This window comes from Neoarius graeffei, chromosome 13, assembly GCF_027579695.1.
Source record: "Neoarius graeffei isolate fNeoGra1 chromosome 13, fNeoGra1.pri, whole genome shotgun sequence".
Classification (NCBI taxonomy): domain Eukaryota; kingdom Metazoa; phylum Chordata; class Actinopteri; order Siluriformes; family Ariidae; genus Neoarius; species Neoarius graeffei.
Window position 1 is genome coordinate 44582506 of NC_083581.1, and position 72089 is coordinate 44654594.

Below are 72089 nucleotides of genomic sequence, written 5' to 3' on the forward strand. Positions count from 1 at the left end.
TTGGAGTGGTCGACTTTCAGGACTTGAAATCACTTTATACCACAGCGAATCTGATTGGTCAGAAGGTATTGAATAACTGTCTATAACAGCAGCTCTGATTTGTGAAACATTCCTAATGTCTAATGTAACTATAAACAGATAAAAACTATGATGTGTTGTTGAACAACAATAATAATAACTTTATTTATCACACATGCACTTAAGCACAGTGAAATTCCTCTCTGCATTTAACCTATCTGAAGCAGTGAACACACACATGCACGCACACAAGTGAGCACACACACATACCCAGAGCAGTGGGCAGCTATGCTACAGCACCCGGGGAGCAGATGGGGGTTAGATGCCTTGCTCAAGGGCACTACAGCCCAAAGCCGCCCCCATGTTAACCTAACCACATATCTTTGGACTATGGGGGAAACCCACACAGACACGTGGAGAACATGCAAACTCCACACAGAAAGGCCCTTGTTGGCTGCTGGGCTCGAACACAGAACCTTCTTGCTGTGAGGCGACAGTGTGAACCACTACACTACCATGCCGCCCAATAAATAAAAATAATTTGCATTTATCTGCAACGCTTTGCCAAGAATTACAATTTTTATTGTTAATTGCCATACTTTTATCCATTTATAGTTACATTTAATGTCATGGAATGTCTCTGAAACAAGTTAGTTCCTTTTCTCACTTACGTTATAGCAGCTATAAACAGTCGTTCCCTCAACTCGAAGGTAATACGACAAAACATGCAGCTTGTCATGTTAGAAACCACAAATTATAAATCTCTCCATCCTGAAGATGAAATTACAGCTTTACCTCTGACTGTTACAAAGACTTCTTCCAAAAATATACAGTATTTCTCCTTATAGAAAACTTCACTACATCAACGATTACAGGTATTTTGTTCTGTTTGTTATGAGTGGAGTGTTCGCTGCACATGAGCCGTGAAGTCCCTGTGAGTGAGCTGTTAGTATAAAAATGATAATGTGTATTATAACATTATTGTTTATGTCCTTACCTACTGATATTATAATGTGTTATATGGAGGTTGGGGCATTATTAAGTCATACGTTATAAAGTGGAATTATAGTAACAATAATTTATACACATTTATACAGACTTGAGCCAGGCATGGTAAGGTAATTATGCAAATTATATAAAATGTTATGATTGCATTAATAATGCATTATTAATAAAGGATTGTGAGAGATCTAATAGATCTGCAGCAGCTTATGAATTGTGCTGCCTCGCTCGTTTCGCTCATGTTCCTCCGTCTGTTCCTCGAGATGGGAATGGAGAACAATGACGGGAGCTAAAGCTCTTCAAATGCAACTGAATGGAGATACATAAAGGCTGAAAGGAAGAATGGAAGACATTTTGAAAGCTTTTTTGACTGATAAGACACTTTTTCTTGCATACTAAATGGTTTAGCATGAACTTGATTTCTCACTCGTTCACTCGTGATGTGTAACGTCTGGAGTTTCGTCCAGTGAAGGACGTTAGAAGGAGTTTTATCAAGTTGTGTGTGTGTGCATGCGTGCGTGTGCTTGTTCACTTGTGACTTCTTGTAAAGAAGCACGTTTATTCTCATTTTCCCTAAAACTTGATTTCAGCTCCTGTCCTATGGGACAGACCATTCTATTTATTCGGATTCAGAGGACCGTGTGTTATTTATGAGGTCTATTTTCCTTATTAATTTTTAACACAATGCTACTCGCATGGCCAAATCAATATTTCAGCTGTTTTGTAACTTCTCAATCCTTGATCTCTGACAGTCATGGGGAAGGAGGTGTAAAATATTAAAGATTTTGTATGATATCAAACTTCAGTGTTAGATTATAGACAGAATAGAAATGCCACAAAACATTCAAACAGCAGCTGAATTCAGTCTTTAGATGTGGGCGTGACCTAATTTTTGCACACTTGATTGACAGGTCTCTGAGATTCCGCCTGCAACTGCGTTCAACCCCCATGTTACACAATAGCTATACTGTCGATTAGCCTTTGTTTCTCTCTCTCTCTCTCCCCTCTGTCTTTCTTCCACCTTCTATTCCATTTTGCCTCCCCGTCACACCTGTTTATTTTTCCTTTCCATTCTTTCTTGCACCTCGGTTCTTCTTTCTTTTCTCATCTCACCTCACTCTCTCCACCAGCTGAATCCTCCTCTCTCATCTTCTATCTCACCCTTATATCTTCCTCTTTCTCTCTTTTACTTTTTCCATTCAGTTCTTTTCGCTGAACCTCTCTGCACCCTTCTCTTTCTTCCCTCCATCTTTTTCCTTGACTGTACTCCCACCATCTCTCTTGATCTTCAGCAACTTGTTAACTATCACTCTTTCTCCTTCATCATTCACTCTTTCATCTCTCGGAAGAGAAATTATTCTTTATAATCTCTATCCTTTTTGCTGTTGAGTTCCTTCTGTACTTCTCGTTCTCCACCCACTTCCTCCACACTCTTCTGCTGCTCTCCATGTATTTCCTCTTCTTTTTTCCCTCCATCTTTCTCCTGTTCCCTCTCTCTAAAGATCTCCAGCAACCTGTTAAACTTGGGTCCCCAATCAATTAACCCCTCTGTCTCTATCCCTCCATCTCCTTCACTCTCCAAAGAGCTGAGGGAGATGGTTTCTGACCCCACCCCCTCATGCTCATACATCTGCAGTGAATCATATGGAGGCTGCATGGGGTCAAAGGTCACTCTGGCAAGTCGGTGCTGCAGTAATTCATCTATCCTAAGAGCTAGGGGTATAGCTACACCCCCTAAATCAGGTCTAAAGAAGCCATGCCCTCCAACGTGTAGCCCGACCAGGTGCTGAACGTAGTCCTGTCCTGTATTCAGGTACAAAAAAGGAGTTCCGGTCATGTGTAACCCTCCGCCAGCTCTCAGTAAGGTTCCCTCCATGGTTCTGAATGAAGCTGTGTTGTTTCCTGTATTGTGCGGAGGCGTGATGTCATCTGGAGCGACAGATGAGGACACAGACGAGTGGAGGTGAGCTGTACGCGATGCAACCAGATGATCAGCAGAGTCATTTAGGACTAACGGACCCTGATCACAGACAGTGTGAGTAAGAGAGAGAGAGAGAGAGAGAGAGAGAGAAAAGAGATAAAGAAAGACATTGAGGTGAAAGAAAGAGTAAAGAGTGAGATAAATCCCCACAAAAGACAGACAAACATAAATGTAAAAAGAAATAAAGGAAGAGAGAGGGAGAGACGAGGACTGAAAGTGATAACTAGGTGCAAGGGATAAAATGAAAGGAGAAGAAAGTGTACCATTAGTTAATGATATTGATATTACCTGATCTTGTGTGATGACATCACTTCCTGCCTGGCTCTTTTTCAGCATGATATCAGCAGAATCTTCAGTCCTGTTCTGATTTGATCTCTTGCACTCCTCAGCTGGTTCTGTGAGCATAGAACCCGGTTCTAACAGCCCAATGTTCAGTGTGTATCCGCTGGGGAGTGTGTGTGCAGGTTTATCCCGGTCCAGCCGAGACTCACACGGGCCAAACGGGCTGCTGCTCGCCGTGTGTATGCTGTAGCAGAGAGGGCCGTACAGAGGGACGGAACCAACACCTCGCCTATAATAATAATGATGCATTATGTATGAATGTATACTCACATGCAGACACACACAGGCACACACACTCTGTGACTCACGCGTGTATGGTGTGTGGGATGCTCTTCAGCGCAGTGATGTCGAATGCAACTGTGTCTTCCTCTCCTCCACCTTCATCATCATATGTAATAATGTTCTCTCTGATCTCATCGTTCTCCTCCGAGGAGAGAGAGTCACTCTTCTTCCTCCGCATGGACAGAGACAACACCACCATTACTGAGAGAGAGAGAGAGAGAGAGAGAGAATTGGTAAAGAAAGAAATGGAAGTAAAAGAAGGGGTAAAGACGTAAATATTTTATGACCCTCTGAGACAGATGGACGATAGAAGAATTGAAAAATGGACTGACCTGTGGATGGAAGGATGGTAGATGGATGAATGGATATATGGTTAGAAGAATAAAAGTATAAATGTATGGATAAGTGGGATGGATTAGTGGATGGATGGATGGATGGATGGATGGATGGATGATGAATGAGTGGATTAGTGGAGGGATGGAAATATAAATTAATGGATCTGTGGATGGATGGATGGATGGATGGATGGATGGATGGATGGATGGAGAAATACATGAATGGATAGATCAGCAGATGGATGAACAGATAGATAGTGAAATTGATAAGTGGATGGGTGGATGAATGGATAGAAGGTTGCCAGCAAAGAAGAATAATTGCATAAATGAAGGGTGGGAATGGTGACTGGATGGATGGATGGATGGATGGATGGATGGATGGATGGATGGATGGAGAAATACATGAATGGATAGATCAGCAGATGGATGAACAGATAGATAGTGAAATTGATAAGTGGATGGGTGGATGAATGGATAGAAGGTTGCCAGCAAAGAAGAATAATTGCATAAATGAAGGGTGGGAATGGTGACTGGATGGATGGATGGATGGATGGATGGATGGATGGATGGATGGAAAAATAGAAGGTTGGGTGAATAAACAGGTTCCTGAATGCATGAGTGGCTCAATGGTGAAAATAATACATAAAAGAAAACAGATAAGAAAGAAAGAAAGAAAGAAAGAAAGAAAGAAAGAAAGAAAGAAAGAAAGAAAGAGGAAATTTGTCAGTAAGTAAAAAAGTGTAAATCTTGGCTGTACCCATGAGGATGGAGGAACAGGCCAGGATGGCCAACGTGGCAGCTGAGCTGAATCCCAGCAGTATGGAGGAAGTTGGCAGAGATGAACACACCGTCTGTCTCTCCCACTCCATCAACACCTCTCCATCACCACTCCTCCCTCCATCCATCCCTCTCCTTCTGTCCTCCAACCACATCCCTCCATTCTGACAAGGGCACAGCGTCACCGTCACTGTCCCTGTGCTGCTCAGCTCTGATGCTCTGTCCCGGAGGATTATGGGTATTTTTAAAGTGTGTAAAGCAGAAGAGGCGGGGTGAGGGAGGGGCTTCAGAGAGGACCGGAGCAGCAGATTGGCTGTGTGATCTAAGAAAACGGGTGGAGTTATTGTAAGTTATTAAATATGATGAAGTCTTTAAAGAGAGAGAAGAGTATTGCAGAGAGAGGGTTTGAGAGGTCATGGCTCGGAGGTCAAATCTCAGATTTATGCTGACTGGAGTTATTTATTGTTACCAACAAAGAAACAAACTCTTCAGAAAAAAAATACAATTTGCACTTACGGTATGCACACAAACAGCTACTGAAGCAGCTGACATTAGCTGGCAGGATAATTAGTGGATAAAACCACTAGAGAGAGAAAAAAGAGAGGCTGGGGAGGGAATGACTGTTTATAGCTGCTATAATATAAGGGCAAACAGGAACTAACTTTAAAACACTGACATTAAATGTAACTATAAATGGATGAAAATATAATGAATATGTTTGTTGTCCTACTCCTGATGAAACTGGCCATTTCAAATTATGTCAGTCAAAGACTCATAGGGAAGCTATGGCCTAATGGTTAGAGAAGCAGCTTTGGGACCAAAAGGCTGCCGGTTCAATTCCCTGGATCAGTGGGAATGGCTGAAGTGCCCTTGAACAAGGTGCCTAACCCCCGACTGCTCCCCAGGCTGCTCTGGGTATGTTATACGTTGCTCTGGATAAGAGCATCTGCTAAATGCCTGTAATGTCAAAGGGTGCTTGTCTTATTTTCAGTTCATCACCACTTAAAGAAATTCTGTGAATTCCATCCAAAATGAACAAATACACTCAAATTTTCCTTTTTCATGTGATTTTAAAAAAAATTCATTTTCTTTCTCTTCTTTCTAAGCTGAGTTCTTAGCATAAATACGTAAGTACGTAAGAGATTCTGACAAGTTCCGGGTTACCTCCTGGTCATAACCATCAAGCAAGAGATAAAAGGAAGAGAGAAACAGAGGAACAGAGCTCACTTCCTCTCGCCTGCGTGGTGAAGTTCAAAGACAGACTGCTGTGTGCAGATACACTGAAGTGTATGGGTGAAGTGGAGCTGATCTCATCTTTGTCCGTGGCTCGAATCCCTTGTACCACCTGACAGACAGACACATGCGCGCACACACACACTCACTTCTGATTAAAACAGAAAAATCTTCATAGGGTGTCAGCATGGCCAGTTGGTATGTCCGCCAGCATTCTGCACATTTCCAAGAAGAAAAACTTCATAATTGTATTTTTGTTTTGAACAAAAAAACTTTTATGTTTGCATAGCAGTCACACCAGAACTTCACCTCACTCTGGTCTTCTCCTGGGTCATGCAAGCAAGCAAATAAATAAATAAATAAATAAATACCAATTAATAAATCAGCAGTTCTTTCATTTTCACAGGACTGAGCGTTTTATGGATGGATGGATGGATGGATGGATGGATGGATAGTACAGCTGGGAAGAAAACAAATGTTGCTGAATGCAAATGATAAAACAATAAAACATAACATAGAAAACCATGGCAATAAAGAAAAATATGACAATTAATGACAATTTTTGAAACAATAATAATATACGAATGCTGTCCGTAGCCATTGTTATAGCAAATTACAAATGTCATGTTGTGTGTCCAATCAAATTCTGTCAAATTTTGGCGCCAATTTATCTATGAACAATTGGTACTAACACTGACAAACAGAGTGAAATTCCATCTCCTTATAAAAGGCTGGAATAAGCTATGCAATATACGGTAAATGAAAATATGACAAGCATGGTTTGTGCAGACCACAGAGTGTTTTGTTTGGTGTGTTATAGGCTGCAGAAAGAATGACATCATCACTATTTAGAGACAAAACCCTCAAGCCATAAAGACAAGCCAGTTGAGGTTTTTTTTTTTTCAAAAGAAAGTGCCAGGATCTAGACACATCAAAAAATGATTAAAAACATGTGCACTGTTCAGGAGCAATCACTTTACACATCATACAAACTCGTTCATTACATTTCAAAATGCAATGAGAGACCAAAGAGATCCTCAATACAAATCTACCGCAAATCAGTAAAAAACAAAACACCATATGGAAGAGAATCAGAGACATTATAAGCCCTATAAACACTTCGGGAGAATACAAGATATATCAGAGGACATAAGAAGGCAACAAGCATTAAGGTAAGTGACTATTATGTACTCTAACTAAACGAATAAACAGATGTATCCAATCACACTATTCTGATATTGAGACACTTTTCAAAATTAAATCACACCCTCAGGTTTTCCATTGATTTGCACAGACTATAATTTCAGCTCTGTTCTTTTAATTCATGTGTATGCATTTAACAGTTGTGCATTTTTCATACTGAGTGTACAATTTGTTATTTAATATTTGTCTCAGTTTTTGTTTGATTTTTTTTCAGCTAGGTAAATTGCCCTTAATCAGAATTATGTGTACGCATTTACACAGTGGTCCATTTTCATAATAATATCATATGAACAATTAATTTTGCACTTGATGATGATGTGCATTGCTTTTAATAAACCAATATTTCCCCCTGTAAATACTTATTAGCTTCAACCTTAACAAGTCAATATGTAAGTTGATTTATTTCCTGTTATATGAGATAGAAAATGATGATTATCCAACTTTAGGCCTCAGCAATGGATTATTATTATTATTATTATTATAATAATTATTATTATTATTATGCACAATTAATATTTATATGATATGTATTCCTTTACTTCCATATGATAAACAACTTTAGCATAGTGTTGGGATGCTACTTGATGTCCAGCATAAAATGTGTGTCCTGAAGCAAAACCAGTTGAGAACCACTGCAGTATTAGATGAGAAAAGGATACTGAAAAGAGGAATGCTTTTCAAGAAAAGTTCAAAACATGAGCATATTATCAGGTTATCAACCAGTATGTGGGGTGCCATTAACTTTTCCGCTCCATAGCATATGTATTTCGTGTCTCACTTTAGTCATTTTTAGTGTTTTATAATTGACTCAGTTGGTAGATTTCACAGTTCTTATGCTTGACTCAGACTTTAATATTTATGCCCATTTTTATTCCATGCACACATCCTGATATTTCTTATTTCATGTGGTGTTAAAGGGCAGACCTGTCCGGTGGTGCTCGTGTCACACACTGCCGTCTCATATGGTCCATCCAGCTCAGGGGGGTTGTCATTCACATCCAGCGTTTCTATGGCAACCACCACCCTGGTAACCTGATTAGGGCTGTCTAGGAATGAGATTTAAAAAAAATAAAAATAAAAAATCAGGAAGACAATACCATGGCTTGAATAATGATGCAGACAGATATAAAACGTCTGTCTCAAGTCTGAAAATGCAACTTATTTGCTACATAGTGCACCAAATTTTCGAATATTCAGTGCAGCCCTCTTGAAATCCCATAAAGTATCTCAATAGGTGGTGGCCAATAATATGAAAATAACCCATGACCTATATAGTGAAAATGGGGGCAGTTTAGGACACATCCACAGTGGACTCATCTTCTAGACAGTAATGAATGTGCTGGCCCTTTAAGAGTCTGATTGCGTAATACCTCTCTGTTATTAATATAAATATACACTATATGGCGAAACATACAGTGGTGCTTAAAAGTTTGTGAACCCTTTAGAATGTTCTATATTTCTGCATAAATATGACCTAAAACATCATCAGATTTTCACACAAGTCCTAAAAGTGGATAAAGACAACCCAGTTAAACAAATGAGACAAAAATATTATACTTGGTCATTTATTTATTGAGGAAAATGATCCAATATTACAGATCTGTGAGTTGCAAAAGTATGTGATCCTTTGCTTTCAGTATCTGGTGTGACCCCCTTGTGCAGCAGTAACTGCAACTAAACGTTTCCGGTAACTGTTGATCAGTTCTGCACACCGGCTTGAAGGAATTTTAGCCCATTCCTCCGTACAGAACAGCTTCAACTCTGGGATGTTGGTGGGTTTCCTCACATGAACTGCTCGCTTCAGGTCCTTCCACAACATTTCGATTGGATTAAGGTCAGGACTTTGACTTGGCCATTCCAAAACATTAACTTTATTCTTCTTTAACCATTCTTTGGTAGAACGACTTGTGTGCTTAGGGTTGTTGTCTTGCTTCATGACCCACCTTCTCTTGAGATTCAGTTCATGGACAGATGTCCTGACATTTTCCTTTAGAATTCACTGGTATAATTCAGAATTCATTGCTCCATCAATGATGGCAAGCCGTCCTGGCCCAGATGCAGCAAAACAGGCCCAAACCATGATACTACCACCACAATGTGTCACAGATGGGATAAGGTTCTTATGCTGGAATGCAGTGGAACATAACGCTTCTCATTTAAACCAAAAAGTTCTATTTTGGTCTCATCCATCCACAAAACATTTTTCCAATAGCCTTCTGGCTTGTCCATGTGATCTTTAGCAAACTGCAGATGAGCAGCAATGTTCTTTTTGGAGAGCAGTGGCTTTCTCCTTGCAACCCTGCCATGCACACCATTGTTGTTCAGTGTTCTCCTGATGGTGGACTCATGAACATCGACATTAGCCAATGTGAGAGAGGCCTTCAGTTGCTTAGAAGTTACCCTGGGGTCCTTCGTGACCTCGCCGACTATTACACGCCTTGCTCTTGGAGTGATCTTTGTTGGTTGACCACTCCTGGGGAGGGTAACAATGGTCTTGAATTTCCTCCATTTGTACACAATCTGTTTGACTGTGGATTGGTGGAGTCCAAACTCTTTAGAGATGGTTTTGTAACCTTTTCCAGCCTGATGAGCATCAACAACGCTTTTTCCGAGGTCCTCAGAAATCTCCTTTGTTCGTGCCATGATGCACTTCCACAAACATGTGCTGTGAAGATGAGACTTTGATAGATCCCTGTTCTTTAAATAAAACAGGGTGCCCACTCACACCTGATTGTCATCCCACTGATTGAAAACACCTGACTCTAATTTCACCTTCAAATTAACTGCTAATCCTAGAGGTTCAGATACTTTTGCCACTCACAGATATGTAATATTGGATCATTTTCCTCAACAAATAAATGAATAAGTATAATATTTTTTGTCTCATTTGTTTAACTCTTTATCTATTTTTAGGACTTGTGTGAAAATCTGATGATGTTTTAGGTCATATTTATGCAGAAATATAGAAAATTCTAAAGGGTTCACAAACTTTCAAGCACCACTGTATGTGGAAATCTGACCACCACAGCCATACAGTATGTTCCCACTCCAAAACTATGGCCATTATCATGGAGATGATCCTCCTTTACAGTTATAATAAGGCCACTCTTCTGGGAAGGCTTTCAGCAAGATTTTATAGCGTGGCTGTGGGGATTTGTGTTCATTCAGCCACAAGAGCATTCATGAAATCAGGCACTAATGTTGGGTGAGGCGGCCTGGGGTGCAGTTGGTGTTCCAGTTCATCCCAGAGGTGTTCAGTGGGGTTGACGTTAAGTTTCCGTACAGGACACATCAGTTCTTCCACTGTAACCTTTACATGCCATGTCTTCATGGAGCTCACTTTATGCACACGGGCATTGCCTTGCTGGAACTGGTTTGGGCCTCTTAGTTCCAGTGAAGGGAAATTGTAATGTTACAGCATACAAAGACATTCTATATAATTGTGTGCTTCAGACTTTGTGGTAACAGTTTGGGGAAGAAACGCATATGGGTGCGATGATCAGGTGTTCACCGCTAAAGAATCTGATGGTGAGATACCTTCCTTCGTTTATAATAATACATTGTCCTTTTAAACGGCTGATACTGTGATGCCTGTATTATTAAGAATGTGCTGTTCTTTAAGAGTCTGATTGTGTGATACGGTGCTGTTAGTAATAACATGCTGGCCCTTTAAAAGTCTGTACAAAATCATGTAATACCTCTCTGAGTGGCAGCAACGGTGATGTTGTGCCACTGTTCACGCTCTCGATCCAACACCTTCACCGCGGTAATGAGGCCACTAACAGGAGAAATACGAAACACTGCCCCAGGGTCAGACGCAGGGACAATGGAGTACCTGAGGGACAAAGAAAAAGAAAGAATAGAAGAGTGGATGGCTGAATGAAAAGATAGGAAAGTGTGAATAAAATGTGCAAGTGTGTGTGTATGAAAGTCCTTGCCACGCCATGTGGTGCATAGGGCGGCGCCAATCTCAGTTTCCGTAGCCCTCGGCCTCTCGCCTATTACATAGCTAGGGTTACAGTGGGGGGCTAGTCCTCTGGTAACCGCGAGAGTTTGACTCCTCACTCGCATCTGTATTGCAGCCTTGCCAGACAGCAGTAGGTACCATTTTTATGATGGTCTTTGGTACGTGTGTGTGCGTATACGTACTCTATATTGGTGCTGTGTCCAGTATCAGGGTCCATGGCATGAACTCGTCCCACGCTACATGCCGCTCTGCAGTTCTCCGTGATGTTCAGCATATAATGATTGCGAGTGAAGCGCGGTGGCTCGTCTGCGTTCAGGATGGTGATCCTCACTACTGCCTCGTCCTTAAACGCACCACCACGGAGGAATCGCATATCCACACTCGGGTTCTGGACTTCCACTGAGAGTGTGTACGAGCTGTGTGTCTCGAAATCTAATGCCTATGGAGGCGCGCACGTGCACACACACACACACACACATTCACTTACCCCAGATCAATGTAAAGAATCCAAATGGAATCCAATCCAACTAGCAAATGCTAATAAGTTAGTTTTTTATACAGATGATGTGAAGTGCATGGAAAGGAGAAAATATCCTCAGGAACAGCAATATTTACCTCAGATATGTTGGTAATTTTGCAAGAAAACGCTCCATTCAACTAAAATTACATTATAATTACACCTAGCATCATCTGCTAACTAAAGACTCATGGGTTATTGAGAAATGTTGGCCAGAAATAGCAAATTCGACAAAGTATTCATGAAATGACACATTTTCTGTGTAAATGCTACTGCGAATTAGTTATGTATAATTTAGTTTGTGGCTCACGATCTTCTGAGGTAAGTGTGTGCTAAGCTGGTGCTTGTTAGCTTGTTAGCTACAGTGGTTAAATGAAGACACAAACATGCATTGGCAGTTTGACTACATTTGAGGTTAAAAAAAAAGGCTGGAAAATGCAGCAAATGATTTCGTTTACAGCGATGAAGTTGACGAGAGCCTCAGTAAGTGGCTAAAAAACTAGTTTGCTACGGTAGCTACATGCTAATCAGGGCCTCCTCTCTCTCTCTCTCTCTCTCTCTCTCTAAATTGTTCCATTCTGTCCTTCTCTCATGCCCCTGAGCTCCTGCACTCGTACTCTCAGGTGTTCAGGCTCTCATCTCTTTTCATCTGTCTGAGAGAGTCTCTTTATCTCCAAGACCTTCACTCTCTGCTCTCTGCCTTCTATTATCAGGCGCTCAGTGGTTCCTGCTTATCACACACTCCTATGAGTGAAACGTTTAACTCACACACACACACACACACACACACACACACACACACACACACACAGTGCTGTTGCTATAGGCACCCATCAGGCTGTAAAATAACTCGATATTCATTTTGCAGAGAGAGAGAGAGAGAGAGTGTGTGTGTGTGTGTGTGTGTTTCCAAGAAGATTCACTTCTCTGCTTTTCATTCAGCTGCTGATTATTTTGTGCAGCACTTTAAAGTTATCGCACGTTATCACTTTGTGTCTCAGTCTGATGTTTAAGCAATTTCATCTATTCATCTGTCTAATCTAATCACATCCAATCACTCTCTCTCTCTCTCTCTCTCTCTCTCTCTCTCTCATCATCTCTTACTGTTTCCCCCCTGCCTGTTTTCTCTCTCTCTCCTTTATCTCTTTGTTTTTTTCTCTTTTCCTCACTTTCTCTTCCCTTCTCTCACTCATTCTATTTCTCTCTTTCTCATTTTGCCCACATCTTCTTTCTCTTAACTTGCTTTCCAATAGTCTAGCCATCTCTTTTTATCCCATTTCTCATTTCTCCCCCCTCTGTTTTTTTTTCTGTACCTGTTTCTTTCTCTTGCCTTTTCTCTTTTGTTTTCTCTTTCTATCTTTTTGTCTTTCTTTGTCTCTCTTTTGCTTACGTTCTTTCTCTCTCATCAGTTTTCTAACGTTATGCCTTTTTGCCTCTCTCTTTCTCCCTCTGTTTTACTCTGTCTCTGTTTTCTTATCTCTTTTTCTGTCTTTTCTTTCTTTGTCTATCACTCACATTCTTTGTCCCTGTCTTTCTCCTTCAGCCCAGATAGTTTCTCACTTCATGCTGATACAAAAGTTCAGTTTAAACTTTTTTGCTAATGCAAACACTCCAGAACACACACACACACACACACACACACACACACACACACACACACACACACACACACACACACTTTCTGCCCACAAGAACTTTCTGTTCCATTTCAGTAAGACAAATGACTGTAATCGACTCTTTGACACTCACACTTACCTGGTTGAGTATAATCACGCCCTCTTGATTCAGCCCGGTGATGTTGAACATTTCCCCCCTATTTCCATCCAAGATGGTAAATTCAAGTTGAGCGTTCTCACCCACATCAGCATCTGTAGCACTCACACGGCCCACCTCAGCACCAGGCAGCGCTAACTCTGATACGGAGAATGTCCATACTCCTGAGAGAGAGAGAGAGAGAGAGAGAGAGAGAGAGTAATCTCCAGCAGCAGCATCATTACAATGTTATGCTGCAGGATCCGTATTAAAACTTTTGCATCTGAACGCCTGTAAACTAAGACAAATGAATTTCTAGCAACTTCTTTTTTTCATGAACTCTGCTGTCTATTTATAAAATCACAGTCATGATGTTGCGCCCTATGTATTCACACAGTGATGTTTTACCCAGCTGTGGATGTCATTTATAACAGTCCATTTAACAGCCTGCGGCATCAAGCTCTTCTGATTCACTTTCCTTCTCCTCCTAATTAACTCCCAGTGCACACAGTACGGAGACGCAGTAATACACACTTACAGCAACTATGTTTTTTAAAAACTCTACTGAGACATACGTCTTTTTTCACAGTTGTTGAAAAAAAAAAAAAAAAATATATATATATATATATATATATATATATATATATATATTTTTTTTTTTTTTTATGGATGCACACACAAATATGCTATAAGATGCAGCAGTGATCAAAAAGGCTTTTTTGTTTCTTTCTTTTTCTAAGCAACATCATGACATCTGGAATTTTGTCTGGAATTTTCTCATGGGAGAAACAGAACACTGATACTGTAGTTCGAGAGAGAACGCCTCAGAAATCATTGAACAGGAATAAAATGACCTCCACTTACCATGTAAAAAAGCTTCAGGATTAGAAATGGACTGTGATTAGCTGGTGCACTTTTCATTTTGTTGTGTCTCCACAACAGCCATTTGATTAAAACACACAAATATTCATATATTCTACTGAGGCCTTTTCAGAAATTCAGTTAATATTCACCAAACATTTGGTGTTTTTGAGTCAGGTTTGTGTGTGTGTGTGTGTGTGTGTGTGTCTGTGTGTGTGTGTGAGAGAGAGAGAGAGACTCACGTTGAGTGAAACGTGGTGGGCTGTCATTGACGTCGCTGAGGTGCACAGTGATGGTGGTTGTTCCTGTTAGACCTCCCTGATGTCCCGCCATGTCTCTTGCCTCCAAGACCACAATGTACTGAGACTGCTGCTCTCGGTCCATATCAGACACTGCAGTCCGCACAACACCTACACACGCACACACACACACGTTTCCTGATATTATCATGTTTCTTTGATATACGCTACATGGCCAAAAGTACAGTATGTGCACCCCCATTCTAATTAGTGTTCAGTTATTTCAGCCACACACTGTCACAAATTCCCCTTTTCAGTGTCTCTCGAGCCCCAGTGTAGTGAGCGCTCCTTGGTTTTGTTCTATTGTTCCCCGTGTGCTGCTTTTGTGATGGCCATGTGCCTTTGTTTTGGTTCCAGTCCAGTCTCTAACCGTATGCTGTCACTGATTTGTTACTCTATTATGTGCTCCTGTTCTGTGCTCAGCCATTAATTAGTTTGGTTATTTACGCCCTGTTGTCTCCATTCCGCTTTATGAAGTCATACATTTCTTTGTCAGTTGTCTTCTGGGTTTACAATTTGTTTCTTTTATTGCTTTTAACTACATACTTCTTTTCTTTAATGATGCCTTCCTGTGTATTGACCCTTGCTGTGGATTGGGACTATGATTTTTGGATTTGCCTGACATAAAGCCCACAATGAGTATACACACTTTCATCCTGAATAATTTCATTGCATTTTCATTTCATTCATTTGTTACAAATCCATTTGCCAACAAGTGTATGCTAAAATAAAGCATTAGTCATGCAGTTTGTAGTGACAATCATAGGCAGTAGAAAGATGTTCAGAGTCTTTTAGCATGCTGCTATTATAGGATGCTGCCTTTCCAACAAGCCCTTTCATCATATCACTGTCTTGGTAGAACCTAATTCAACTCTAAGTACTGTTGTTGCGATGTGGTAGCATCTCGGAGCAATGACGGATGAGCCGTGAAGCAGTAGCTCCAAACTGCCTCTTTTATAGACTCCCTCTTTAATGCACATGGATATTGGGTGAGGGTGCATAATGCAATGCTACAGCGGTGCACTGCAGCACTGCAGCTTTACAGTGGTACAATACTGCACTGCAGTTTTAGAGTGTTAATGTTATGCTGTTGCTTTACATTGTTACTGTGATACACAAGAATTTTAGTGCTAGTGTTGCACTGCAGTTTCACAACACTATAATGTTACTCTGCAGCTGTACAGAGTTACAGTTTTGCTCTGCAGCTTTACAGTGTTACATTGTTGAAATGCAGCTTTACAGTGTTGCACTGTGGATTTAGTGTTACAGTGTTGCGCTGTTGCATTATGGTGTTACAATTTTGTACTGCAGATTTAGTGTTACACTGTTGCTATGCAGCTTTACAGTGTTAAAAAGTTGCACTGCAGCTTTACAGTGTTGCACGGCAGTATTCGTATTACATTGCTGCCCTGCAGCTTTACAGTGTTAAAATGTTGCACTGTAACTTTACGGTGTTGCACTGTTGTTTTACGGTGTTACAATGTTGTGCTGCAGTTTTAGTGTTACAGTGTTGCGCTGCAGTTTTAGTGTTACAGTGTTGCGCTGCAGTTTTAGTGCTACAGTGTTGCACTGCAGTTTTAGTGTTACAGTGTTGCGCTGCAGTTTTAGTGCTACAGTGTTGCACTGTTGCTTTACAGTGTTAGTGTTGTGCTGCAGCTTTAGTGTTAGTGTTGTGCTGCAGTTTTAGTGTTACAGTGTTGTGATGTTGCTTTACAGTGTTACAGTGTTGTGCTGCAGTTTTAGTGTTAGTGTTGCGCTGCAGTTTTAGTGCTCCAGTGTTGTGCTGTTGCTTTACAGTGTTACAGTGTTGTGCTGTTGCTTTACAGTGTTACAGTGTTGCGCTGCAGTTTTAGTGTTACAGTGTTGTGCTGTTGCTTTACAGTGTTACAATGTTGTGCTGCTGCTTTACAGTGTTAGTGTTGCACTGCAGTTTTAGTGCTCCAGTGTTGTGCTGTTGCTTTACAGTGTTACAGTGCTGTGCTGTTGCTTTGCAGTGTTACAGTGTTGTGCTGCAGTTTTAGTGTTACAGTGTTGCACTGCAGTTTTAGTGCTACAGTGTTGCACTGCAGTTTTAGTGTTACAGTGTTGCACTGCAGTTTTAGTGTTAGTGTTGCACTGCAGTTTTAGTGCTACAGTGTTGCACTGCAGTTTTAGTGTTACAGTGTTGCACTGCAGTTTTAGTGTTACAGTGTTGCACTGCAGTTTTAGTGTTACAGTGTTGCACTGCAGTTTTAGTGTTGCACTGCAGTTTTAGTGCTACAGTGTTGCACTGCAGTTTTAGTGCTACAGTGTTGCACTGCAGTTTTAGTGCTACAGTGTTGCACTGCAGTTTTAGTGCTACAGTGTTGTGCTGCAGTTTTAGTGCTACAGTGTTGCGCTGCAGTTTTAGTGTTACAGTGTTGCACTGCAGTTTTAGTGTTACAGTGTTGCGCTGCAGTTTTAGTGTTACAGTGTTGTGCTGCAGTTTTAGTGTTACAGTGTTGCACTGCAGTTTTAGTGCTACAGTGTTGCACTGCAGTTTTAGTGTTACAGTGTTGCACTGCAGTTTTAGTGTTACAGTGTTGCACTGCAGTTTTAGTGTTACAGTGTTGCGCTGCAGTTTTAGTGTTACAGTGTTGCGCTGCAGTTTTAGTGTTACAGTGTTGCACTGCAGTTTTAGTGTTAGTGTTACACTGCAGTTTTAGTGCTCCAGTGTTGTGCTGTTGCTTTACAGTGTTACAGTGTTGCACTACAGTTTTAGTGTTAGTGTTGCACTGCAGTTTTAGTGTTAGTGTTGCGCTGCAGTTTTAGTGCTCCAGTGTTGTGCGGTTGCTTTACAGTGTTACAGTGTTGCGCTGCAGTTTTAGTGTTACAGTGTTGCGCTGCAGTTTTAGTGTTATAGTGTTGCACTGCAGTTTTAGTGCTACAGTGTTGCACTGCAGTTTTAGTGCTACAGTGTTGCGCTGCAGTTTTAGTGCTACAGTGTTGCGCTGCAGTTTTAGTGTTACAGTGTTGTGCTGTTGCTTTACAGTGTTACAATGTTGTGCTGTTGCTTTACAGTGTTAGTGTTGCACTGTAGTTTTAGTGTTAGTGTTGCGCTGCAGTTTTAGTGCTCCAGGGTTGTGCTGCAGTTTTAGTGCTACAGTGTTGCACTGCAGTTTTAGTGTTACAGTGTTGCGCTGCAGTTTTAGTGTTACAGTGTTGTGCTGCAGTTTTAGTGTTACAGTGTTGCACTGCAGTTTTAGTGCTACAGTGTTGCACTGCAGTTTTAGTGTTACAGTGTTGCACTGCAGTTTTAGTGTTACAGTGTTGTGCTGCAGTTTTAGTGCTACAGTGTTGCGCTGCAGTTTTAGTGCTACAGTGTTGCGCTGCAGTTTTAGTGTTACAGTGTTGCACTGCAGTTTTAGTGTTACAGTGTTGCGCTGCAGTTTTAGTGTTACAGTGTTGTGCTGCAGTTTTAGTGTTACAGTGTTGCACTGCAGTTTTAGTGCTACAGTGTTGCACTGCAGTTTTAGTGTTACAGTGTTGCGCTGCAGTTTTAGTGTTACAGTGTTGTGCTGCAGTTTTAGTGTTACAGTGTTGCACTGCAGTTTTAGTGCTACAGTGTTGCACTGCAGTTTTAGTGCTACAGTGTTGCGCTGCAGTTTTAGTGTTACAGTGTTGCACTGCAGTTTTAGTGTTACAGTGTTGCGCTGCAGTTTTAGTGTTACAGTGTTGTGCTGCAGTTTTAGTGTTACAGTGTTGCACTGCAGTTTTAGTGCTACAGTGTTGCACTGCAGTTTTAGTGTTACAGTGTTGCACTGCAGTTTTAGTGTTACAGTGTTGCGCTGCAGTTTTAGTGTTACAGTGTTGTGCTGCAGTTTTAGTGTTACAGTGTTGCACTGCAGTTTTAGTGCTACAGTGTTGCACTGCAGTTTTAGTGCTACAGTGTTGCGCTGCAGTTTTAGTGTTACAGTGTTGCACTGCAGTTTTAGTGTTACAGTGTTGCGCTGCAGTTTTAGTGTTACAGTGTTGTGCTGCAGTTTTAGTGTTACAGTGTTGCACTGCAGTTTTAGTGTTAGTGTTGCACTGCAGTTTTAGTGCTCCAGTGTTGTGCTGTTGCTTTACAGTGTTACAGTGTTGCACTACAGTTTTAGTGTTAGTGTTGCACTGCAGTTTTAGTGTTAGTGTTGCGCTGCAGTTTTAGTGCTCCAGTGTTGTGCTGTTGCTTTACAGTGTTACAGTGTTGCGCTGCAGTTTTAGTGTTACAGTGTTGCGCTGCAGTTTTAGTGTTATAGTGTTGCACTGCAGTTTTAGTGCTACAGTGTTGCACTGCAGTTTTAGTGCTACAGTGTTGCGCTGCAGTTTTAGTGCTACAGTGTTGCGCTGCAGTTTTAGTGTTACAGTGTTGTGCTGTTGCTTTACAGTGTTACAATGTTGTGCTGTTGCTTTACAGTGTTAGTGTTGCACTGTAGTTTTAGTGTTAGTGTTGCGCTGCAGTTTTAGTGCTCCAGGGTTGTGCTGCAGTTTTAGTGCTACAGTGTTGCACTGCAGTTTTAGTGTTACAGTGTTGCGCTGCAGTTTTAGTGTTACAGTGTTGTGCTGCAGTTTTAGTGTTACAGTGTTGCACTGCAGTTTTAGTGCTACAGTGTTGCACTGCAGTTTTAGTGTTACAGTGTTGCACTGCAGTTTTAGTGTTACAGTGTTGTGCTGCAGTTTTAGTGCTACAGTGTTGCGCTGCAGTTTTAGTGCTAGTGTTGCGCTGCAGTTTTAGTGTTACAGTGTTGCACTGCAGTTTTAGTGTTACAGTGTTGTGCTGCAGTTTTAGTGTTACAGTGTTGCACTGCAGTTTTAGTGCTACAGTGTTGCACTGCAGTTTTAGTGTTACAGTGTTGCACTGCAGTTTTAGTGTTACAGTGTTGCGCTGCAGTTTTAGTGTTACAGTGTTGTGCTGCAGTTTTAGTGTTACAGTGTTGCACTGCAGTTTTAGTGCTACAGTGTTGCACTGCAGTTTTAGTGCTACAGTGTTGCGCTGCAGTTTTAGTGCTACAGTGTTGCGCTGCAGTTTTAGTGCTACAGTGTTGCGCTGCAGTTTTAGTGTTACAGTGTTGTGCTGTTGCTTTACAGTGTTACAATGTTGTGCTGTTGCTTTACAGTGTTAGTGTTGCACTGTAGTTTTAGTGTTAGTGTTGCGCTGCAGTTTTAGTGCTCCAGGGTTGTGCTGTTGCTTTACAGTGTTAGTGTTGCGCTGCAGTTTTAGTGTTACACTGTAAAGCAAGAGAACAACACTGTAACACTAAAACTGCAGCACAACACTGTAACACTGTAAAGCAACAGAACAACACTGTAACATTAAAACTGCAACACAATACTAACACTAAAACTGCAGTGCAACACTAACACTGTAAAGCAACAGAACAACACTGTAACACTAAAACTGCAGCGTTAGTGTTAGTGTTGCACTACAGTTTTAGTGTTACAGTCTTGTGCTGTTGCTTTACAGTGTTACAATGTTGCACTGTTGCTTTACAGTGTTACAATGTTGCGCTGCGGTTTTAGTGTTACAGTGTTGTGCTGTTGCTTTACAGTGTTACAGTGTTGCGGTGCAGTTTTAGTGTTACAGTGTTGTTCTGTTGCTTTACAGTGTTACAATGTTGCGCTGTTGCTTTATAGTGTTACAGTGTTGCGCTGTTGCTTTACAGTGTTAGTGTTGCACTGCAGTTTTAGTGTTAGTGTTGCACTGCAGTTTTAGTGCTCCAGTGTTGTGCTGTTGCTTTACAGTGTTAGTGTTGCACTACAGTTTTAGTGTTAGTGTTGCGCTGCAGTTTTAGTGCTCCAGTGTTGTGCTGTTGCTTTACAGTGTTACAGTGTTGCGCTGCAGTTTTAGTGTTACAGTGTTGCGCTGCAGTTTTAGTGTTATAGTGTTGCACTGCAGTTTTAGTGCTACAGTGTTGCACTGCAGTTTTAGTGCTACAGTGTTGCGCTGCAGTTTTAGTGTTACAGTGTTGTGCTGTTGCTTTACAGTGTTACAATGTTGTGCTGTTGCTTTACAGTGTTAGTGTTGCACTGTAGTTTTAGTGTTAGTGTTGCGCTGCAGTTTTAGTGCTCCAGTGTTGTGCTGTTGCTTTACAGTGTTAGTGTTGCGCTGCAGTTTTAGTGTTACACTGTAAAGCAAGAGAACAACACTGTAACACTAAAACTGCAGCGCAACACTGTAACACTGTAAAGCAACAGAACAACACTGTAACATTAAAACTGCAACACAATACTAACACTAAAACTGCAGTGCAACACTAACACTGTAAAGCAACAGAACAACACTGTAACACTAAAACTGCAGCGTTAGTGTTAGTGTTGCACTGCAGTTTTAGTGTTACAGTCTTGTGCTGTTGCTTTACAGTGTTACAATGTTGCGCTGTTGCTTTACAGTGTTACAATGTTGCGCTGTTGCTTTACAGTGTTAGTGTTGCGCTGCAGTTTTAGTGTTACAGTGTTGCGCTGTTGCTTTACAGTGTTGCGCTGCAGTTTTAGTGGTTCAGTGTTGCGCTGCAGTTTTAGTGTTAGTGTTGTTCAGTTGCTTTACAGTGTTACAGTGTTACAGTGTTGTGCTGCAGCTTGACAGTATACCACATACTTTTGGCTATGTAATGTTTATAGTTCATTAAACTTTTGTGCATGTTTTAGTTCATCCAGTTCATAAAAAACAGGTGACTGTCTATCTGGCTGTCTCAGTATCAGTCTGTATGTCTGTAGTTGGAGTGGTAATAAGGAATGAATGTCACCTGAATGTGGGTCCACAGTGAAATACTGCTGGCCCTGGATGACAGAGTAAACAAGCTTTGCACTGTTCCCATACGACTGATCATCTGCATCTGTCGCTGTCACCTGAATCACAGATGTCCCTGAATAAGAGAAAGCAAAAGAAATAAAAAGAAAGTAAAAGAGACAGAAAGAGCAGAGGCAGAAGGTATATAGGGAGCAGAAGATTAAACTCAGTGAGCCAGTGAGCACCTGTAACTTAGCTTTGATTCTGGCAGTGTGTACCTTGTGTGTGTGTGTGTGTGTGTGTGTGTGTGTGTGTGTGTATATATATATATATATATATACCAGCGCTGGCTCTCTCAGGCACACTGGCAATGTAGTGTGTGTGCTTGAACACAGGTGGGTTGTCATTTATGTCCTGCACTCTGATGGTGAATTGGGACGAGGCCTCGAGCACGCGTCCAGTCCGCTGGTCTGTTGCCGTGGCAACAAGCCTGTACTGATCTTTCTGTTCACGGTCCAGAGGTTTCGTCACGTGGATGTTCCCTGTTCGGCCATCAATCACAAACACAGACCCTGCCCCCTCACCACTCAGGACATACAGGACACGCCCATCACCTCGGTCCACACTGGAGCGCAGCTGAATGAGACAGAGAGAGAGAGAGAGAGAGAGAGAGAGAGAGAATACCTTTAATGCATTGTGTGAATAGGTATTGAGTGATGATACTGAGAACTTTGTTATGATGCCTTGTGGCCAAGACTGAAAATGGTGTGTGGTTTGGGACACGTCCACTATGGAGTAATGATACTGAGATGTTTGTTATGATGACTGAGACAGTGAATAGATGTGTACTTTGAATAAAAAAGTACACTTCAAGTGATTACTCTTAGAGCACTTTAAAGGGATTGGTGAGTTACTTTAGACATGATGCCTTGATGGTACAGTGTTCAGGGCTTCAAGTGTGTTTAGAACAATAAATAATTACACACACACACACACACACACACACACACACACACACACACACACAGACTGTCAGTCCATCTGTATGTATTTTCCATTTTACCAAACCTCAGCTGTTTGAAAAACACTGTGCTTATCCATCTGTTTATTTTACACACACACACACACACACACACACACACACACACACACACACAGGTGAAAACATTCTCATGTTAAATTAATTGTAGTTCTTCTTCTCCTGCAATATTTCTGGTGGTCTAGCCCATCCATCCATCTATCCATTCATCATCCCTAAATCTATCCATCCACTAATTCACCCACTCTTTCTAAATCCAGCCATCTATCCATGTATTCACCCATCCATCCATCCTCCCTAAATACACCCATCCATCCATGTATTCACCCATCCATCCATCCTCCCTAAATACACCCATCCATCCATGTATTCACCCATCCATCCATCCTCCCTAAATACACCCATCCATCCATGTATTCACCCATCCATCCATCCATGTATTCACCCATTCAACCATTCATTTATTCACCCTCCATCCATCCATCCATCCATCCATCCATCCATCCATCCATCCATCCATTCACCAATACCTCCATCCATTCAACCAGCCATCCTCCCTAAATATATTAGTCCACCTATTCACCTGTGTATCTATTCATCCATTTATCATACTCTTTATCTTCTTTCCACATGTATTTTTATGTCATGGTCGGAGTCTCTCTCTCTCTCTCTCTCTCTCTCTCTCTCTATCTGTTTGAGAGGCACTGGGGACTTTTAGAACCCATAATACATTAATAATGGGAGCCTGAGACAGCGTGTATATTTAGATCTGAGAATTAAACACACACACACACACACACACACACACACACACACACACACACACACACACACACACACAATCCTCCACTTACAGAAGTAACACTGGTTGTGTGGAGGATGTAGAGAGGGAGGATGAGGTACACGCTGCTGCTAAGCTCACAAACAGAACGACATTTGTAATAAAAAGAGTGAGATGAGAAAGTGTGTGTGTGTGTGTGTGTGTGTGTGTGTGTGTGTGTGTGTGTGTGTGTGAGAGAGAGAGAGATTTCTGCTCCAGTCTTTATGGAAAATACTCAATTATGTTTTGCTGTTATGCAACCTTTAATTCTTTTTATATTCCTCCTGACTGTTCACTGTTCTGCTAAAAAGAAATCTCATCATATTCCTCTATCTCTCCTTTTATTTCCCTCTATCTGTTTTAACATTTCTTCATCTGTCTTTACACTCTTCCATTTCTGTATTTACATCCTTCCATCTCTGAATTTACACTCCTCCATCTTAGTATTAATATCCCTCTCTCTTTTCACACTTCCATTTCTGTATTTACATTCTTCTAAATCTGTCTTTAATCCACCCATCTGTACTTGACACTCCTCCATCTATCTTTACATCCCTCCATCTTTTTTACATTCTTCCATCTCTCTTTATAGCCTTCCATCTGTCTTTATCCTCCATATCTCTTTACATTCTTCCATCTGTCTTTACATTCCTCCATCCCTCTTTATAGCCCGCCATCTGTTGTTGCATTCCTCCATCTGTCTTTATAGCCCTCCATCTGTCATAACACTCTTCCATCTGTCTTTACACACCTCCATCCCTTTTTATAGCCCTTCTGTTGTTACACTCCTCTATTTGTCTTTATATGCCTCCATCTGTCTTTACACTCCTATCTGTCTTTATAGCCTTCTATCTGTCTTTACATCCCTCCATCTGTTTTTACACTTCTCTATCTTTATAGCCGTCCATCTGTCTGTACATTCCTCATCTCTCTTTATAGCCCTCTATCCATATTTACGCTCCTCCATCTGTCTTTACATCCCTCCAGCTGTCTCCACACTCCTCTATCTATTTTTATAGTGCTCTATCCATCTTTACACTCCTCCATCCCTCTTTATAGCCCTCTGTCCATCTCTACACTCCTCCATCTGTCTTCTTGCCCTCCATCTGTCTTGACACTCCTCCATCTGTCTTTATACTCCTCCATCTCTGTCTTTACATCCCTCGATCTCTGTGTTTACACTTACCCATCTCTGTCTTTATACTCCTTCATCTCTGGTTTTACATCCCTCTATCTGTCTTTACATCCCTCCATCTGTTTAACATTCCTCCATCTCTCTTTATAGCTCTCTATCCATCTTTACACTCCTCCATCTCTCTCTATAGCCCTCTATCCATCTTTACACTCCTCCATCTGTCTTCTTGCCCTCCATCTGTCTTGACACTCCTCCATCTGTCTTTATACTCCTCCATCTCTGTCTTTACATCCCTCGATCTCTGTGTTTACACTTACCCATCTCTGTCTTTATACTCCTTCATCTCTGGTTTTACATCCCTCTATTTGTCTTTACATCCCACCATCTCTATGTTTACACTACTCCATTTATTTCTGTTTACATCCCTTACATCCAACTGTCCCTCTCTCTTCCTCTCTCTTTCTGTCTCCCTCTCTCTTAGTAATTGCTCGTTCGTTGTTGCTGTGAATCTGTTTGCACTGAAATATTCTCACAGCAGGAATAAAATTAATCCAGTCTATTAAAACAAAAGAGCAACTTGGCAAAAGGAATGCCACAAATGATATATGACAAGGCTCCCAGCAGGGGACATGCACACACACACACACACACACACACACACACACACTAGCTGCTCTCTCTTACACACACATATGCAACTTTGCTTTCATTTCCTTTGGATTCGGTTACATTAAAAGAACATTTTCCACTGACATCAAGCAGCTCAGCCATATGTGTGTGAGTGTGTTCACATGGGGGATTTGGAATTCAGAAATGAAATCTATAAACACATCCAGATGTAATGCTGCATTACTGTTCCTCTCGCTACAGGCATTAAAAATCATTTACATCACACTGAAGTTTTCAGATGTTTCAGATTATAAACACACTGTTTTCTGACACTTTATACCACACCGCTGTTGAATTCTGGATTGTGATTGGTCAGAACGCGTTGATTAATTTTCTGTAACAGCAGCTCTGAATGTAGTGCAGCTGCAAATCACAGGTTTATATTAATGCACTCGTTCTAATACTTTGTTTCTATCATAACAGCTCATTCACAGGGATGTGTACAGCAGACGGTCCACATAAACAGATTAAAAAACGTGTAATTGTTGATGTGGTGAAGTTTTCTGTAAAGAGATGTTTATGGAACATGGATGGAAGGAGTCTCCAGTTTCAGGTTTTTGTTAAAGTCAGGGGTAAAGCTGTAACTTTAAGTTTTTTTTTTTTTTTTTTACATCTTCAGGACAAGCTGATTTTTTTGTTGTTGTTGTTAATAAGAGAAAAAAAAAGAAGCTGGTCAGGAAATTAATTTTTATAGCTGCCATAACAGATGTAAGGCTCTGGTCACACTACAGTTTGCAATGCTTTGTGATGGGTTATCAGTGAAAATGAGGCGTTTGGTGGCAATGCTTCCCCGAGCTTCAGGAAGTATTCCCAAACACATCTGTGAATTTTCGCCGCTTAGTTTGCTGATGAAAACATCGCCACCAAATTTCAATGCATGCACTGAAATTTTTCATGAGGTTTTTGGCCACTCACGAGGCAGGGACACACCAAGAAACAACTCGTGAAGCTCGGACAACATTCGCCGTGCATCACGAGATTGGTGGCGATGCTACCAATTTTTCATCGCCAAGTATTCACAAACCCATCAGGAGGTGTAGTGTGACCAGGGTCTAAGTGAAATCTCATCTCATCTCATTATCTCTAGCCGCTTTATCCTGTTCTACAGGGTCACAGGCAAGCTGGAGCCTATCCCAGCTGACTACGGGCGAAAGGCGGGGTACACCCTGGACAAGTCGCCAGGTCATCACAGGGCTGACACATAGACACAGACAACCATTCACACTCACATTCACACCTACGGTCAATTTAGAGTCACCAGTTAACCCAACCTGCATGTCTTTGGACTGTGGGGGAAACCGGAGCACCCGGAGGAAACCCACGCGGACACGGGGAGAACATGCAAACTCCGCACAGAAAGGCCCTCACCGGCCACGGGGCTCGAACCCGGACCTTCTTGCTGTGAGGCAACAGCGCTAACCACTACACTACCGTGCCGCCCCAGGGCCTAAGTGTTTTAACAATATTAAATGTAACTATAAACAGACAAATTCTGTGACATTGTTTAATATACTGTATACATTTTATTTATATCATTCTTTAATAAATGCAAAATATTTAATTGTTGGATAATTAACAGTTATTTCACGAAATTGAGTCATACATGAGCTGATAGCCGACGAGGCATGTAGCGGCGAGTTGACTACAAGCCATGTACGATGAGATCGAGTGGAATAACTGTTTTATTCTGTCCACAATCACTGGATTTTGAGAAACAGAGCATTTTTTTTTTTTTGCAAATTTGATAAATAAAAACTTTATACAAAACGTCCAACAAAATCATTTCCGCTTAAAATGTAAACAAACCGGCAAAATGACAGTAGCAATTTGTGAAAAATGCGATAATAATAATAATAATTCTTGAAAAATAAAAAAGATACGTTCTTACCATCAAATACTTTTATTCCATATTTTGTTGCTTTTTTTTGTAATTGTTTGGGTTTTGTTTTCAAATAGAGTTTTTATTTTGTCCTTGGTTGGTTCAGCAACATGCACTGCCATTTTCTTTTTCTCTACTCACTTTACAGTATATGAGCTGATAGCCTAGTAGTAGAGTAGCTAATCAGAGCATACGATTGCACATATCCAATGAATGTGGATAGAATAATTGCTGTTGTATAGGAAGAATAAAACACTTGGTGACATGCTGGTGTGGGAAAGTAATCCACTTTGGGGTGGTAACAGTAACTCCATTTCTGTTTCTTTTTCTGTGAAGATTGTGGATGTGATGGAATAGAGTTTTTGGGAGTTAAAGACTAGTTTCCAAAGCTACATGTTTTTTTTTTTTCAAATTTTCAAATTTATGAATGCTACATTGTGATTCTCAGCATAAGCAAAGAGTAGCTTAAATAGTCCCAAACTTAACTCTCAAAGTATCTTATGTCTCAGAATGGTTTACGTATAAAGTATAAATATAAGTCTCAGTGTTCCTCTTACCCGTCCAAGCAGAACCGGTTCTGGTCCACTGTACTCTTCGATAACGAAAAACTGGTTCCAGATCCAGCTCCTCCGTCTCCTGGAGAGACGGACAGTTCCATTTAGCACTTCCTGGAAACTCAGGGATTTGGGGATATCCATGGAATCAATTGTGGTGTTTGTCTTTAAGCTTAGATTAGAGTTTTTGCTGCTTTGCTGAAGGGAAAGTGCAGACGTGATGCTTTCTGAGACGCTGCCTTTAATCTCATCTCTGTGTGAGGATCTTTGTCCGTTGTTTTTCTCCTGCTCTTGTTTAAAAGCACCCCTCTGTCTGTCTGCACTCTGAAAGGTTTTGGTGGGAAATGATGAATTGTCTTGTTGCTCTGTTGCCATCTGAGGAGCTGGAGCATCTGTGTTCTCGACACACGCACTCAGGCACACACACGAGCTGAGGACGAGCAGTATGAATCGGCTTATCAGCATGATTCAGTGGAGTGTCTGCTGTGGGATGAGAGTGAAAAAGGACTGATGCTTTCTTCCTTCTTCTCCGTCTCTTCTCTGTCTTATTCTCTCTCTTTGCATTATCTCCTCTCCTGAATCGCTTTTCTTTTTATTTCTTGGTTCCATCCTTTCATCTCTGCCTTCAGTGGTTATTCACATGTGCTTCTCTCTCTCTCTCTCTCTCTCTCTCACTCACTCACTCACTCACTCGCTTTCTCTCTCTCCCCCCAGTGCTCTTCTCGTCCCTCTTCTTCCTAGGTTTCAACCTGCAATCACAGATAAACCGCGAGTCACAGTGGAGGTCAACACTGGATTGAATTACACTTCCTGTTAATCAGCAAAGCTTTAATTGTCCTCTGGGAATTTATTCCTATAAATGATCATTTGTTTATTCTAACACTTTATTGCTGATTGGATTCATGCCTGTCATTTTGAGATTTAACAATCACACCGTGAATGAAGTGATGAAATAGAACAGCAGTGGAAATGCAGAAATTTAGTACACTGTGCCCATAAGTGATTGTACAGTCTATCAAATGTTATTTTTATCAAAGCAATTTTAAAATAGCTTTTGATTTAGGAAAAGACTGGCTATGAAGGGAGCATTTTAGGCAATTATTATGATAAACTGCCACATTGCATTAGATGTGTGCTGATAATCAGCTATATGATGGATCGTGATATTCAACATACCTAGTGTTGTGGTTATAACCTGTTCTAAATGTCATCACTACTTTTGTGTTTCAGCTGTTGCACGTGAGTTGAATTCTGGATTCTGATTGGTCAGGAGATGTTGATTAATTTTCTTGATTTACAGCAACTCTGACAACAGCATTGTTCCTGTAGTAGCAGTTCATTCTCAGGAACTTATACGGTGGAAACACCACATAAACGGATTAAATAACGTGTGTGACCATCGATGTCATGAGGTTTTCCTTTATATTTCTGGAACATTTATGGAACACGTTTCCAGTGTCAGCACTTTGTAGCAGAGTTAAAAGCTGTAGCTTTAATGTTTCAAACACCTTCAGCACAGAGCAGTTTACATCTCTTTGTGGTTTCTCAGCAACATGACAAGCTGGGGTTTTTTTTTGTATTATTAAATTCAACAGAGGGAAAAAAGAGAGGATGTTGAGGGAACAACTGTTTACAGGTGCTATAACATAAGTGAAAACAATAACTATATAAATCCATCCATCCATCCATTATCTGTAGCCGCTTATCCCGTGCAAGGTCGCAGGCAAGCTGGAGCCTATCCCAGCTGACTATAGGCAAGAGGTGGGGTACACCCTGGACAAGTCACCAGATAATCGTAGGGCTGACACGTAGAGACACACAACCATTCACACTCACATTCACACCTACGGTCACTTTAGAGCCACCAATTAACCTAACCTGCATGTCTTTAGACTGTGGGGGAAACCAGAGCACCCGGAGGAAACCCATGCAGACACAGGGAGAACATGCAAACTCCACACAGAAATGTCCCCATCAGCCACTGGGCTCGAACCCAGAACCTTCTTGCTGTCAGGTGACAGTGCTAACCACTACACCACCATGTCACCCCTTAAACTATATAAACGTAAGTATAAATTACAACCCCGATTCCAAAAAAGTTGGGACAAAGTACAAATTGTAAATAAAAACGGAATGCAATAATTTACAAATCTCAAAAACTGATATTGTATTCACAATAGAACATAGACAACATAACAAATGTCGAAAGTGAGACATTTTGAAATTTCATGCCAAATATTGGCTCATTTGAAATTTCATGACAGAAACACATCTCAAAAAAGTTGGGACAGGGGCAATAAGAGGCTGGAAAAGTTAAAGGTACAAAAAAGGAACAGCTGGAGGACCAAATTGCAACTCATTAGGTCAATTGGCAATAGGTCATTAACATGACTGGGTATAAAAAGAGCATGTTTCTCAGTTTAAACATTTGATATGCCATCTATGTTCTATTCTGAATAAAATATGGAATTTTGAAACTTCCACATCATTGCATTCCATTTTTATTTACAATGTGTTCTTTGTCCCAACATTTTTGGAATCGGGGTTGTAATAAAAATTATGATGTATTGGTCTTTAACAGAAGTGGGAAATAATGAAGTACAAATACTTTGTTACCCTACTGAAGTAGTTTTCAAGTATCTGTACTTTACTTGAGTATTTATTTTTCTGACAATATATTACTTTATCCCCTACATTTTAACACAAAAAGCTGTACTTTCTACTCATTACATTTTCAAATCAAACTTGTTACTTTAGTTTTAATGCATTTCAGGGAAATTATCAATTATTTTTTTATGTTGTATTATTGTGCACTTTCCCAACATCAAGACTGATTCAACCCAAATGGATGAGCCAATAAAAATAACCCATAGAGAAGACGACACTGATTAAACCAATCTGGCAACCCTGACTCTGAGCTGCATTTAAATTTGGTAAACTGAGGTGAATGGGTTTTCTGTCAACTTTTACATTTCAATATTTTGTGTAAATATTCCAAATTGTTGGATTTAAATACCTAACACTTTAGCTGTATGATGTTTGCTCTCAAAACTCTTCAAGTAAGTTATTAATAAGCACGTAAGGAGCAGCTAGGAAGGTAAAGATAGCAATAAGTTATTGTTATATACAGCTGGGTGTCGTTTAGTGTGCTGGACACAGCCAATATACAGTGTCTTGCAAAAGTATTCATCCTCCTTGGTGTTTGTCCTGTTTTGTCGCATTACAAGCTGGAATTAAAATGGATATTTAAGAAGAAAAAAAAACAACAACTCAGAAATCTGGAGTGTGCCTAGGTATTAACACCCCCCCAAGTCAATACTTTGTAGCTTAGCACATCTAGCCACTGGGATTTTTGCCCATTCCTCAAGGCAAAACTGCTCCAACTCCTTCAAGTTAGATGGGTTGCATTGGTGACCAGCAATCTTCACGTTATACCACAGATTCTCAATTGGATTGAGGTCTGGGCTTTGACTAGGCCATTCCAAGACATTTAAATGCTTCCCTTTAAACTACTCCAGTGTAGCTTTAGCAGTATGTTTAGGGTCATTGTCCTGCTGGAACGTAAACCTTTGTCCCAGTCTCAAACCTCTGGCTGACTCAAATAGGTTTTCTTCCAGGATTGTCCTGTATTTAGTGACATCCATCTTTCCTTCAGTCCTGACCAGCTTCCCTGTCCTTGCAGATGAAAAATATCCCCACAACATGATGCTGCCACCACCATGCTTCACTGTAGGAATGGTGTTCTCAAGGTGTTGGGTTTGCGCCACACATGGCATTTCCTATGATAGGCAAAAAGATAAATTTTAATCTCATCTGATCAGAGAATCTTCTTCCATGTGTTTGGGGAGTCTGCCACATGCTGTTGGGCAAACTCCAAATGTGTTTTCTTACCCAATGACTTTTTTCTGGCCACTCTTCCATCAAGCCCCACTCTGTAGAGTGTCCGTCTTAAAGTGGTCCTATGGACAGATACTCCCATCTCCGCTGTGGATCTTTGCAGCTCCTTCAGTGTTATCGTTGGTGTCTTTGTTGCATCTCAGATTAATGCTCTCCTTGCCCGGTCTGTGAGTTTTGGTGGGCGGCCTTCTCTTGTCAGGTTTGTAGTGGTGCCATATTCTTTCCATTTTGCTATAATGGATTTAATGGTGCTCCCTGGGATATTCAAAGTTTGGGATATTTTTTATAACCCAACCCTGATCTATACTTCTTCACTACTTTGTCTCTGACCTGTTTGGAGGCTCCTTGGTTTTCATGTCGCTTGCTTAGTAGTGTTACAGAGTCAGGGTCCTTCCAGAACAGGTTGATTTATATAGACATCATGTGACAGAGCATGTCATACTTTGATTGGACACAGGTGGAGCTTAATCAACTAATTATGTGACTCATCTCATCTCATTATCTCTAGCCGCTTTATCCTGTTCTACAGGGTCGCAGACAAGCTGGAGCCTATCCCAGCTGACTATGGGCGAAAGGCGGGGTACACCCTGGACAAGTCGCCAGGTCATCACAAGGCTAACACATAGACACAGACAACCATTCACACTCACATTCACACCTACGGTCAATTTAGAGTCACCAGTTAACCTAACCTGCATGTCTTTGGACTGTGGGGGAAACCAGAGCACCCGGAGGAAACCCACACGGACACGGGGCGAACATGCAAACTCTGCACAGAAAGGCCCTCGTCGGCCACGGGGCTCGAACCCGGACCTTCTTGCTGTGAGGTGACAGCGCTAACCACTACACCACCATGCCGCCCCAATTATGTGACTTATGAAGTGAATTGGTTGGACCAGCTCTTATTTAGGGGTTTCATATGAAAGGGGGTGAATACCTATGCACACTCCAGATTTCTGTTTTTTAATCTTATTGTTTGTCTCACAATAAAAATCAATTTGCACCTTTAAAGTAGCAGGCATGTTGTGTAAATCAAATGGTACTAACCCCCCCAAATCCATTTTAATCCCATCTTGTAATGCAACAAAACAGGACAAACACCAAGGGGGATGAGTACTTTTGCAAGACACTGTATACAGCTAAGAGCTATTATTCTATCCACATTCACTGGATATGAGCAATTGCACGCTCTGATAGGCTACTCTACTACTAGGCTATCAGCACATATACCATGAGTCCAGAAAAACAAAATGGCAGAGCATTTTGCTGAACCAACCAAGGACGAAATAAAAACTCAACTCAAAAACAAAACCCCAAAATACAAAAAAGCAACAAAATATGGAATGAAAGTATTTGATGGTAAGAATGTATATATATTTTCTATTTTTCAAGAATTATTATAGCATTTTCACAAATTGCCACTGTCATTTCGATGATTTGTTTACTCGAATTTGCAAAAAATAAAAATAAAAATGCTCTGTTTCTCAAAATCCAGTGAATGTGGATATAATAAAACAATTATTCCACTCAGTTTCGTCATACATGGCTTATAGCCAACTTGGCGCTACACACCTCATCAGCTATCAGGTCGTGTATGACTCAATTTCATGGAATAACTGTTAAATATATACATAGCAATCCCCAATTATATTATATTATATTATATTATATTATATTATATTATATTATATTATATTATATTATATTATATTATATTATATTATATTATATTATATTATATTATATTATATTACTTTGTATAGAAACAGCCAGTAGAAATGTCCTTCAAAGGACTACTTTTTACTTTTATAATTTTACAATATACTTCATTACATTTCAGAGTCTGTTCTTTTGTACATTTACTTGAGTAAGAAGTTGAATCAGCACTTTTACATTTATCAGTCTTTTTTACACAAGTATTTATGCTTCTTAAGTAAAGAATGTGTGTACTTTTCTGACATCTTGTATTTAATTTAAAAAAAAAACATTGTCAAATTGCTATGGAGGAATAAAACACGAGGGGACGTGCAGCTTCTGAGAGTGGTAACAGTAATTCCATTTCATCCCACCATCTCATCATTCAATATTTTACTTTTGAATATAAAGTGTTTCATTCCTTACATAAACCATTAAACCATGATAATTATCATGATATGAATGAAACACATGGCATGACACAAGACTAAATGACACATCATTAAACATAATTAACTAATTCAAATTTATATACAGTACTGTGCAAAAGTCTTAGGCACATGTAAAGAAATGCTGTAGACCAAAAATGGCTTAAAAATAATGAAATTAAATGTTTCAGCATTAAAAAAAATACTATAAATAGTGACTTTCATACTTGCTTCTTCATTTTGTGGCAAAACCCAGTAGCCTTCATTATGTTTTCTTTTTTAATCTGAAAAGTGCTCTCTTATGTAATATGCTGCTCAGATACAAACATTTTTTTCTGTAACATTTAATTTTGTTCTGGAAAACAAATGTTTGGAACTCTAAAATGTTTTTATACTGACTCGATAATGTAGAAATCATAAAATAGAAATCTATAGCTAAGTCTGTATGAAATAAATAAATAAATAAATAAATAAATATAGTCCACTTGAGACCAATGCCCAATGGTCCAGCCGTTTTCCTGTAACTATATATATATATATATATATATATATATATATATATATATATATCTGTGTGTGTGTGTGTTGATGAATATTTCTGTGATATAACCAAACCACATTGCACATTTTTATCACTTTTTGTAAAAGAGCGTATGAAATGATTAAAAGGACTAATCACATGAACTAAAATGCAGCATTCAGTGTCTGATTATACCATGTTATCCAACAGTAAGTATATTTACTACCATATCAGGTACCATATTTTACAAGAAAATATGGACCAAGATCTATATTTTCTGATTTATCGTTCTGTTTTTTTTTCTTGTTACCTTGCCCAAGACGGAGTCCACCAGGGGGTGAGGTATTAGGTTGGGTTTGTTTGTTTGTTTGTTTTGTAAATGATGTAACAGGAAAACAGCTGGACCATTGGGCATTGGTCTCAAATAGAACCTCCACAAATTTGGGGGTCATCCAGTCAAGGTCAAGGTAAAAAAAAAAAAACAAGCTCTGAGCTCAGACTGCAGGAGTACTGCCTCAGAAAGACTCCTCCCACAAACATGGTGATTGGATCACTAACGCCCTCATTTGCATACACTGCTGTCATTGGATGGTTTCTTGGTTTGTTTACATACACAAAGGAAGGGGGTTTGAGCCACGCCCACTTTTAACCCTCCTGATAAAAACTTCCCTGCTCTGTTGATTTATCTCATCTCATCTCATTATCTCTAGCCGCTTTATCCTTCTACAGGGTCGCAGGCAAGCTGGAGCCTATCCCAGCTGACTACGGGCGAAAGGCGGGGTACACCCTGGACAAGTCGCCAGGTCATCACAGGGCTGACACATAGACACAGACAAACATTCGCACTCACATTCACACCTACGGTCAATTTAGAGTCACCAGTTAACCTAACCTGCATGTCTTTGGACTGTGGGGGAAACCGGAGCACCCGGAGGAAACCCACGCGGACACGGGGAGAACATGCAAACTCCACACAGAAAGGCCCTCGCCGGCCACGGAGCTCGAACCCGGACCTTCTTGCTGTGAGGCGACAGCGCTAACCACTACACCACCGTGCCGCCCCTGTTGATTTATTATTATAAATATTAACTATAAATTATAAATAAATGGACTAGACTAAAGAAATCGCTTTCAGACATGTTTATGCTTATTACAGAGGGAAAGTGCGTTCCACTGAGCTCTAGCACTGGGCCATTTCCGGGAAATAAGAGTTTGGGTCATGGAGACAATGTGTGTATGTCAGCCTTGGTTCGGACGTTTCAGTTTTGAAAACTGTAAGAGTAGAGTAATATAAAGTACAGACACTTGGTATATTTTACTTCTGTGATTTTTAAATTGTTCATTTTTGGATTATGCTTCATTTTTGTGGCTACTGCTTCATAGAGTAAATATATATGTGCTATATTTACTGTATGGACATGGTATCAGAAAACAATTTTATTTATAAGCAGTAGCCACATGTAGCCATAAGGTACCTATTTTTTTTGCGATATCTTCCCTCGTATTCATTATAAGTACTACCGGGGGAGGTTTGTTTTGCCTGGCAACACTTGTTTTGGGGCTTTTTTGAGAGTTTTCTGAAGTCTTCTTGTATCTCATGGAATTCCCACTGTTAACATCACTCATACTCATCTTCTTAAAGGAGATATGCAGAACCATGGCCTCACTTTTTGTTTATAAATCCCTTGAAACCTCAAGAATGGCACAGGAATAGTTTTAAATGTTAACAATAAATCTAATATAGTAATTTTTACGATTAAAGTGATTTATATACAGTGCAATGCAATAATGAGTACACCCTCTTTGAAAAGTAACATTTCACACAATATGACAAGGAACACAAAGATATATTTCCAAAACGTTCCCAGACTAAGTTAAACACAGGTTCTGTTGAGCTTTTGAACTTAAAACAAAGGCTAATAATATAACTTAAATGATTTTTATTTCAGTTTTAGTGAAATTTGTGTGGTGCAGAAATGAGTACACCCCACTGAAGGGCTCTGAGTAAAGCAACTTTTTAGGCTACCAATGTGGACCTGAACAAACAATTAACCACAGGTGAGTCTAATTAGTCATTACACAGGTGTTAATTAGGCAGTTGGCTACAAAAGGCTGTTACCTAAAGCAAACCACCCTTTCCCATTTCCTGCTGTCAGCAATGGCACCTCATGGCCAGGAAATGTCTCTGGATCTGAGAAAGCGGATTATTGCTTTACACAAGAGAGGTGAGGGCTACAAGAAGATCAGTAAAGCCTTACTTATCAGTAAGAACACGGTTGCAAAAGTGATCCAAAAATTCAAGACAGATGGAACTGCAGCCAAAGTACAGAGACGTACAGGCCGGCCAAGAAAATTAACACTCAGGCAGGAGCGGCTTGTAATGAGAAAAGTTGAGGAAAAGCGGCATGCAAGTGCACAACAGGTATCTAAGGAAGTAGAGACTGAAATTGGAGTGAATGTGTCACGTGACAATATGCCGTACAGTGCAGCGGAATGGCATGCATGGGTGTCATCCCCGAAGGAAGCCTCTCCTAAAGCCCAGTCACAAAAAAGCCCGTCTAGAGTTCGCCAGGGCACATGCTGAAAAGGATGAAGGCTACTGGGACTCTATACTCTGGAGTGATGAGACCAAAATCAATCTTTTTGGAACTGATGGCTTCAAAACAGTCTGGCGTCGCAAGGGTGAGGAGTACAAGGAAAAATGCATGGTGCCCACAGTGAAACATAGAGGGGGTAGTGTTCTTATGTGGGGTTGCATGAGTGCTGCGGGTGTTGGAGAACTGCATTTCATTGATGGCATCATGAATTCTCAAATGTACTGCTCTATACTGAAAGCTAAGATGCTTCCATCACTTCGGGCCGTTGGTCGTCGTGCCATTTTTCAACATGACAATGACCCAAAACACACATCTAAGGCCACTGCTGACTTTCTGAAGAGGAACAGGGTGAGAGTGATTCCATGGCCAAGTATGTCACCTGATCTGAACCCTATAGAGCATCTTTGGGGAATACTGAAGAGGCAGGTTGAGCATCACTCTCCATCCAACATCCAGGCTCTGAAAGATGTCATCCTTGAAGAATGGAAAAAGATTGATGTAGACAAATGTTGTCAACTTGTGCACTCCATGCCAAGGAGACTTGGGGCTGTCACTGCAAATAATGGAGGCCATACAAAGTACTAAATGTACTGGATGTAATTGAGTTTGTTGTGGGGTGTACTCACTTTTGCTCCACCCCACTTTCACGGAAACAGAAAAATATGTAATTTAAGGCATCTTTTCACCTTTCTGCTTGAGTTATAATGTAAGAACATAGTGCAATAAACATCATCAAGGAACTGTTTGGGACATATTGTTTGTGTTCATTTTAATACTGTGAAAAATGTCGTTTTTCAGGGGGGTGTACTCATTATTGCATTGCACTGTAGGTAGCGGTCTGAATGAATGACCTTGACATCTGTGACATCACAGCAGGAAGTCTATCGGCCTCATCGCCATTTCTACTATACTAAAACACAGAGCTGACTGCAACTTCGAGCTTCCATTTTGAGCTAATTTATCTCCATGCCATGTAGATAAGTTGCTGGCGAGTGCAGCAACATGACAGAAGGTGGATTTACATTGCATTCATGGCCCAACCCATATGGAAAAGATGTAGATAAATCTTATAAAATTTGTATGTCCTTTGTCTGAAACTTGTATGTAAAGCATACAACAGTGAAACCAGATATAAGATCCTTAGTAAATTTGAACAAAATGAAACTTGTATGATTTGCGTATTTATCAGAACAATATATGACAGTAATGCAAAAGTGGCCACTTTCAGGAGTAAATCATATTCCTTATATGATGCACAATACATGAAACATAAACTGAAGGTGATGGAAAGTTATATTTTTTTCATAAGTTTCTTCTATTTCTTTTCCATATGGGAAGAATATTCAAACTGCAAAGATTTGGACGCATTTTGCGAGACGTTCACGAGCACATGTTGGAAAAACAAACAAGAGCACACACAGGCATGTTGCTGGACATTTTGCAGCAAGAAGGACATGCTTTCTGATTTATGGGCTTCTCATGGTAATTTCTCAATGTCCTTTAGCTTTAGTACACATCCAGAGCTTTAATAAACATCCATCTACTTAGCTAGAGAAGCTCATGGCAATATATTCTTCATCCCGGATTTAACAGCTCCATGTTTGTAACTGCAGAGCCAGCGCCATATACAGTGACAGTGATTAAAGCCGGTTTTAGTCTGCGTGATTTCAGCACTCTTTTAAGATGATTCCCCATTGCACTGTACAAGATCCCAATAAACTCTGTTCTAAATTCTTTAAACATCCATGTGATAGTGTGTGTTCTCTGTGTCAGATTATACAATTCTGTTTACGTCATCAATCAGTGTGATTAATCCGCTCATGCAGAAAAATGTTTCTCCATAACTGCTACCATATTTGCAGCTGTCCTGTGAGTTTCCTCCTATTGGTGGACTTTAGATGAGCATCTTAGCAGCAGGGCGGCATGGTGGTGTAGTGGTTAGCGCTGTCGCCTCACAGCAAGAAGGTCCGGGTTCGAGCCCCGTGGCCGGCGAGGGCCTTTCTGTGCGGAGTTTGCATGTTCTCCCCGTGTCCGCGTGGGTTTCCTCCGGGTGCTCCGGTTTCCCCCACAGTCCAAGGACATGCAGGTTAGGTTAACTGGTGACTCTAAATTGACCGTAGGTGTGAATGTGAGTGTGAATGGTTGTCTGTGTCTATGTGTCAGCCCTGTGATGACCTGGCGACTTCTCCAGGGTGTACCCCGCCTTTCGCCCGTAGTCAGCTGGGATAGGCTCCAGCTTGCCTGCGACCCTGTAGAACAGGATAAAGTGGCTAGAGATAATGAGATGAGATGAGACTAACAGAACTTTTTTGTTGACCGTGTTTGCAATGGCACTAAATCAGTCACATTATCTGTTCTAGGATAAGAGATTTTAACTCACCACCAAATAATTATTTTACCATGTAGGAGTTATTTCTTGTGACAGGTAGAATTGTTAATTTATGACATAATTTAAATATCAAAGCGAATATCAGCCAAATACTGATCCAATACTGACATTAACCAAATTAACCTTCGAGACCATCTGCAGGATTTAAATAGAGTTTTAATCAAGTTGTTGTCTTAAAAATAAGCCTGGCTCCAGCTCTCGGTAACAGGGTGGGTCAACAAGATTTTGTTTGCCCAAATTATATCAATATGCATTCACTGGCCACTTTATTAGGAACATCCATACACCTGCTGTTTGATGCAGTTCTCTAATCAGCCGATCCCTTGACAGCAGCACAATGCATCAAATCATGCAGATACAAATCAAGAGCTTCAGTTAATGTTCACTTCAAACATCAGAATGGGAAAAATTGTGATCTCAAAGTGTGACTTTCACTGTGGCATGGGTGTTGGTGCCAGATGGACTGGTTTGAGTATTTCAGAAACTGCTGATCTCCCAGGGTTTTCACACACAACAGTCTCTAGGGTTTACACAGAATGGTGTGAAAAACAAAAAAAACACTGAGTGAGTGACAGTTCTGTGGGTGGAAACATTTTGTTGCTAAAGTTCGGCGTACATGGGTGATTTTCCATCGCTTGGTTGTGCAACTTTTTGACGCAAACGAAAAATTGCTTTGCATGCAGATATTTGCAATGGTGATTTTTTGTTGCTTGCGACAGATCGCAGGTATCAAACATGCTTGATATTCTGCGACAAAAAAATCACCAGTCACTGGCTTGTTGCAGAGATATCACCGCGTGTGCATGTCTTTGCGATAACGAAGCGATCACCTCTAAAGGCTAAGCCAATCCCTGCCCGCAAAGTAGTCACGTGATTTCTGCGTGACTTGCATCCCCCTTCCCAAATTGCCCACTGGTCGCAGATAACGCACACACACAGCTACCTGAGAGGGCAAACTTGTGTCCAAAAATCGCAATACGCTTGCAACGAGAAGTCGCCTGTGTCCACCGGGCTTAAGAGAGGTCAGAAGAAAATGGCCAGATTGGTTCAAACTGCCAGGAAAGATATAGCAACTCATATAATCACGCTTTACATCCGTGGTGAGCAGAAAAGCATCATAGCATGAAACAGCAGAAGACCACATTGGGTTCCACTCCTGCCAACCAAGAACAGGAATCTTAGAATCAACAACAAGTTCCTATTAAAGTGACCGTTGAGTGTGTATTCTGAAGAAAAAGGACATTGCAGATTTCCTTTGTGGCGGCACGGTGGTGTAGTGGTTAGCGCTGTCGCCTCACAGCAAGAAGGTCCTGGGTTCGAGCCCCGGGGCCGGCGAGGGCCTTTCTGTGTGGAGTTTGCATGTTCTCCCCGTGTCCGCATGGGTTTCCTCCGGGTGCTCCGGTTTCCCCCACAGTCCAAAGACATGCAGGTTAGGTTAACTGGTGACTCTAAATTGACCGTAGGTGTGAATGTGAGTGTGAATGTTTGTCTGTGTCTATGTGTCAGCCCTGTGATGACCTGGCGACTTGTCCAGGGTGTACCCCGCCTTTCGCCCGTAGTCAGCTGGGATAGGCTCCAGCTTGCCTGCGACCCTGTAGAACAGGATAAAGCGGCTAGAGATAATGAGATGAGATGAGATGAGATTTCCTTTGTCAGCTGCGCTCTGTGTTTATATATACACATACATCTGTGGCAGTGATGCTGCTGCTGGCCCATCTTGCAGTGGTAGCGGTGATCAGTCAATCTGTATTGCCAAGGATTTGAACAGACAAACCCCAAACCAGCCAGTTTAAAAATTTATCGATGGCAAGGATAAGTTTAAGTCTAATAAATGAATGAATGAATGAATGAGGCAGCATGGTGGTGTAGTGGTTAGCGCTGTCGCCTCACAGCAAGAAGGTCCTGGGTTCGAGCCCCATGGCCGGCGAGGGCCTTTCTGTGCGGAGTTTGCATGTTATCCCCGTGTCTGCGTGGGTTTCCTTCGGGTGCTCCGGTTTCCCCCACAGTCCAAAGACATGCAGGTTAGGTTAACTGGTGACTCTAAATTGAGCGTAGGTGTGAATGTGAGTGTGAATGGTTGTCTGTGTCTATGTGTCAGCCCTGTGATGACCTAGCGACTTGTCCAAGGTGTACCCCGCCTTTCGCCCGTAGTCAGCTGGGATAGGCTCCAGCTTGCCTGCGACCCTGTAGAACAGGATAAAGTGGCTACAGATAATGAGATGAGATGAATGAATGAAAAATATATATCCTTGTGACAACAAATTTTCTCTCTTTCCCTCCCTCTTGGTTTGGTGGGCCAGCCTTGTGATTGCCAACCCCTTCCCACCCAAAACCCCCCAGCCCCCTCACATCCAGCTGACTTTTTGTGCGTGTGTGTGAACAAAATATCCATCCATCCATCCATTATCTGTAATCCGCTTATCCTGTCCTACAGGGTTGCAGGCAAGCTGAAGCCTATCCCAGCTGACTACGGGCAAAAGGCGGGGTACACCCTGGAGAAGTCGCCAGGTCATCACAGGGCTGACACATAGACACAGACAACCATTCACACTCACATTCACACCTACGGTCAATTTAGAGTCACCAGTTAACCTAACCTGCATGTCTTTGGACTGTGGGGGAAACCGGAGCACCTGGAGGAAACCCACGCAGACACGGGGAGAACATACAAACTCCACACAGAAAGGCCCTCGCTGGCTGCTGGGCTCGAACCCAGGACCTTTTTGCTGTGAGGCGACAGTGCTAACCACTACACCATGCACCACATACACCAAATAAGGATGCAAAATTTCAATAGAACAACAGTTTAAGGCTCGGAAGGTTTAAATAAAACCTGACCTGTTTCTTGGGTTGTGAATCCTGCAGTATTCTAACCTAAAAGCCTTGGATAACAAAATGTTCCCCTTGTTTAAATCACTGGTGAAATCTCTTATGAGAAAAGAGTTTAATTTTTAACAAAATCCTCAGAATGTGCTTGCTTCCAAAAATGAAAAGGAAGAAAAAAAAAAGTCTGTACAGTGTGTACTTCAGCGATATGGGGGATTTAAGACTGAGAAACCATTTTTTTTTTGTATTTGTATGTATGCATGTATTTCATTTTTTAAAAATTATTCTAATTTTAAATAAACTATCTAATAAATGAATTTTTAAAGGTTTCTTTTTGCGCTTTATCTCTTTCTCTATTCCTTTCTTGTCTTTCCTTTTAATATCAGATACTGTGCTGTGAAATGGACTGTTAATATGAGGTAATAAATCCTTTATGTGGCCTGCTGCACTTGATCAGTGCTGTATTTCAGCAGAGGGTTTTACACACACAGGTGCGTGCGCGCGCGCGCACACACACACACACACACACACACACACACACAAAGTCCTTCAGTAAAACAAAAAAGACAAGTTGTAACAGTGACCTACATACAATCACTTAATAAAAATTATTTTGGTAAATGTGTATTGGCACACAGGGATTAAACAAGCTCATATTACGGCTTACATCACTGAAACTATATGGAAATTAAGCAGAGAATATAGAAATTTGCAGAACTTAGATAGGTGACAAAGAGCACTGGAGAGAGCTAATGACACTGAAGAGCACGAGTTAGCAAGAAAAGGAAGCCATGACCAAATATGGAAAGTGAAAAACAAGGAACAGATGAGACTAATCAACGGAAAGTGGTACTGAGAACCATAAAAGTATGCAGAGTATGATCAGTTAACAAGGACGCAACCTGATCTCATTTACACATCAGTGTATTTTGTGTCAAAATGCAGGGAAAGTGATATACAGGACTGTGCACAATGTAAAGAGATGCCGTAGACCAAAATTGGCTTAAAAAAATAACGAAATGAAATGTTTCAACATTAAAAAATACTATAAACAGCAGTAAGCCATAATAAATGAAACAAAGTCAATATTTGGTGTGAGACGACTCCTTGCTTTAAAAACTAGAAAAGCACTCGGAGAGCGCAGACCTCCGCCAAGAATCCTTTAAAAAAATCTGGGAACCAGAAGGTGATCCGGATCACTGCCAAAATTTAATGGATTGTTACTTGTGCCCAGTCACACCTCTGGAAAAAATTTCAGAGCAATCCGTGAATAACTTTTTCCGTAATGTTGCTAACAGACAAACCAACAAATAAATAAACAAACAAACCAACGCGGCAGCACGGTGGTGTAGTGGTTAGCGCTGTCGCCTCACAGCAAGAAGGTCCTGGGTTCGAGCCCCGGGGCCGGCGAGGGCCTTTCTGTGCGGAGTTTGCATGTTCTCCCCGTGTCCGCGTGGGTTTCCTCCGGGTGCTCCGGTTTCCCCCACAGTCCAAAGACATGCAGGTTAGGTTAACTGGTGACTCTAAATTGACCGTAGGTGTGAGTGTGAATGGTTGTCTGTGTCTATGTGTCAGCCCTGTGATGACCTGGCGACTTGTCCAGGGTGTACCCCGCCTTTCGCCCGTAGTCAGCTGGGATAGGCTCCAGCTTGCCTGCGACCCTGTAGGACAGGATAAAGCGGCTACAGATAATGAGATGAGATGAGACAAACCAACGCTACCGAAAACATAACCTCCTTGGTGGAGGTAAAAAAAATAGTAGTCTCAGGTACAATGAGTGCAGTTTGATTAGGAAATGAGCTGTAGGTTTTACTGAGCATCTTACAGAACCAGCCGCAGTTCTTCTGGACACTTTGACTGTCACACTCACTTCTTCATTTTGCACCAGAACCCAGTAGCCTTCATTATGTTTACTTTTTTAATCTGAAAAGTGCTCTCTTATGTAATATGCTGCTCAGATACAACCGTTTTTTTTTTCCTGTAACATTTAATTTTGTGCTGGAAAATGAACGTTTGAAACTCTAAAATGTTTTTGTACTGACTCGATAATGTAGAAATCACAAGATAGAAATCTATAACAAAGTTTGTATGAAAAAAGAAATAGGGTGCCTAAGACTTTTGCACAGTACTGTATAAATAATACATTGTAATCATTGACAAATTGCTGTGGTATAAGAAGAATAAAACACCCACCATCCTGGTGTTGATTATTTTATTCCTTATTTCTCTCATCAAACTTCTTTCTTTCTTCTCCCTCCAATTCTGTCTATTACAGTGAAACAAGATACTTTTTCTGCATTTACTGATTCATTTTCATTTGTGACACTGCCCTCTATGGTACTGTACATGTTCATGTTACATGCATGTACTGTATGTTGCCAGACACTTGTGTAAGCATTTACGCATTGCAGCTATACAGACGCAGAAGTATAAATTAGCCTTCAAAGTCAATGTGACACACTGCTCAAATCTAAAGCACTGTCTCCAATAAACCATCACTGAGTGAAAAATAATTATAACCTTTATTGTACCCCCCCCCCCCCCCCCAGCATTAGCTCGCACATTTCTGTGAAGTGGACTGAATCAGTTCTTCAGTACCGCATAATAAAAATAATCTAATATCTTAAGTAAAACATTAATGGTTTTTGCAGCTGTATTTGTATTCAGTACTGTTTATAAAGATCATCACCAGATGATAAACTGGGGACTTTGAAATAAAAGTTACATCTGTGTTGCAATTACATATAAAAAGGTAGAAAATGTCTCTTTTACTCCATCATACAGTCCCAGTCAAAAGTTTGCACACCTTCTAATCCAGTGTTGTTTATTATTATTATTATTATTATTATTATTATTATTACTAAAATACACATGTCTTAAAGTAATGATGGATGTTGTTTCTCTTTCCTTAGCTGAGCGGTTCTTGACATACTGTAATATGGATTACTACAGTTGTGGAATAGGGCTATTTACTGTATTTTTATTATTTACTATTTATTGTTTGCTCTCAAATGCATTAAGAAGGCAAGAAATTGCACTAATTAACTTTTGACGAGGCACCAGTTAACTGAAAAGCATTCTAGGTGACTACCTCATGAACCTGGTTAAGATAATGCTAATAGTGTGCAAAGCGTCATCAAGGTAAGCGCTGGCTACTTTGAAGAATCTAAAATATGAAACACATTTTGGTTTTTTTAACACTTTTTTGTTTACAACATAATTCCATATATGTTCCATATGTTATTTCATAATTTTTATGTTTTAAGTATTGCTCTACAATGTATTAAATAGTCAAAATACGGAAAAACGTATGAATGAGTAGGGGTGTACAAACTTCTGACTGATACTGTATATACTGCATGAACTCCAAGTGAAATTTATGATGTTAGTGACACTCTTGCTGACTTGTGGAAACACTTTTTCTAGGTGTTTGAGAAATATGGACACTAAGCACAAGCTAGCTAATTACTAAGGCTACTAAAACTTTGTTGTCTCTGTTAAAACTTTTGTACGGACACAAGAAGAAGAAACAAAGAAAAAAACAGTTGTAATATCAACACTTTCATTGTAACTTACTGAGAAATGATACAGTATGAGTAAAATTGTGCTGTAATTTTGCTTAGCATCAACTGCTACCTAAACATCAATGGGTTCCTTCTATGTTGCATCACGTATTGTCAATGTTGGGCTTCCAAAGTACTAAATGCTGCAGGAGTTGGTCATTCATATAGAATCTGCACCAAATAATAAACACCAAATTTAATGGAGCATCTGTTTTTATAACCAAAACATCCAAAGGTTAAACACTGTTAGACTCCAGAAAAATCATGTATTTACACACCACTGTGCTTTCTCTCTCTCTCTCTCTCTCTCTCTCTCTCTCTCTGCAGCATACGTTCCCTGCTTGCTTGATAAATGGTCCTCGTAAATGCTGTAATTAATACATTTAACGATATGAGCTTCGTTAGTATTAAAATCAGGTAGCTATCGATCTTCTGAGTGGCTCAGATGGAATGAAGACCGTCACTCCTCTAACGACATGTAATTACACTGCCTTCAACAATATCTCACCGTCTCACCTTGTTATTCATCATTCTGACTTTCACTCTATTACTCTCTCTCTTCTTCACTCCATCACCCTTTCACTGTCTCACTCTGTCACTTATACTTTTGGGACTGGGAAAAGTAATCCAATTACTCACACTTTTACTTTTCTTCTGTTATTACTCTTTTGCTCCATCACTCCCACTTTCACTCTTAGTCATCTTCCATCATCTTTTCATCACTGTTTGATCATTCTTTCACTCCATCACTCTCGGTTGACCCATCACTCCATCATTCTTTTAGTGCTTAATTCCCTCATTCCATCACATTCATTTCAGTACTCCATCACTCCTTCAGTCCATCACTCCATCACAATCTCATCACTATTCACACCCTCACTCTCCCTCACTCCAATATCCCTTACTCATTAATCCATCACTGCATAAATTAATTTCTCAGTCAATGCTGTCCTTTTTTACTCCACTGAATCACTTTCTCACTCCATAACTCCTATTTTCACCCCGTACACCACTTTAGTACTCTTTCCATCACTCCTTTACTCAAGTCACTCCACTAATCCTACTTTCATTCATAGTTAAGCACCTTTACTTCACCCTGATTCTTTCATTCCATCTCTCACTCTCGCTCTGCCCCAATCCGTCACTCCCTCACTCATGATGGCTGCACCACATCACTCTTCACTTCATTACTCACGGTCACTCCATCAGTCTTCACTCTGTTAATCCCTGTCAGTCATTCTTTTGATCCATCACTTTCCCCACACTCCACTAGTCCAGCGTTCCTTAATTTTCCAAATTTCATCACTCCCTCATTCAGCATATCTTTACCTATTCACTACATTCCTCCATCACTCCCTCACTTAATCACTCCCACACTCCTATCACTCTCTTCACTCAATCATTTCATCACCCAACCACTCCCTTATTCCATCCCTCTCACACTAACACTCCCTCACTCTTCCCATAACTCCTTCAGTCCATCTTTCCCTCACATCTTCACTCACTCGTGAAATAGTCTAATTCTTTTTTTTCATCTGAAATACACAAAGAGTGAGAGAAAGAGAGAAATAGTGAGAGAGGCAATGAGGAAAAAATAAAAACAAGTTACAAAAGTTCAAACTAAAACTGAATACAAGTCAATGAAAAACAACCCAGTTTACATTCCTCATTTTATTCTAATAAAACCAAATGTGTGTGTGTGTGTGTGTGTGTGTGTGTGTGTGTGTGTGTGTGTGTGTTTTCAAGGTAAAAGAACACACTCAGAGACAGAGAGTACAAGCAAGGATGAGAAAAAAAGTGTGTGTGTGTGTGTGTGTGTGTGTGTGTGTGTGTGTGTGTGTGTGTGTGTGTGTGTGTGTGTGTACGGATGATGGTCAGCATGTCCCAAATGGCATATCGCTGTTTGAATCTCCAATGGTAAAAATAACTCACGCTCACTCGTCACACTCTCACACTCAGACTATGAATAGAGGGATAAAAGCTGGGTCAGATGAGTGGTGATTCCACACTTCTACACACACACACACACACACACACACACACACACACACACACACACACACACACACACACACACACACAGGGCCGGAGTGGGCCCTGTTTTCAGTCCGGGAGTTTAATTCACATTCAGGCCACTTTGAAATGGAGGAGGAATTTGAGTACATTAAAAAAGATAAAACAAATAACTGTTCTTTCACAATGCTTTTTATTTGATTTAAATTCAGGTAAACTTCACTTCACTTCACTTTAACAATATAGGTTATAATTCAAATTAACATAAAACGAAAGATAAAAATTAAGAATAAAAGTTGTTTGTACCGACGAACGATTTCATCTAGTATGAGACGGGGCTCCACTTAAAATTGGATGGTGTGTGGCCGCGTATCTAATCCGCATATACATTTATCTGTGTCACCAACATGTCCCAAAGTTCCTTAGTGAAAATATTTGAAAACACATCCAAAGGACATGCATCTTCAGAAATCGGCATCTTTGGCCCGGGTGTGGGAATGAACTTTTACGTCGGGGGCGAAATCCAGCTGACTGCCACTCCAAATAGCAAAGCAGCGAGTATGGCTGATTGTTTCGCGTTATTTAAGACGAATTACACAACACATTTTTAGTCACATAGTCTTAAAATAACGAAAGCACCCATCTCACGTGCATTTGAACCAATGCTTGTGCATTACATGCCACATACGCCTCGAAAATAATGGCAAATCAACAATGCTGGGTACTCAGCAACCGGCAGATAAAGCGTGAGGGCGCATTAGGCAACTCAAAAATGGTTAAATGAAATGTAGGCTAAAGCAAGTGTTCGATTCTGCTTAGAATATTGGCATACGCATACACCTCTTCTAAGTTATATATTTAACAACAATTATTTAACATCAGATATGACTTCTAGGCCTATGTGTTCATAACCACAATGTGCGCACGCCTGTGGAAATGCACGGTGTGACAGCGAGATGAAATAGGCTGGATGAGGAAATAACGCGCAACAGCGCATTTGGGACCTGTTCATCTAAAATTGTTAATAACTGGGATGTAAAGCAATGTCCGGTTCTTCTTAGAATTAAGACATACACCACATCTATACCGTGTAAATTGCGAGATTTCACATGACATCAAAAAGCTGAATTGACATCGCAAACTATCGACACATTATAGGCCTAGCATAGACTGATAAAATCGACAAACAGGGTTATCATACTCCATATCTTTCGTAACCTACCAGCTGGTCTTGAGAACATATCTGTCAATTTGGCACATTTTGCTGCCACCTCCTTCCTTTTTTTAAGCTTCGCCCTTTCGGTTCCACCTGGCCTCTTTCTGCCCTCCATCACTGACGCGCGCTGTTTCGCGCCAATGTTGTTTAAGTTCCCCGCAATACAGAGGAGGAGTCTTGGACCAAACCAACTGCAATAGAGGGGAGGGGAGAATTTCCTTATTTGGTAGCGCCTATTTAATCTGCTGCGATGCTGTCGGCGTCTGGGCTGCCATGTGAAAATGCAGAGTGCAGTTGAATTGATGATTAATGCAAGAATAAGATCAGTGACCAAAATTAGTGAAAATTATTTTCCCCATGCTCCAAGCAGGCCACCATTGATGGTTTGGGCCGGGGATGGTCCCGGCTAAATATAGGGCCACCCCGGCATTGCACACACACACACAAACTACTGATCAGTCAGCAGGAAAGTAATATGTAGTGGTCAACATATTACTATCATACACAACACTGACATTACCTCCAGTCATGCATAGTACATTTGTGCACTTGCTGCAGGTCAATGCACTTTTTGTGCACTTCATAGGTGACTCATTAACCATCATACTGACACCATCTGTCTCAAACATCCCTCCATTCCCTTTACAAGTACGCTAAAACATAGGGCATAAATAATGAAATCCAGCTTCTTGTAGAGGCTGATATGTCCAACAGGGAGCCATTTGGGGTTCAAATCCTTAAATAAGTCCACTACAACATGGAGCAGGAGTGTTCAAGTCTCCAGCTGATTTTCAAATGACCAATGACATGATCCTGACTATGTCCTACTCCTTTTTTATTACTTGAATAAACTGATAGGTTTAAGAATTTCTAATTTTCTCACAGTTTTTTTAAATCAATGTAGCATTAGTAGTGATAATTCAAAATTTGTTTTCCATCTACCAGCACTTACCAGTTGGTAAAGATAGTCTACCATCTTGAAGATCTTAACCTGTGTTTTGATAGCTAATCAGACTAAGATGAATTCTTCTGCAGTGTCAACAAGCCCCTGATTTGTAATACTATTTTGTTTTAGAAAATAATTTAATTATGTTTTATTAACATATAATTTTCAACTTAGCTGTTTTTGTTTAATAACACAGCAGATAATATGGTTAGATGGCACGACAGCAGGCCTAGGTCCCAAATGCACAAACAGGCTGACGCTCTTCGTCCCTCTCCTGCAGTGGTGCCGAAGTGGTGCTGTCCCTTCAGCACCTCTGACATAACAAAAGGGTCCTGGCAGGTAGCCCATTCCCACAATACTGCCCCAAGACAACCTTCAGTGTCATGCTCCGCCCTGGACATCCACTCCGGAGATTGCAGATCTCTCACGCCAGCGCCGATCTGGATCCGGGACAGGAATTCCTTCTCCCCTGTACTCACTTCCTGGTTTTCACTGCTGCTTATCTGAAGGCCATTCTCAGACTCTATTTTTGCCAGAACATCTCGTTTGCTTCTCTAGCCGTTTCTGTGCCTCTCTTGCTCCTCATGGTTTTCCTCTCTAGCTATTTTCTCTTGTCCATGGTTTTTGCACTAGTGTTTTTCTGGTTCTTGTTTTTTTTTTTTGCACTAAGGGTAATTTCTGGTTCATGGTTTTTGCACTAAGGGTCTTTTCTTGTTTATGTTTTTTTGCGCTAGCGTTTTTGTCTTTGCCTGTCTCATGTTTTTGTCAAGTTGTTTGTTCTCATTTTGTCTGGACTATTTTTGCTATTTGTTTTTCATCCTGTTTGTTTATCTTTTGCCACACCCTTTCTTCCCTGTATTAAATCATCTTATTTATTGGCTTACTGTCTGTGTTCTGTTTTTGGATCCTAACTTCACCATACCTCCACCAGCCCTAACTGTAAAAACGCAAGTGCAAAAACCACGGACAAGAGAAAACAGCTAGAGAGGAAAACCATGAGGAGCAAGAGAGGCACAGAAACAGCTAGAGAAGCAAACAAGACGTTCTGGCAAAAACGGAGTCTGAGAATGGCCTTTAAATAAGCAGCAGTGAAAACCAGGAAGTGAGTACAGGGGAGAAGGAATTCCTGTCCCGGATCCGGATCGGCACTGGTGTGAGAGAGCTGTAATCTCCGGAGTGGATGTCCGGGGCGGAGCATGACACTTCAGCACCACCGCTGGCCACTGGCAGTACCAGTTCTCTCCTTAGGGCTCTATGGTGCATCCGCAACATTCCAGTGGCTCATGGTTGTCATCCGCCATCATCCACTGCCAATTCTCAGCTGCCTATCAGGACATCTTCATCCACTCCAACACCTGGGTGGACCACCTAACACCATCTCAAGGAGGTTCTGTCTGAAATTCAGAAAGCAGGGTAAACAGCCAACCCACGAATGTGTCACCTGGGGCTGACCGAGGCACAGTAACTGGGATACTGCATCAGCCAGGGGCTGCTAAAACAACAGGATGTAGGGGGCTGCCATACCATAGCCATAATACCCACAATTCCCTGCTTCACTTTATGGCCCATCTTCTCCCCTTTCACTGTTACAGCATTGAACACAACAATCCCTGTACTCGATGCCATGTTCTATCTCTGCCCATTCTTCTCACTGTAATGGTATTGGATACAGAGATGATACCGGATACCAGATACAGAGATGATACCGGATACCGGATACAGAGATGATACCGGATACAGTGACATCACGACTGTGCTTTAAAACCCGTGGTGGAATCGAAATTCGCTCTCTCTGGTGGTGGATCCCCATGCGTGAAAGAGACGTCGTTGCATCTGTGCTAAAGAAGAACAAAGAATGAGCTATCGATACCGGATCTTTAGCCAAAGTTCAATGTATTTGATCTTCACATAGTTGTAATAATAACTGAACTGGTTAGTTTCTGCAGACCATACAGTATTTTAAAAGAGAAAAGGCGACCGGATCCCTTTCGCAATGTCGGCGAACTACAAACAAGATTCCTTCCAGATCATCGGACAACCGACGGGACACTGAAAATCTTCAGCTGACGAGCTGTAAAAGAAAAAGGAACAGAACTGTTTTCTCCCTGGACCTGCGCTCCGCGCTGTCTTTGGATAACAGACGATGCACCTTCGGTCGCCAAGCAAGCGCGATCTCAAGTAAGGCTGGCATCTGGGCAATTGTTAGACTTAGCTGTGGCTAGTTAATGTGAAGAGTGTTGTTTATTTGAATTAATTCATGGTTTAAATGTATGCATTTTGATTCACATGAAAGTCGGTCTTAGACCGTGTGTTTGATTGATTGATTGATTGATTGATTACTTTATTCTGAACAATAAAGAAGAAAGATATAAAAATTAAAAAATTAAATAAAAAATGCAATAATCAAAACATCATCATAAACAAACAGAATAGCATAGCCACAAGGCAGTAACATAATAATGTTCAGAAAGGATTAGGAAAAAGTAATAACTTATCCAATCCTAACCCTCTATACCACCGCTAATCAAACATCGCTTTCCGCCATAATAAACTATATATACAAAAGAAAACAAAAGCAACAAACAAAAAGAATTTGATTTGCTTTGTTTACTATTCGTATTAGTTAGATCGTGCATGCTCTCTCTCTCTCTTTTTAACTCCCTCCGTTGCACTACACCCCTCAACATTGGGATTTCAGGAGTAGCTAAGGGTTGGGTAGAAGTTTGGGTTTAAGACCTAGTTGAGACTAGCGCTTAAGTTACAGATCCTTTGGTACTCTCCCTTGTGCGCTCTCCTTGTTGCCTCCCCCCCCCCCCCTTTAGGCGGTGCCTAGCACAAAGGCTCGTGCACTACATTCACATATCACACCTATCTCTCACCCGTGCACCGCGCGCAGCCTCGTTCTCTCACTCCACTCCTTGTCATGCGCCTGTGCACGCTGTCTCTCCCTAGCTCCTCCTCATCTCATTAGTGCGCAGCTGCGCACACTCACACACACACTCTCACACAGACACACAAACACGTGATTTCCCTCTCACATTTTAACATTCACTCGCCCCTACACTGTAACACTTGCATATAGCCCATTACTTCTGATCACCATTAGTGCCTTGGTTATCATCATATTCACTGCTGATTTCTTACTCTGTTTACTGCTGGTTATCATCCTGTTTACTGCTGGTTATTATTCTACTTACTACTGACTATTGCTTTATACACTACTGATTATTACTTGTATACATTGTATCACAATGTATACAAGTTGCAGCGGCTTACGGCTCTCCTTTTCAGTGCTCTTTTTTTTTGTTTGTTTTTGTATTTCTTTCTTGCTTGTTTGTGCAACATCGGTCCTGCAAACATCCAGTACACCCGCCAGACACAAACATCCAGTACACCCGCCAGACACAAACATCCAGTACACCCGCTGGAAATACCTGATGCTAGCTTGCAGCTAGCAGGCCGCACTGTGCTCTGCTGGGATAGAAATGGAAACTCCGGTAAGAGCAGAGGGGGAGGGCTCTGTATTTACGTGCATGATAATTGGTGTAACAACAGAACAATTATGTTCCCCAGACCTCGAGTACATGTCTGTAAGATTCCGGCCTTTTTTTCTACCGAGAGAGCTAACTGTGGTGACTGTCACAGCTGTGTATATTCCACCTGACGCCAGTGTAAATACAGCGCTCTCTCTCCTGCTGAACACCGTTAACAAACAGCAGCGGGCCCACCCTGACAGTGTTCACATAATCGCAGGAGACTTTAATAAGGCCAACTTAAAGACTGTACTGCCAAAGTTTTACCAACATGTTAAATGTTCTACTAGAGGGGAGAACACTCTGGATCATGTTTACTCCAACATCAAGCATGCATGCAGAGCCATACCCCTCCCCCACCTCGGCCAGTCAGACCATCTTTCCCTCCTGCTCTCCCCAGCCTACACCCCCCTCAGATGCAGAGCCAGGCCCACCACAAGGACTATCACAACCTGGCCTGACAATGCACTCTCCAAACTACAGGACTGCTTTAAACAGACAGATTGGGACTTATTTGAACACCAGGAGCTGGAGACATTCACAGAAACGGTGCTGGACTATATCAAGTTCTGCATCGGGAATGTGACGGTGGATAAAAACATCCAGGTCTTCCCAAACCAGAAACCCTGGATGACCAGCCAGGTCCGCTCACTCCTCAGGGCTCGCGATGCTGCTTTCAGGTCAGGTGATAGAGCTCTGTACAGAGCTGCTCGAGCTGATCTGAAAAGAGGAATAAATAAAGCCAAGGCGGACCACAGGCTGCGCATAGAGTCCCACCTGTCCAGCAACAACACACGGGAGGTGTGGCAGGGCATTCAGGACATCACAAACTTCAGAGACTGTGATGCGCCAACAGGAGACTGGAGTGCGCCGCTAGCAGAGAAGCTAAATCGCTTTTTTGCTCGCTTTGAAACATCTCAGCAGCACTCATCTGCTCCTGCCCTGCCCCCACCACCACACAGTTCCTACACCACTCCTTTCACTGTACAGAAGCATGATGTCAGATGGGTGCTCCGGGCAGTGAACCCCAAGAAAGCTGCCGGCCCAGATGGTGTACCTGGTAAGGTGCTCAGAGCGTGCGCCCACCAGTTCGCCCCTACCTTCACCAGGATCTTTAACCTCTCCCTGGCTCAGGCAGTCATCCCGCCCTGCCTAAAATCTGCAACAATAATCCCAGTGCCAAAGAAGTCTCCCGTCACCAGCCTGAATGATTACCGTCCTGTGGCCCTCACCCCGGTAATCATGAAGTGCTTCGAGAGACTAGTTCTTCAGCACATCAAGGACCACCTCCCCCCAGACTTCGACCCCTACCAGTTCGCATATCGCACAAACAGATCCACAGAGGATGCCATTGCCGTAGCTCTCCACTCTGCGCTAAATCACCTGGAGCAGCAGCAGAGCTACGTCTGCATACTCTTTGTGGATTACAGTTCAGCTTTTAATACAATAATCCCGGACATCCTTATTAGAAAACTGGACACTCTTGGCCTCCCCCCTCTCACATGTGCCTGGTTAAAGGACTTTCTTACTAACCGGCCCCAGACTGTGAGACTTGGCCCCCACTTCTCCTTCACCCGCACATTGAGCACTGGCTCTCCACAGGGCTGTGTGCTGAGCCCCCTCCTGTACTGCCTCTACACCCACGACTGTAGTCCGACCCACAACAACAACAACCTTATCGTCAAGTTTGCTGACGACACCACAGTGGTCAGACTCATCTCAAAGGAAGACGAGGCAGCCTACAGAGAGGAGGTCCTGAAGTTGGCAGCCTGGTGTTCAGAAAATAACCTCACTCTGAACACCAAGAAAACCAAAAAGCTCATTGTTGACTTCAGGAAGCACAGCACCGACCTAGCCCCCCTCTACATCAACAACGTGTATGTGGAGAGGGTCCACATCTTCCGGTTTCTCGGTGTCCTCATCTCCGCCGACATCTCCTGGTCAGCAAACATTATAGCAGTCATTAAGAAGGCTCAGCAGCGGCTACACTTCCTGAGAGTCCTCAGGAAGTACAACTTAAGCTCCAACCTGCTGCTGACCTTCTACCACTCATCCATCGAGAGCCTGCTGACATACTGTATTACAGTATGGTACGGCAGCTGCACTGCTGTAGACAGGGAGAGGCTCCAGAGGGTGGTTAAGGCAGCACAGAAGATCATTGGCTGCCCTCTCCCCTCCCTGATGGACATTTACACCTCCCGCTGCCTTAGCAGAACTAAGAATATTATCAAGGACAGCTCCCACCCTGGCTTTGATCTGTTCAACCTGTTTCCCTCAGGGAGGCACTACAGGTGCATCAGGACAAAGACAAATCGATTAAAAAACAGCTTCTTTCCAAAAGCCATAACTGCCCTGAACTCGGATATGCTCTGACTTTATAGTCTATTTATTTTACTATTTTACTAATTTATAATGTGCAGTACTTTATAAAATGACTCTCTATGCAATACTTTTATAATGTGCAGTACCACACTCCATAATGTGAAACGCAACACATTCACCTCAGGACTGTCCCAGCAAACACAAAACGTTTATAAAATGTTTCATTTGGGTTGCATTAAGGTTAGGTTTTATTAAACGTTTATGAAACGTTTATGAAACGTTGGTGAAAATTTAATAAAGTCATATTTGCTGACCCGTGGCACATTTTTTATCATCTCTTGGTATTTTTAGATATTAAGATGTCATAATGATTGTATTACAATTATCAAAATAATCAGTAAATGAGTAACGTTTTATTGACGTTTTATAAACGTTCTCTTTAAAACGTTTCATTCACAACGTTTATGAAACGTTTATAAAACATTATACATATTCGGAGACTTCTGGCTAAAACAGATAATATTAAAATTTCTACAATTAATTGTGTGATTATAAACACTACATGATGACATGTTTTTAAAAAGTATCAAAAAACATGGGAATAATTTTATGGAAAATAAGTGGCTATATAAACGTTTAATAAACGTTGAAAAAAAACCCTTCGATCTAGCTAAATATTTTTTAGATGTAGATCTAGATAGATAGATAAATCATTAAATGTGTGGCTCTAGTCTCGTAATTATCAAGTATGGTTTGAATAATTTGGATAGACGACCATTCGTCGTTTTATATTTGCTAAAATACACACCCTTTTGGCCCTGGCATTTTGTTCGCTGGTTCCCTGCGCCTGCGCGACCTACGTCTTTGCGCAGGCGCAGGGACCGGAAGTAGCGCCATTTTGAGCATGTTGCTGTTGGGACAAGATCGAGAAGGCCGGGTCCACTTAGAAGTTATCTTAGAAAATCTCCTTCATCGAAGGCGATTCATCGAAGGAGATCGTGAGTTCTATTCACGGTCGGGTCATACCAAAGACCATCATAAAAATGGTACCTACTATCATCTGGCAAGGCATGCTGCAATATAGATGTGCATGGGGAGTCAAACTTTCGTGGTTACCAGAGGACTAGCCCCCCACTGTAACCCTAGCTATGTAATAGGCGAGAGGCCGAGGGCTATGGAAACGGAGATCGGCGCCGCCCGATGCGCCACCATACAGGTTGGGCCTGGTTAGTACTTGAGTGGGAGACTGCCTAGGAATACCAGGTACTGTAAGTGGCGTGGGAAGGACTTTGATTTTGATTGATTGAACATGTTTCTAATAACGTTTCTAAAACATTAAAGAAACGTTTTACTATTGTTTTTAAATGGTTTTAAGAAACGTTTATACAATGTTTTAAAAAACGTTTCTGAAACGTTTCCAGAATGTTGTATGATGGTTTCCAGAATGTTTTTCAAACGTTTATATAACATTTTTTCAAACGTTTATAAAACGAAAAAATTGTCCACAAATTTTCGTTTTATAAACGTTATTTTGTAACGTTTCTGAAACATTAGCCAAACGTTTATACAACGTTATATAAACGTTTTTGTGTTTGCTGGGTGTGCACCTTACACACAACATATACACCTCAGGACTGTGCACCTTACACACAACACATACACCTCAGGACTGTGCACCTTACACACAACACATACACCAAGTCTGTGCACCTTACCTTATCTTGCAATACTTCATAAATGTGTAATATTTTATCTTATAATGTGACTCTCTCGTGCAATAATTTATAATGTGACTGTCTCTGTGCAATACTTTATATGTGCAATACCTCACTCCATAATGTGTAACACAACACATACACCTCAGACTGTGGACCTTACCCCCCTTACACCCCCCTTTTTTTCTCCCCCTTCCCCTCTCTCTCTCTCTCTCCACGCTGTTTGCACTGTTATTAGAGATGCTTTAATCTCATTGTACATGTGTATAGTGACAATAAAGGCATTCTATTCTATTCTATTCTATTCTATCACCATTTATATTGAATTATTCCTTGGCTGCTATTGTTGCTAGATCTGATCAGTATTAGTTTGCTAATTCGTGTCAGCTATTTCAATAAATGGTACCTTTGGAGTAAACTGTGTCCTGTCTATTGCTACAACATTCACTGAGTGCCAACCTCTGCCAAACAAGTATTCTAATTGTCTTCGCCCATTTGGTTGTTATATGAATGTTATAGATCTAGAGTAAACATATTACATTAGAGCTACAATACTCACTAAAACTATAGCAGCATCACCACTAAGTTATTCCACTGATTTTAATAGTTTAGGAATAAACTATTAGACACTTGAATTAATGATTAATGAATTTATGAGACTGATCCCTTTTTACATGAGACTGATTCGATAAGCCTATTGCACCTACAAGGAGAAGAGTGTAGAGGCCATGAAGGAATACCCATGGCCCACAACCAAGAGACTCTTTTGGGACTGGCAGGATATTTATGGACACTTTGCGCTTAACTTCTCCTCTTTAGCCTCCCCTCTTTCAGACCTAACCAAGAACAGACAACCCAGCAAGGTCCGCTGGATCGTTGAGATAGAGCAGGTATTTCAGGCCCTCAAGCATGCCCTCACCAGCTTGCCAGGATTAAGAAACCCTGACTTCACCGCCTCTTCACTGTACCTACTGACACCTCTGATACAGGCCTGGGCACAATGCTATCCCAAGATTTCAATGGAGAGGAACACCTCATTGTCTTCGTGAGCAGAAAACTGACCCCTGCTGAGTGGCACTACACAGCTGTGGAATGAGAAGCCCTCACCCTCAAGTGAGCCATTGAAGAGCTGTGGTACTACCTCATAGGAGCTGGAGCCAGACAATAGTGCTTCCACTCACTCTCTGTGAGAAGCACTGAGAGTATGAATAGGAGCTGCTCTGTCACACATACGAGTATGCTCAGTTCTCACGCTCTCTCTCTGTGCTCCAGACAACAGCTCTGAGGACATCCTCCTCCATGCCAGCCAAGGCCCAATGCCCCAATCCAACTCAGAAAACCCCCCCAGCACACTGGCCACTGCTGTGCACTGCTCATCCATGTCCCAACACCTGGCCCACAGCAGATGCACCCCACTGCCTGCCCCTTCCAGAAACTCTGACCACCTGGACCATTCATGACACTCATGCCTCCTCTTCCCCTCCCCTCTTGGTGCCATTTTAAATATAGCACCAAATTCACTCTCTTCCTGCCTCCTGTGTCTGTGTCCGACCTGCTGCAAGGGTGAGTGTGCTACACAGATAAAAATGTAAATGATTCATTTCAAGAATAAATAAATCAATACTGAGTCCAAAAAATGTCAACCTACTGTTCAGTTAAAGCAAACCATTGCCAGATTTTTAAACCTCTTTAGTGACTTTATTACAAAAAAAAGCCTAACTATAAACATATAGCATTTTTTTAAAACAGATTTTAGTGACTGTCCTGCTCTGGATACAGCTTTCCAATTTCAGCACTGATCGCAATTGTTTCCTAAGATGTAGCTGTAAATAGATTGCCACAATGAAAACATTCTGCAACTCACTGGACCTTGGTATGGGGAGAAAGGGCTGGGCCCAATGGGCAGGCATACCAAATGAGTGGGTGTACCTGACTTCAACTCTCATCTCTACTGCACAGGCTCTGGCTCCAAAATTGTCAATATGGTAGAGGAATTTTGCCTTCTTTTCTACAGAATGAAAAGCAACGGAGCCATGCCATCCACATTGTCTTAATCACTGGTTGTGATTTACAGAGCAAAGCAGGTGTTTACAATTGAGTAAAAATGAATATAATATAATTTATAAAGAGATTGCTGAAATTACTGGAATTGGGTTAAGAACTGTCCAATGTATTATTAAAACCCTGAAGGATAGTGGTAAACCATCAAATCTGTGGAAAAAACGTGGTCAGAAAAAAATCTTGACTGAATGTGATTGGAGACCATTTAACTGCTTGGTGACATCAAATCATAAAAAAAAAAATCAACAATAGAACATGCATAATGCAACAAGCACTCACAGGATTGGGACTAAACAGCTGTGTGGCCAGAAGAAAACCACTTGTAAGTGAGGCTAATCAAAAGAAAAGGCTTCAGTTTGCTAGGTAACATAAAGATTGGACTCTGGAGCAATGGAAAAAGGTCATGTTGTCTAATAAGTCCAGATTTACAGCCAGGCCCGCCGACAGGGGGGGACAAACGGGTATGTTGTCCTGGGCCCAGGAATGGGGAGGGCCCAGAACTGGGCTCTCATCAAGTTGCGATTATTTTATTTCATTTCAAAATGTGTTGATTTGGGGGAGAAATGTGCTATATTTGCATTCAATAAATTATTTCTAGATCTTTTGCCTTTATTGTCTGTGAAAAAGGCGTCAAGAAGCCCCTACCACCCCTAATGCAAAAATGGTTTGGTCTGACTCTTTGATTAAGGGGAAAAAAACGACATCGTTCGATCATAGCGCTTCGACAATCAGCGTGCGTGCCATTTGCCAACATGCACAAGTCAGGAGCACAGAAAAGAAAAGAAAAGAGAAAAAGAGAGGAAGAAACCAAGAGACTCAGGGGCTCACTGCATAAATATTTTAAAAAAGATTCGGATGATGCAGCAGGTACTAGCAAAGGGAGTGGGGCAGCTGAGCCAGGTAAAGCTGGGCATACACTGTGCGATTTTTGGCCCGATTTTGACATGATTTTCACTCGTGCGACTATTTTGGAGATCGGGCTCAATCGTGCGTCTCAGATCGTGTAGTATACATGGGGTAACGACAAGCGATTAACACCTCACGACCTCCTCCCGATCGATCGGATGAAAATCAAACCTGTTTGAAATCCTGAGTATCGCATCCGAGCATCGCATCCGAGCATCGGATCGTATAGTGTGAGAACAGGAATCGTAAGCTGCATGCCGTTCACTCGTACAGTGTGAGCAGCAGCTGAATACCGCAATTGAAAAAATCGCACAGTGTATGCCCAGCTTAAGACACAGCCAACTTTTTCCAGCCCCGTAAAGTAACCCCAACCAAGGCACGCGCGGCACGCAATTCATGTTACAAACGAGGGGAGAGCAAGTCACACTGAACACCATATCAAACGCACAGGGCATTGAATCATTTCATAACCACAACGGCTTAATAACACTGTGTTTCATATATCTGATTGAAGCTAAGAATATTCACATTAGCCCGCAATCATATCCCGCCGTTTCTCGAGCGGTGTGTTCTTCTCTGCTTTTCACACTGGACAGTATGCACGCACAGTATACTATGTTCGCCCCCAGCCCTGCCCAAAATCCCCCGTCCATCACTGCTCCTTCAAGAGCACCCCAATCGCGTGATTATAGTAGACTATCCACGAGTTTAGGAAGGCATTGCGGGGGCTGTCACATGCAGGCTTGGGGCGTAACGGAATACATTTAATGGCGTTCGGTTAAAGGATACAAAATAACAGTAACCGCTTATTCCGTTACAGTACAGGGGGGAAAGATTCAGTGAAATTGGGGATTACTTCACAGGATCACAATGTGTGTGAGGTTGCTGGTTTTGGGCTTTTTTTTCGAAGGAAATGTTAAAATGTTAAAACTGTAAAAATGTTGAAATGCTAAAATGAAATGGTTGTTGACCGGTTGAATGGTTTTTGAATACCTGTCATTTAAGGGTTGGAGTGAGTAGAGACTGGGATAAGAGAGGTGGGTGTGTGTGGGGGTTGGCCTGGGGGGGTTGTTAGGGGGGGGCCCATTCAGAGCATTTTGTCCAGGGCCCAGCCAAAGCTGTCAGCGGCCCTGTTTACAGCGATGGGCAAATCAAGATAAGAAGGGAAGCACATGAATGGAATCAGCCAAGATGAGGTTGAAGGCAAGAAGCAACTAGTTGTAGCTGTTGGTTCCATCAGGAACAGACAAATATTCTCCCCAGATTTGGAAAGGGAGCTGGTCAGGTATATATCCAAGTCAGTAGACTTTTTTTTTTGACCTACTGCCCAGGGGAATTAAAAAGCTAACCTTTCAGCTTGCTTTGGCCCATAATATAAAGATGCCTGAGACCTGGTCAGAGCTGCAGCAAGTTGCCCATGACTGGTTTCCTGCCTTTTTGATGACTCACCCTTCCCTTTCTATCAGGAAGCCAGAGGCCACAAATAATTGATCATGCAACAAGCTTCATTAAAAAATGTTACAGTCTTCTTCAACAACCTAGAAACAGTCATGTGTAGGCATGTTTCCTACAGATGACATCTAGAAGATGAATGAGACAGGTGTCAGTACAGTCCACAGACCAAACAAGGTTATCACCAGGCAGGGGTTTAAGCAGATTGTGCAGAGTGAGGGACACACCTGACCCTTACTTGTGCAGTTTCAGCAACAGGGAACAGTCTTCCTCCATATTTTGTCTTCTCCAGGGTAAATTTCAGGGACCACTTCATTCTGAATGGACCTAAGGGTTGCAAAGGTGGTGCAAACCCATCAGAATGGATAAAGGAAGAACACTTCATCAAATTCATGAAGCATTTTGTGGTGAATACAAAATGAACAAAAGAGAAGCCATATCTCCTTTTGCTTGATATCCATGAGTCCCGTCTCTCTGTCAGTGGCTTGAACTATGCCAACATAAACAGTGTAGTCATGCTATCATTCCCCCCACACTGCACTGTACGTGGTTCTCTGATGAGACATATCAACACAGCTTGTGATTCATGGATGCGCAACAACTGTTTTAACTGTTTTCAGAACAGGACTTCTCCCCATCTTATGTTACAGACTGGTCAATCCCAGTCCCAACTGGCAATATTGTTACTGTCCCTGATGAGCTTCACCCTGTCATGGCCAATACTTTGCAATAACTTCACTCAGATACCAACAATGCTATGCAACAGCTTCACCCGGACATTGATAATGCTGTGCCCAGACCAAGTGGTTTTTCTGCTGGCACTGGGAGAAGTCTCCACACCCCAGAAGAGCTGGAGCCCTTCCATAAGGCTTGGCCTAGAAAGTTGGTGGTGCCATTAGCAGGAAAAGGAAGACCACCATCCTAACAGACACAACAGTCAAAAGAGAGCTAGAGGAGAATAAGGCCAGAAAAAATGAGAAGCTCTTCAAAAAGAACAAGAAGCCACAACTGTAAGTTCCATCCAAAGCTACAGCTCCTAAAAAAAAAAGGCAGAAAAAGAGATCATCATCTGAGTCTGATGAAGATGAATATGGTTTTGAGTCCTATGGGAATAGTTGGCCTGGAGTGCAAATGTGACTTCAGTGCAAATGTGTGGCTTCAGTGCAAATGTGACAAAAAGTGGGCACACTCCAGGTTTGCCAACCTGCATCTGCCAGAACTGTGTTTCATGTGACTCTGATTGAGACACAGACACACTGACATACTAGTTAGTATAATCTAATATCTTCTTCTTCATCTTCTTCTTCTTTTGACTGCTCCCAATTAGGGATCGCCACAGCGGATCTTTCGTCTCCATTGCTCCCTGTCCTCCGCATCCTTCTCTACCACATCTGCCACTTTCATGTCCTCTCTCACCACATCCATGTATCTCCTCTTTGGCCTTCCTCATTTTTGTGTGCCTGGCAGCTCCATCCTCAACATTCTCCTTCCAACATGCTCTGCATCTCTTCTCAGGATGTGCCCGTACCATCTCAGTCTCATCTCTCTTAGCTTAATTCCCAAGCTCTCCACATGTGCCAGCCCTCTGATGTGCTCGTTCCTTATCCTGTCCAACCTTGTCACTCCCATCGCAAACCTTAACATCCTCAACTCCTCCAACTTTATATGTTGGAGGTGGTGGAGTTGAGGACGTTAAGGCATATATTAATGCAGTATGATATTAGTATAATCTAATATCATACTTCATTAATTCTGTTAATCCTAACACCAGACACTAGTCACACACGCGCGCGTGCACACACACACACACACACACACACACACACACACACACACACACACACACTATACAAACTGTTATGTGGTTTTTCGCTCTGAATTGAATAACATGCTTAAGTTATTTTTATTAGTCAGCTCATTCTTTGTAACTATAGAATTTTAAATTTGTACCAAACAACCCCATTGCATCTTGAGGTGGGGCTTTTTGGCACAAGAGCACAAAATTATTTTAATCATTAATCAAATAATTTTAGGAATAATTTGTGAACATAGGCAGCATGGTGGTGTGGTGGTTAGCACTGTCACCTCACAGCAAGAAGGTTCTGGGTTCAAGCCCAGTGGCCAATGAGGGCCTTTCTGTGTGGAGTTTGCATGTTCTCCCCGTGTCTGTGTGGGTTTCCTCTGGGTGCTCCGGTTTCCCCCACAGTCCAAACACATGCAGGTTAGGCTAATTGGTGGCTCTAAATTGACCGTATGTGTGAATGTGAATGGTTGTTTGTCTCTATGTGTCAGCCCTGCAATGATCTGGCGACTTATCCAGGGTGTACCCCGCCTCTCAACCATAGTCAGCTGTGATAGGCTCCAGCTTACCTGTGACCCTGCACAGGATAAGCGGCAACAGATAATGGATGGATGGATGGATGGATGGATGGATGGATGGATGGATGGATGGATGGATGGATGGAATTGTGAACATTAAATGTATCTATGGTTTAGCTGAGATCTTAATCTTTCAGCTGGTGAGATTATTTTAACATATGGCATGACCGATAAATATGACAGAGTGAAAAGTGTGCCGACCAACCCCACTCTCCCTTACAAAGATAATTTGCAATGTGCAGTTAACGTACTGATGTTCAGTATGGTCTTATAACCTGTGGCAAATGTCTCTAAGAAATGTCTCTTGATTTACTCACTGACTTACGCTGTTCTAGTGATGGGAGAAAGGAGTCTTTCTGAACTTCTGAACTAACTGAATAAAACGCTTCAAAAGATATAAACGTTCTAAAACACTGCACTCTCGCGACCCCTCCTGTTCATATCCTGTAACTGCACAGAGAAAATCACTGTACAAGGGCCCGTATGGAGTACTTGCATGTGACGTCACAGCCGATCCAGATTGTGACAGACGCCATCGTGTCGGTCAAACGCTATATTCCGCCTTCTACTTCTACTTCTGGTTCTACTTCTGCTTTTACTTCTACCTTTTCTTCTGGAAAACCCTACTATATACAATTCTACTACAACGGCTGCGGCTACAAGCTCTCCCTACCTGTGCACGTTTTTTATGTTTTTTTGTGTGTATTTTTGCGTGTTGTTCGTCTGTACCGGACTTCAATATCCACTACAACCGTATGGACTTACTGGGCATTGGTTTCCAGCAGAAAATGACGGTTTGTAGCAATTTCCATCACATGCACAACATTCCGGACGAGAAAAAAAAAACAAAAACAGCGAGGTCTCCGTGGATTGTTATTGGAAACAAAGCGAAGGAGGCGGCGCCGGGAGCAGAAGCAAAAGCGAGGCTACAGGCAGAGCCGGCCTGTTGACTAAGCTCAGAAAACAGCTACTCAAACCTCCACTGCCAAGCCTCTACCTCTCCAACGCCAGATCCATGTAAACAAGACGGACGATTTGGAATTACCTTATTCTATTCTATAATCGGCTGGTCAGTGCTATACTCAATACTTAAGTGACTTACCCATCCAGTGAGGATTATTTTCTTGTTTACAAGATGCCACATCTGAGTCGCTGACAAATCCTGAATTTCTGTAAAGAAAACTATCCAGAGATTTATAAGCACGCAGTGCTTCACCACTGAACAGCGAGGGAAAGTTAATGAGGTAATCATACACGTCCGGGTATTCCGCTGGCAGTTCAAAATCCGGTCGTGAAAACTCCGTCCGGAAAGCCATAAGGGTCACAAATCTGTAGATCGTTTATTTTAGACATATATCTAGTTATCTGTTCATTAGAAAAATGAGCCGTGTAGTCCGTCGGTTGTAATTGATCCATTCTGTACACGAGTGCAGCAGTATTCAGCGGTGTTTTTGACCGACAAGATGGGGGTTGTGTACTTTCCGGTCATGTGACTGCAAGATCTCTATACAATGTAGAACAACCATTTAGAAGTTACTTGCTGCATTGTGGTACTTGAAACTGATCTCAAGCCCACTTTTTGAAGGTCTCAGTCTTGTCTCGGAATCGACCACATTCTTACTCATTCTTGTCTGAGCCTCAGACATAGAGAACTCGGAATTTTATTTCAAGACTGGTCAACACCACAACTGTGGGAATTTCACCAAATTGCCTGTGCATTGTCTGATTTATTTGTTAGCATCATTACTATGATTCCTGCTTCAAATGCGACCAGTAATGTGACTCACTGCTAATTTGAAAACTTTCTTCCTGTTAACGACTGTCACCCCTCTCCGCCCTCTTCAAGGTGAATGTACACCCTGCACACTAGCGTTGTACTGATTTATTGATGTGCTGCCCTCTTCTGTTCATCCCCAGTGATGCAGTCATGGACTTAAAGTGCTGATGACACGTTTTTGACATCTTTGGCGATGTTTTATAACATAAAAAGTAATTCCCGATGATCCATATATTAATTCACGAAGGCGCCTATTTTACAAGATATGATAAAAAATGCGGCAATTTGGGCAAATTTGACAGGGCTGCAGCACCCAGGAGACGAAGGAGGAGGAGGAGCTATATGACGTCAGCGAAAGAACCTTCCTCCTAACTTACCAGTTTGTTGTTGATGCGACAGGTGTTCAGTTTATCATTATTAGTATTTTTATTATACATTTTATATATATATATATATATATATATATATATATATATATATATATATATAGTTATAGTTATAGTTATTATGCCTTCGCATTGTGTTGCCGGCTTTTGCTCCAAAACCCACAAGGATGGGGTAAGTTTATTCAAGTTTCCCAGAGATCCCGAGCTGCATGCGAAGTGGGTGAAGCAAGTCAGGCGCACTCGTGACAAGTGGGAGCCCTCACCAACATCCGTCCTGTGCTCTGAACACTTCAATTTGGATTGTTTTGACACCCTTCCTAGCTTAAAAGAATCTCTTGGGTGTGCAGTTCAGCACAAACGTGTGTTACTACCATCAGCAGTGCCTACACAGTGTTGCCAGATTGGGAGGTTTCCCGCCCAGTTGGACAGTTTCAAGTGCATTTTGATGGGTTTTGAACATATTTTGGGCTGGAAAACATCAGCAGTATCTGTTGCCAGATACTGCTAAAGTTTTCCAGCCCAAAATATGTTCAAAACCCACCAAAATGCACTTGAAACCACCCAACTGGGCGGGAAACCTCCCAATCTGGTAACACTGCCAGTATTCCGGAGGGGGTCTACTAGTAGCTATGCCAGATCCAAAGACAGTCCTCCTGTCAGAACATGTGTTGTGAAACGACATAAGATAAAGGTACGTAGAGCTATAGATTCTACATGATAATCATAAATGTAATCATAAAGTCGGCGTGATATCAGTCATGTATTTGCTTGTGAAAGCTTGCGGCTTTCATGTAACTGCCGCCTAGCAACGAGAGGCAAAGGGTAAAGAGGGTAGGCTATCATAGATTCTATTTGGAAGAGATCAACACAATTCTAGACTCCCAGAAGAGGAAGAGCTAGCACTAGAGAGTTCACCGGCATTTTCATGCGCCATTTCCATTGAGTAGAACCAGAGTAGAACAGCCAGTGAACCGCAGCGTGTTCTTCCGCTGACGTCACAACATGGCCGCGAGCCACGGACCCAGTTTTCTTGCGCTGTGCAATTAAAAGTTGGATATTTGCGTAACAACAGCTTCTTTTCACGTAATTATAACAGAAATCTAACATGTTTGCCATGTTGTATAGTTTATTTAAGAAATTGCATAGAGTCATGTTCGTGTCATCAGCCCTTTAAAGCTATATTCACATTCACATGACAAGCCTTTTTTATGTTTATTCATGAATTTCAAATCTTCTGAATAAACAGCATCAACAATGATACACAGTGTATTTACATGGGTGCACAAGTCTTCATCACACATGTGATTAGGTCTGATGTTCAGCAGCTTGCCACCTGTTCATCATCATCATCATCTCACACACACACACACGGGGGGGGGGGGGGGGGGGGGGGGGGGGGGGAGACAGACAAAGGGAGAGGAAGAGAGATAGACAGAAAGAAAAAGAGGATGGCAGAGACAGACAGAGAGAGGGAGAGGCAGACAGAGATAGAGAGGGAGAGAGCTGTTCTTTTCATCGTCAGTGTGCTATATAATAACTTTTAAATAGAAAGTCTGATTTACTGATGGTTGTGTGCAACAGTGGACAGTGACGTCAATGTCATGCTGGGTTAGTGACAATGCCATTATTAAACCTGTTATTACACGCTTAAACATCTGTTATTACATAGTTATGCACATATTATTACAGAGCTTATTACATGTTATTACGTTATTATACAGCCAATCATACCCATTATTACACTTGTTTTTGCAATGCTTATTACAGGTTACTACATGTTTTGTTACATTGTTAGTGCATCGCTTAAATGCCCATTACAGTGTAATAACACATGTTATAACTGTTTTTACACTTGTTATTACAGTGCAATAACACGTGTTATAGCATTGTTATTACACATTATTGCACACTTATTGTGCCTGTTATAGCATGTATTACACCTGCTATTATGTTGTTATTACATGTGTTATTGCAATTGTTATACATGTTATTAGCCAGCATTTACACCTGTCAATTTTACCAGATATTAGTTTCCTATTTTACACACACACACACACACACACACACACACACACACACAAATCAATAAGCCTTGGCTGCAAATACACTTTATTTGCACTGTGTATAGTTGTTCCGTCTTATATATATATATATATATATATATATATATATATATATATAAAGCTTATCCAAGATGGCAGCACGCACACACCCAGCGGCTCCTCTCTGTCCCGACAGAATGGTGTTTTCGTGTTTTTTGTGTTTTAAAACAGTGTGTATCTGTTCGTCTTTGTCGCGTCCATTAGTCTCAAGGCGCACATACTCCCGTGAGTTTCTGCTCGACATCCGCAGACCTATATTCACGGATATAAATCCAGCAGACCCGGAAGTGCTATGCGGCTACGGTTTGCTCCGGAGGCCTGCTCAATCACCGACCCCCACTCCTGCATCCAGCCCGCAGTGGAAGCGCCACAGGCGGAACATGCGGAAGCAGAAGAGAGGCAAACGCGGAGGTATCCGAGCTAGGCTAGCAGCTAGCCCTCACCAGCTGGCTATCCCTACCATCACTCTGGCCAACGTACGTTCGCTGGACAACAAGCTGGATTATGTCCGCCTGCTCCACTCATCTTTTAAGTCTGTGAGTGAGTGCTGTGTCCTTGTGTTTGTGGAAACATGGCTTAATGACAGCGTCCAGGACTGTGCCATTCAGCTAGCCCGACTAACATGCTACCGGTCAGACAGAGTGCTAGTCGAGGGGGGGAAGACTCGCAGCGGAGGACTCTGTGTTTACATCAGTGATGCCTGGTGCCGTGATGCTGTTGTGGTCTGCAAACACTACTCACCACTGGTGGAGTTTATGATTATTAAGTGCCGGCCATTCTATCTGCCGAGGGAATTTACAGCCATATTGCTGGTAGCAATATACATCCCTCCCGGCTCCAATAACAACAGGAGTGAAGCACTGAATGAACTGTATCAGCATATCAGTGAGCAGCAGACAGCCCACCCAGATGCTTTCCTCATCCTGGCTGGGGATTTCAATCATGCAAACCCCAAAAGCGTGTTTCCAAAACTCTATGGACATATCAACTTTCCCACATGTGGAAACAATACTCTGGACAATGTTTACACCATGCATAAAGATGCCTACAAAGCCCTACTCCTCCCCCACCTTGGGGCCTCAGATCATTCCACTGTTATGCTAATGCCAGCATACAGGCCGCTGGTTAAAGTCATCAAACCAGCTACAAAACAGATACGTGTGTGGCCAGAGGGGTCCTCAGAGGCACTGCAGGACTGTTTTTCCACCACTGACTGGAGCATGTTCAGACAGGCGGCCACCTACAACAACACCACAGATCTCCAGGAGTACACGGAGAGCGTCACTGCCTACATGAGGAAGTGCATGGATGACGTTACGGTCACCAGAACCATCTCCATTCGGGCCAATCAGAAGCCATGGCTGACAGGGGAAGTCCATAGGCTCCTGTGGGCTCGGAACGCTGCCTTCAGAGCTGGGGACGAGGTGGGCCTGAGGACAGCTAGGGCCAATCTGTCACGAGGCATCAGGGTGGCCAAGAGACAGTATTCCAGGCACATTGCTGACCATTTCAATGACAGCAGAGACACCAGGAACCCGTGGTGGGGGATTCAGACCATCACAGACTACAAGCCCTCGCCACAGACCTGTGACAACTCCACGTCTCTGCTGAATCAGTTGAATGACTTCTTCGATCGCTTTGAGGCAGACAACAGCACCACGGCACAGAAGACCCCACCACCTCCCGGCGACCAGCTGTTGACGCTGTCCCCAGACAGCATGAGGAGAGCTCTCAGGACGACAAATGCATGAAAAGCCCCGGGTCCTGATAACATTCCTGGTCGTGTCCTGAGAGACTGTGCCGAGGAGCTCACAGATGTCTTTACAGACATCTTCAACATCTCGTTGAGCCAGGCTGTTGTCCCCACGTGCATCAAAACCACCACCATCATCCCGGTCCCGAAGAAGCCGTCTCCCTCCTGCTTCAATGACTACCGCCCTGTCGCACTCACTCCCATCCTCATGAAGTGCTTCGAGTGGCTAGTCATGCGGCATATCAAGTCTGCCCTCCCCCCCGCCCTGGATCCTTTCCAGTTTGCATATCAGTCCAACCGTTCGACTGATGACGCCATCTCCACTGCCCTCCACTCAGCCCTCACCCACCTGGAGACAAAAGACTCGTATGTCAGAATGCTGTTCATAGACTTTAGCTCAGCATTCAACACAATCATTCCTCAGCAGCTCATTCAGAAACTGGACCAGCTGGGACTCAACACCTCCCAGTGCAACTGGCTGCTGGACTTCCTGACGGGGAAACCACAGACTGTACGGGTCGGCAGCAACTCCTCCAGCACCATCACACTGAACACAGGGGCCCCCCAAGGATGTGTGCTAAGCCCCCTCCTCTTCACTCTGCTGACCCACGACTGCACACCAACATCCAGCTCAAATCTCTTCATTAAGTTTGTGGATGACACGACTGTGGTGGGTCTCATCAACAATGGCGATGAGACAATCTACAGGAGTGAGGTGAGCCGCTTGGCCATGTGGTGCAAGGACAACAATCTCCGTCTGAACGTGGAGAAGATGAAGGAGATTGTTGTGGACTTCAGGAGAGAGCACACCCAGCATGCTCCACTATCTGTCGACGGTGCTGCAGTGGAGAGGGCGAGCAGCACCAAGTTTCTGGGTGTGCACATCTCTGAAGACCTGTCCTGGAGCAACAACACCGCATCACTGGCCTAAAAAGCCCAACAGCGTCTGTACTTCCTCCGCAAACTGAGGAGAGCAAGAACCCCGGTCCCCATCATGCACACTTTCTACAGAGGCACCATCGAGAACATCCTGACCAGCTGCATCACCGTGTGGTACGGCACCTGCACCGTGTCCTGCTGCAAGTCTCTGCAGCGCATCGTGAGAGCAGCTGAGAGGATCATTGGTGTCTCTCTCCCTTCTCTAACGTATATTTATAACTCCCGCCTCACCCGCAAAGCCATCAGGATTGCAGGTGACCCCACCCACCCATCTCACAGCCTCTTCAGCCTGCTGCCATCGGCGAGGAGACTGCGGAGTCTCCGGGCCAAAACCAGCAGGCTCAAGAACAGTTTCTTTCACCAGGCAGTCAGGAGGCTCAACTCCCTCCCTGTTCTGCCCCGCCTCCCTGTTCTGCCCCCTGCCCCCCCTTCAGCATCTGACATATCATCCTCACAGTTCCCCCCCCCAACACACACACACACACACACACACACACACACACACACACACACACACACATACATCTCATTGTTCATTAACACACTGAACTCAGGGACCACACATCTCACTTTACCTCGCTCATTTGCACTATTCCGCACTACCTCACCTTAACAGCTGCTAGTTTGTTTATACTGCTTATTTCATGTTTCATGTTTACCTGCTATACCTCAAGTGCCCTTGACTGTTTGGTTATTTGAACCAATTTGTGTGTGTGTGTGTGTGTGTGTGTGTGTGTATATATGAGTGTTTAGTCTACGTCTAGTTCATATCTAGAGTGTTTATACTGTTTATATTGTCTGAGTGTTTAGTCTATGTCTTGTTCTTATCAAGTGTTTATACTGTTTATTTATACTGTTTATATTGTTTGAGTGTTTAGTCTATGTCTAGTTCCTATCTAGAGTGTTTATACTGTTTATATTGTTTGTTTTTTTTCAATTATTCTATTTTTATTTATTGCATTGCCTGTTTGCACCATGGGTCAGAGAGGACTGATATTTCATCTGTGCTGTATATCGAGCATGTATAGCATATTTGACAATAAAGTTGACTTTATATATATATATATATATATATATATATATATATATATATATATATATATATATATAGGCAATGTTGGCTGTCCATCATTAGGAATGATAACTGCTTCATTAGGATGTGCAGAAACACAGATGGGCCACAAGGCCCACATCAGAGCAACAGAGTTGTCCGCAGCGGTGGCATGAATGGCCTGATTGAGCTGCTATGGAATGTCTGGTTTCGTGAGCTCCCGTATACTCCCTT

The 72089-nt window shown here is 42.0% G+C and overlaps 1 protein-coding gene across 1 annotated transcript; it reads right to left on the reverse strand.

The window, feature by feature from the left end:
- Window positions 1–2374: 2374 nt before the first annotated feature.
- On the reverse strand, window positions 2375–27854 carry LOC132895919 (cadherin-24). Its single transcript, XM_060936661.1, has 13 exons — window positions 27393–27854; window positions 21635–21929; window positions 21310–21429; window positions 14513–14680; window positions 13413–13594; window positions 11323–11579; window positions 10872–11008; window positions 8098–8219; window positions 5965–6082; window positions 4718–5059; window positions 3652–3826; window positions 3290–3572; window positions 2375–3040 (listed from the first exon to the last, which is right to left on the reverse strand). Exons 1-13 carry the CDS (start codon window positions 27852–27854, stop codon window positions 2375–2377), a joined length of 3327 nt encoding a protein of 1108 aa, XP_060792644.1.
- Window positions 27855–72089: the final 44235 nt, after the last annotated feature.

Excerpts from the sequence above, each read along its gene's own strand:
- LOC132895919 (XM_060936661.1), bottom strand. The coding sequence starts at position 27,854 with ATGCTGATAAGCCGATTCATACTGCTCGTCCTCAGCTCGTGTGTGTGC. Across the intron at positions 8,220-10,871 it reads CGTTGCTGCCACTCAGAGAG|ACAGCCCTAATCAGGTTACC; the intron begins GTATTACATGAT and ends TCTCATTCCTAG. Across the intron at positions 3,041-3,289 it reads ATGTCATCACACAAGATCAG|GGTCCGTTAGTCCTAAATGA; the intron begins GTAATATCAATA and ends GTCTGTGATCAG.